Raw genomic sequence first — 72,089 nt, 5'->3', positions numbered from 1 at the left:
GCCAGCATCGAGGCATATGGTGCATGCATTTATGTCGTGTCCAAGGGTCAGCATTTCAGCAGTCACTCACTTTGTGCCAAATCTCGTGTGGCTCCTTTGAAGTCACTTACAGTACCAAAGTTGGAGAATTGTGGAGCGGAGTTGCTGGCTAGGCTCATATCTGAGATAGCTGGAATGAATGTATTCAAGGGAAGGTGTTACTGTTGGTGTGATTCTGCCGTTGTGCTCTCTTGGATTCGGGACGAGCCGTCAAGATTTAATATTTTTGTTGCAAATAGAGTGTCAACGATTCAGGAAATGACCGAAAAAGTGGAATGGCGCTATGTTCCCACAGCTTTAAATCCAGCCGACATTCTGTCTCGAGGGGCTCATCCGACTGAGCTGAATGAGTCACCTCTTTGGGCTCATGGTCCTCCATTTCTTTGCGGCTCCTCAGATGACTGGCCACCCACTGTGCTACCTGATAAGCCAGCCCTTGAACTTCGTCGGAAGGCTCTTCTGGTCAAATCGCCCTACATGGACATTATTGCTGATTCCAAGTATGCGAATTCATTTTCTTCTTTGCAACGCGTTTTCGGATACATTCACAAGTTTTGCAACCGAATTCGGCGCCCCGGACTCACTGTCTCAGACATTGAACATGGAACCCAGGTATTGCTACGACTAGTCCAGCGTACTCAGCTATGGGAGGACATGAAGTCACTGCGGGCAAGGGGAGCAGTCTCCTCATCGAGCTAAATCGCATCGTTATCGCTGGATTTTGATGGCCGTCATCCCATCATCTTGCCCAGCAGCCATCCACTCACTCTTGCAATAATCTCCCATTTTCATGAGCGGAATCTGCACGCTGGTCCTCGAGCTTTGCTTGGACTAATTCGATCCCAATATTGGCCTATTGGGGGGAGGAAGACGGTAAACAAGGCAGTAAACAAGTGCGTAAGATGCTTTCGACTGAAGCCCAGGGTATTGGAGCATATTATGGCGGATCTTCCAAAGGAGCGGCTCGATGGTTCTGATGCCTTTGAGATCACAGGCGTGGACTTCTGTGGGATGTTTTTCTACAAACCGGAGGCACGAAACAAGGCTCCAATCAAGTGCTACGTCTGATCTTCATTTGTTTCGCTGTTCATCTGGAGCTTATAAAGGACTTATCCACAGTTGCTTTTCTACATGGACTAAAGCGCTTCATATGTACCAGACGGAAGCCGTGGCAAATTTGGTCAGACAACGCAACCAATTTTGTCGGCGCTAAGAATGAGCTGATGGAATTAAAGCGCCTGGTCCTCAGCGATGACCATCAGAAGGCGCTGCTGGATTTTTGCTTGGTCGAGGCTATAGACTGGCATTTCATTCCTCCGCGCTCCCCTCATTTTGGTGGTCTATGGGAGGCTGCAGTGAAGACGGCCAAGTACCACTTCTACCGTGCGATAGCCAACTCGGTTCTTGGATTTGACGAGCTGCGGACGCTGTTGTGCCACATCACGGCAGTGATTAATTCAAGACCTTTAGTTTCAATTTCAGAGAGCCCTGCCGATCTAGATGTTCTAACTCAAGCGCATTTCTTGAATGGTGGCCCTCCTGCTTCGTTCGCTGAGCCTGACGTCACGCAGCTAAACTTCGATCGCCTGGACGGCTGGCAGCGCGTTTCGTACCTGCAGCAGCTCTTTTGGTCCCGGTGGAAGGAGGAGTACATAACGTCACTGCAGCAGCGCTCAAAGTGGCGCACTGCGAAGCCTAGTTTAGCAGTCGCAGATTTGGTTCTTGTCAAGGATGAGAATATTCCTCCCATGAAGTGGCCACTGGCGAGAGTGGTCGAGCTTTTGCCTGGACGAGATAGCCTTGCCCGAGTTGCTGTGCTGAAGACGTCATCTGGAATCACCAAGCGCGCCGTCAACAAGCTGTGCCTGCTGCCCCTTAAAGATGCTGTTGAAAGTCAGGCTTCCAACGGGGGGAGTATGTCGGGTCAAGCAGCCTAAATATTTTAAATTATTGACAGTGGTGCGGCCCAAAGGAAATGCATTTTGGTGTTGTCGTTTCCAAGGCCACCTCTGCAAAGATCATTTGCTACCGCATATGCGCATGCAGCGGAATTCTTTCGTCTCCTTATGTCGCAATCTCTCGGAATCGGCTTAACAGCGTCCCCGAGCAGCTCTAACGCTCTCGGGCTATCATACGCTCTCGCTCGCGTCTAAGCTTGCTGCATAGGGCCCGGCAATTTGGCCCGTCAGCCCTTGCATGGGCAGTCTTGAGCTAATCGTCGCAGCAATTAGACTAACATCCTCGCATCAATCGTTCGCCCCAATCATCCCCATATGTACATACGCGATAAGTTGGTTTACATATGCAAATAAATTGTGAATTATAAACAGCCTCTCGACTTTCATTAACTTCAAATTGCAACAGTTGTTAAAAACGCTTATTATATATCTCCCGTGCTGAGTAAACCCAATTCCAATATGCAGATATCGAGTGCGTGGTACAATGTTTTCTTTTGACAGCACAGGATGTACTGCTCTGGATATTATCAGAAGCTAAATTTTCTCAGGGATTCTGGCGCCATTAACGTGGTTTTCATACGCGTTGAGGCCAGGCGATGGCGCCTGTCGGAGGTTTAATGCGCTTCTTTTTTAACACTTTACACTCTCGAAATGCCAGAAGTCAAAGCCGAGAGGCAGATGAAGCTACATTTTATGGCGCACCAACCAAAAAAAACCCCTGCTCTGCCCTAGACCCGCCGGCCGCCCAAATCAAGCAGCATGCAACACTTTTTCGTACACTCGCGTTTATTGCAGCCACAGCAGCAGAAGCAAAATGAAAATTGTTGCAATGCAATTAGAAGGGTGAAATTTATTTTTTGTGTGTGCGTTTCCTATATCCGCTTTTCGGGTTTTCTGTTTTTCCGTTCGCAGAAATGTCAGCGGAAGCATTCGGCCATTATCCTTACTAGTTTTATGCTCCATTTCGCCAACTTTTGAGGCATCATGGACACTGTTCTGGCCGTGGCTATTACGATTATGATTATGACGTTGGCATGGTCGTGGTCGCAAGCCAGATCGTTAAGTCCGTCCGACGGCCAAACAACATTCGCTGACCATTTAAGACGAGCGGGCAGGTGGGGCAGGGGCAGGGAGCAGGCAGCACCAAATCTCATTTCGAATTCTATCTAATAATTAACATGGCCATAAAAAGCACACGGACACGCCCTCTCCACATTCATTATGTAAACTGTCGAGCTGGCATTCAAACTTTACACAAACACAGCAAAGCCCCCCACAGCCCTCACAGCCCCACACACAGGAAAAGCGAGCAACAAACAAGTTTCAGTTTTCGGCCAGGACCAACAGCACCCAGAACGGAAGGGTTCCTTCGGAGCAGAATCTTTAGTTACCAATGAAGATCAGTCGTTTCCGCACTTGGCAATTTACTCTGATCCACAATAAACAAAATGGCAAATTACTCGTAAAAAGAAACGCCAGTATTTAAACTAAATATTCGGTTTTTAAATACAGACATTGCGAAACTGAAAAGAGTTCAGATCTATTTAAAAATAAATGTTTTATGGCCCATATTTAACCTAAATATACAGCACTTTAAATTTAAATCATTTTAAATCTTGATATGCACATATTTAATTTAAATAAGGATTTATTTTCATACCAATATCGGAATTAAAGTGAAACCCCTATCTTTCTACAATTTCCACTATCGGCTAAAAATCTTTTGGTACTCATATTTATACCCGATACTCAAAATGAGTATTGGGGTATATTAGATTTGTGGTAAAAGTGGATGTGTGTAACGTCCAGAAGGAATCGTTTCCGACCCCATAAAGTATATATATTCTTGATCAGCATCAATAGCCGAGTCGATTGAGCCCTGTCTGTCTGTCCGTCCGTCCGTCTGTCCGTCTGTCCGTCCCCTTCAGCGCCTAGTGCTCAAAGACTATAAGAGCTAGAGCAACGTTGTTTTCGATCCAGACTTCTGTGATATGTCACTGCTACAAAAATATTTCAAAACTTCGCCCCGCCCACTTCCGCCCCCACAAAGAACGAAAATCTGTGGCATCAACATTTTTAAAGATACGATAAAACCAAAAACGCAGAATCGTAGAGGATGACTATATGTTCTAGAGTGTAAAATCTCAACCAGATCGTATAATTATTATAGCCAGAATCAAGAAAACAATTTCATTCTTTCTCGCTCTGTCTTTCTCTAACACACAGGTTTCATGGTCGGTTTTGCCAATTGCAAAATATGAGTTCAAGGATCTCAGAACCTATAAGAGCCAGAGCAACCAAATTTGGTATCCACACTCCTGTGATATCGGACCTTGACCGTTTCGTGTCCAAATTTCAGCACAACCCTTCCGCCCCCGCAATGGACGAAAATCTGGGGCATCCACAAATCTCAGAGACTATTAGGCTAGAGTAACCAAATTTGGAATCCGCACTTCTGTTAGATCTCACTATAAAACGTTTGTCTCAGAATTTCGCCCCACCCTCTTCCGCCCACACAAAGGACGAAAATCTGTTGCATCCACAATATTGCACATTCGAGAAAACTAAAAACGCAGAATCATAGATAATGACCATATCTATCAGATTGCTGAATCTGGATCATCTCGGATCATTTTTATACCCAAAAGGAACAAATCAATTTGCACTGGCTACGCAGCGCCCGACGTCACGCTCAGACTTATTTTCTGTCTCTCTCGCACGCACTTTTTGTCGTGTCGTTCAATATTAGCGGCGTCTGCCGGAGGGGAGCCATACTGACTTAGTATCGGGTATAACTGTAGAGTTGCGGTGTCCGCAGCAACTCACAACGTTCCCCCTCGTTGTATTTATATATTTGTAATCGGATAAATGTATTTTGTACTTTTCTTTAGTATATTCTTTTCATCATTTTTCTTCCCCTTTTTGCCACTCTTTTCCTCTAACGATTCTCTTTCTTCATATCTTTCTTTAACAATTCTTTCTCTTCATAATTTTCTTTAACAATTTTCTCTCTTCATAATTTCACTTAACACAACACATCCGGCTGAAAAGAATTATTAGTTAATCAATAGCAAAAGCAACATTAATAATAGTATGTACATATATATGGATGAGGCGGTATCGATAAGGTTTCTTAAGGACGATGCTGATTGCTGGGTCATTTTGGGAAGACTAAATAGGGCATTGTAGCAAGGTAATAATTAGTGAGGCATTCAACTAGTATTTAAAATAGCATACAGCGCGCATTGGTATTTACCGCACCATCGTTACACTCGGTGGGAAATACCAATAGTGAGATATCGGATAAGAAACATCGAGAAGAGAGTGAGTGCACTTTGTAAATGGCGATTGTGAGAGACGGACGCGCAGCTAATAAAAAAGAGTTACATTAAATCACCGGGTTTGTGTTTTTATACCTATACAGTTCACTCACGCACCGATATTGGTCACTACAATTCCCGGGTTAGACGGCCTACAATTTCAGAAGTGGGATACGATCAATCGCCGCCAGTGAAAAATAGCGAAAATTTTTATTATCTCGTCCGTCGAAGACGCCATCGCTGAAAAAAAACATGTCGGACTTGGTCGGCACGGAGGAGTTCTCGGCCGCCCAGCTGCGCGAATGGCTGGAGTCCCTCAATCTACCAAAAGGTGGAAGCAAAGCTGCCATGGCAGCGAGACTTAACGAAATACCAGTAGAGCTGCGGGGACAGGGACCACCGGCAGCCGAAACATGCGAGAACGAGAGGGAAGATGAGGCGGCCGCAGATCAAGACTCGACGAAGAGCGAACGCAAAGAGAAGAACGAAAAAGCACCGCAAGCGCCTGGGCACAACAACAACCATGGCGAATATCGAGCAGAGGTTGAAATGTTAAAACTGCAAATCGAGCTGCTGAAGCTGCAGAGCAAGAGGGAGAAGGAAGGGAGAGGAGAGAACACAACACCAGCCGCCAGCAATGACGCTGGCGTCATGTTGCTAAATGCCGCCAAAGACATGTTGCCAACATATCATGGCAACATTTCTGGAAACAACGATGACGTCACAACTTGGATCGCGCAGTTTAAGGCCGTCGCAAAAGTGAACAAACTGAAGGATGAGAAGCTACTAATGCTGCTAATGTCGAAGCTTAAGGACAAAGCATTGGTGTGGCTGCATTCGAGTCCGGAGCACATGTCGCTGCCAATCGATCAATTGTTGAACGTCATGGAAGACACTTTCCATCCCAAGGAAAGCAAACTGGTGCTCCGTCGCAAGTTCGAGTCCCGTTCATGGGCACGTGGCGAGGAGTTCTCGATGTACTTCAACGCCAAAGTGTCGCTGGCATCCCGCATAGTCATTGACGACGAGGAGTTTATTGACGGAGTCATCGAAGGTATCCCAGATGTAGGCCTGCGTAGGCAAGCCCACATGCAGTGCTTTGGCGCTCCATATCAACTACTCAAGGCGTTCGAGAAGATCATGCTGCCAAAGAAGTACGGTTCAACTGAAGGGGCAAACACTGGAGCCTCGCCAACACCCATTCGCTGCTACAACTGCAACTCTTTGGGCCACGTGGCAGGGGAGTGCCGCAAGCCCAAGCGCGAAAGAGGAGCGTGCTACGGATGCGGCAGCATGAGTCACCAGGTGTCACACTGTGACGAAAAGAAGTACAAGGTACATAACGATTATATATACAAATTTAATATATACATTAGCAATTACAATAACAAATGCTTGTCCTTAGATTGCCTCATCGACTCAGGGAGCCCAATAAGTTTTATGAAGTTATCGTGTCTAGAGCACCAGTCGGAAAATAACCTAAATAAAGTGGAAGAGCGCTCACGATTAAGTTCGAACGAAATCAAAGAAGATGATTTAAGTTTATATAAGTTTAACAAAGACAAGAAAAACAGAGAAATTGAATTTATTTTGAATAAAAATGCGGATTACGCTTACGTTGGACTAAATAATAGCAAACTTAACATCTTTGGTAAAATACCCAGTTTTGTAATTATTAACAAAAATCGAATCAACTTTGAATTACTAGTAGTGGCAGACGAGTCGATGGGCTATGAGGCTGTGTTAGGTAGGGATTTTATGAATTTATGCAAATTTAAAATTGTAAGTGACATTTGCAAGGAGAAGGAGAGTGAGACAAAAAACGAGTGTGAAATAAAAAATGAGTGTTTAGGAAAAAATGAGTGTTTAGAAGAAAATGAGTGTTTAGGAGAAAATGAGTGTTTAGAAGAAAATGAGTGTTTAGGAGAAAATGAGTGTTTAGAAGAAAATGAGTGTTTAGGAGAAAATGAGTGTTTAGAAAAAAATGAGTGGAAAATAGAGAATGAGTGTTTAGGAGAATATGAATGTGAAGTTAAAGATGAGGGTGATAAAGAGAATAAGCATGAAGTAGAAAGTGGAGGCAAGGTAGAAAATGAGTGTTCTGCAATGGTTGAGTGTCTGGAAGACAGCGATACCTGCGAGAGCGTAAAAACCAATTTCAACGAACTACCAAGCCAGTATCCAGACAAAGAAAACGACTGGGAGTTGAAAGTAGGGACAGATTGTAGCCAAGAACTCGCAGGACGACTTAAATACATGTTTAGGACAGCGTATGTAAACGCAGAAAGACCAAACTTACCACAAACCAAGTGGGAAATGAAGTTGAATTTCGAACACGAAAAACCGTTTCATTGCCCACCTAGAAGACTGTCGTATAGCGAAAAAGCCCAAGTACAGAAAATGATAGACGAATACACAGAAAAAGGTTACATCAGAACCAGTGAGTCAGAATACGTTTCGCCTATAGTACTGGTAAAAAAGAATTCGGGAGAGTTGAGACTGTGCGTCGATTATCGCACACTTAATAAAGGTATGATAAAGGACAATTACCCAACACCTCTGATAGACGACCTACTAGATAAACTGTCAGGGAAAAGACTTTTCACCAAGTTAGACCTGAAGAATGGATACTTCCACGTATTTATGCATAAAGATTCAGTTAAATACACATCGTTCACGACCCCCATGGGACAATACGAATGGTTGAGGATGCCGTTCGGGTTACGAAATGCATCGGCGGTGTTTCAAAGATTCACAAACAACATTTTTGCAGATATGGTAAAGGAAGACAAAGTTATAATATACATGGACGATATTATGGTAGCAACAAAAGATAGTGATAGTCACATGGAAATTTTACAAGAAGTGATGAGACGATTGGTAGAGAATAAACTTGAATTAAGGATTGATAAATGCGAATTCTTACAGTCAGAAGTTAAGTACCTGGGCTATTCCATATCGGGTAACGGAATTAAACCAGATACGAAGGGATTACAGGCAGTAAAAGGGTTCCCAGTCCCCACGAAAACGAACGAAGTGCAGAGTTTCTTAGGGTTATGTTCTTACTTTAGACGGTTCGTAAAAGATTTTTCTACGAAAGCTAAGCCCCTTTATGATTTGGTCAAAAAAGACAGGAAGTTTGAATTCGGTATCGTAGAACTAGAATGTTTCGAACAACTCAAAAGTAATTTGTTGGAAGCACCGATCTTGGCACTTTACAATCCCAGAGATCCGACAGAATTACATTGCGATGCAAGTTCGTTAGGTTTCGGGTCAATTCTAATGCAGAAGAAGGGTGATGGCAGAATGCACCCGGTGTTTTATTTCTCCAAGCGGACAACAATTACCGAAGCAAAATACCACAGCTTTGAACTGGAGACACTAGCGATAATTTATGCACTACAACGGTTTAGAGTATACGTGCAAGGCATACCCTTCAAAATAGTGACAGACTGCAACGCGCTAACTATGACTCTAACCAAAAAAGAACTCAATCCACGCATTGCCCGCTGGGCGTTAGAGTTACAAAATTATGACTACAAGTTAGAACACAGGTCAGGAAGTAGAATGCAACACGTAGATGCGCTAAGCAGAGCCGTTCAGATACTCACGGTAGACACAAACACCTTTGAAGAAAATTTAATTATATGCCAAAACAGAGATAACAAACTGATGGAGCTGAGAGAAACGTTACAGAAATCAGAACACAAACATTATGAGATGAGAAACGGAATAATATACAGGAAAAAAGATAACAATACTATCCTATTCTGCGTACCCGAGGAAATGGAAGGCCACGTACTCTATAAGTACCACGATGAACTAGGGCACGTCGGTATAGACAAGATGACCGACGCTATATCGAAAAGCTACTGGATCTCAAACGTAAGGTAGCCAAGCGACACATTGAAAACTGTCTTTTTTTTTTTTTTTTTTTTTTTTTTTTTTTTTTTTTTATTAAGCGTTGAATCCGTACATTGCATATAACGTATCTTAACATCACTGGTAAATAATATTGGGGTAGCCAAACCTAATGCTAAATGCGAGAGGACTTACAAAAAATATAATATTATAATATTGGGAGGGAAACTTAGAGTTGGCCAATAGTTTTGGCAAAACCCAATCTCTTCAACCGCCTCAAAGGCCTGGCAGGTAGTAATCGTCTGGCGAGCATACTATGGTGTCTAATTAGCCTGTCACTGTATCTGCTGGTGTGCCTTCCAATCTGCTCCTCTACTGTATGCAGATTCAAATCCCGATGTAGGGTGGAGCCGCGCACGTACCAAGGGCAGTTCGTTATTTGCCTCATGGCGCGATTCTGCAAGACCTGTATCCGTTTATAGTTCGATTTGGCAGCTATACCCCAAATCTGCACACCGTAGAGCCAGATCGGGGCTACACAGTGTACATAAACTGCTCTTTTGGCTCTCAGTGACATGGTGCTTCCTCTGTTAATCAGCCACCGCAATTGCTGCATTCTTTGCCCACATTTACGAGCCGTAGCTTTCAAGTGTGGACCAAAAGTAAGACGCTTATCAAGGGTGATACCGAGATACTTTGCTTGCTCTGGTTGGTCCAAAGTTACGCCTTCAAACTTTATGGGTGGGGTGTGGTCTATGAGCGCTTTCAGGGTGAAGCATGGATTGGTGGTCTTCAGTGGGTTGACTTTTAAATTCCATCTTTTGCACCAAGCTGCCAAAGAGTAGAGGTACTCTTGGAGACCATCTGCTGCCTCAAGGCGGCACTTGGAGCTGTAGAGCAGTGCTATATCGTCCGCGTAGGTAGCAAGCAGAGCCTTACGGGGGGCCTCCATATGTTGCTCGCTTGGGGAGGGTAGATCTGCAGTATAGATAGAGTAAAGCAGCGGGCCAAGGACGCTGCCCTGTGGAACTCCAGCTCTCATTTGGCAAGGTGTTGAATGTGTGTTCCTGAACCTGACCATAAACTGACGTCCTTCCAAGTATGATCGTAGGACACCGTAGTATGGTGCTGGGAACAGTTTTTTAATTTTGCTCAATAGGCCGATATGCCAAACTCTATCGAAGGCTTGCTGCATATCAATGAAGACTGCATTGCAGTATTCTAGATCATCATAGGCCTGTAGGATGTGTCCTGCCAATCTGTGGACTTGCTCCACTGTGCCGTGTCCCTCCCGAAAGCCAAACTGGTGATCCGGCAAGATACGGCATTCCTTGATTATACTACCAAGACGATTGGCAAGAAGCCTCTCCCATACCTTAGATAAGGAAGACAAAAGACTTATTGGCCGATACGACTCAGGGTCATCCTCCGGTTTTCCAGGCTTATGGATCATCAGGATTGTTGCTATCTTCCACTGCTTAGGGAAAAACTGCATCCTTAACATGGCGTTAAAAATGAGCACTATGTAGAGTATCGCCCGATTAGGCAATGCTTTCAGTGTGGAATTGCACACTCTGTCAATGCCAGGAGCCTTCTTCCTCGGTAGGGACTTGATGACTTCAACAATCTCGTCAGCCCTGGCTGGTTTAATGGGTAAGGCCATTTGTAGAGGTGTTTGCAGACTATCTTTTGTCTCTTTGTACTGCGCCTCCGTGGCGAATTGGTAATGGGTGAACCTGTCCCCTAAATGATGTGCAAACGAATTGGCCTGCTCTTCTTCGTTTCTAGCAAGTTCACCGTTGGGACACCGGATGGGAATCTGTCTGAACGGTTGTCTCTTAAGAGACTTAGTGGTCTTCCAAAGCGAATATCCAGCATCCACGGTGTAATCCATGGAAGCAAGCTTTTGTTCAAAGAAGTTGCTTCGAAGTTCTCTCAGGGTGTTTCGAAGTTGCTTGGCAGCCCGGTTCCATAGAATTCGGTCCCATGGGTCTTGAGATCGGATTGCGCGTCTGCGAAGTCTCCTTTTTTGTGACAAAAGCTCTCTGGCCTCTCTTGTAAGAACTATTCCATAGGCGGCGCTTGTCGGAGGATGCGAGGGCGTTGAGGCAGCAGCAGCCATGTGTATACTCTCTGTGATATTATCTACAGCCATCTCGATATCTTCCTCAGAGTTTAGCGTGACGTTCAGTTGAATCGACCTCTCCAAATGTTGCCTAAATGCGAGCAGATCAGTGTGCTTGGTGACTAGATGAGGGCTTGGATTTTCTATAATGCCATCTGTTTTAATGCTGATGACTAAGGCCAGATGGTCGGAGTCCAGATCCCAGCTCTGACTTATTGTTGCTCGAGAATCCGGAATACCATGATGTACTGCGAAGTCTATGCAGGACGGCGTGTGATTGAGTACATATGGGTACCTGGTTGGTGATCCAGTTGCAAGGATCTTAGCGCCAGTAGCAGAGATGGCTTCCGCTAGCTCTCGCCCCCTAGGGGAATTGTAAGTGTCTCCCCACAGCCAGTGTCGGGCATTCCAGTCACCACCAACCAAATACCTTTGCCCGCAAGCACGGAGTGCATCGATGTAATGTCTTTCCTCAATCCTGACTCTGGGAGGGCAGTAAATGGCGCTGAACTCCACATCGCCCAGTCCTGTGGCTACTTTTACTGCTGACATTTGCATGCTGCGTGTCTCAATGACCCTTTGTGGAAAATGACGAAGCGAAGTCTTAACTAAAACCGCAACTCCACCAACGCTATTATTATTCCGCGATGGCTTGAAGGCTGGATAGAAGGCATATCCATGTATTTTTACAGCTGCCCCTCTTTTAATTCTGATCTCCGTCAAAAGAAGAATGTCAACGCTATTCTTGTGCGCGAAGAGCTCAACTTCTTTTGCTTTCCCTGAAATGCCGTTAGCATTCCAGATGAGAACCTTTAGTGGGTTCATTGAGATGCTGAAACGTTGTTCTGGAGCTGAAGATTAGATCCAGCCCATTGCTTAATCGTGTTGGCCAATTCAAAAACCATTTTTTCAAGTTTTTCAAGGCGTTGATTGGCTTGACTATTATGCTGCTGCTGTTCTTGCTGCTGTTGCTGTAGCCACATAAGAAACTGCTGCTGCTGCTGCTGTTGGAGCTGTTGTTGCCATTGTTGAAATTTTGTCTGCTGTTGTTGTAGCAGTGCATGAACTTCATATGAATTCTGTTGCTGGTTATTCAATCCTTGTGGCTGATGCGCTTGTAGACTATGAAAACGACGCTGAGCAGGTGTAGCAGGTATTGCATTTGAATTACCATTTGCTACGGCAGCATAGGAGGCTCCTGTATTACTTCTAGTGCCTACCAAAGGTTGGTGCTGATCAATATTTCGCTGGTGCTGCTGTATTGTTGGTCTATTAGCCCCCTTTTTGTGACTAGACTGCAAGGTAGGAAACTGTTGCTGGTCTCCAGGAAGTGTGGTAGAGTAAGCATATGCCACTTGATTATTTAAGGGGACATGACCCGTCCTGTTCGTATTAATTGCCTTCTTTGCGGAGCCCATTGATCGCCGTAGAAACTCCTGATACCATTGGCATCCTTTGTAACTGGCCATATGGCTTCCAGAGCAGTGAATGCAGGTTGGCTGTGCATCTAGGGGGCGTGTGCATTGTGAGGTTTGATGATTTTCACCGCATCTGGCACAGTTGTGATGTCGGCGGCAGTATTTGGCTGTGTGGCCGAAATCCTGGCATCGACGACATTGAGCAATCTCTGTGGATTTTCGCATCCTTTCAATCCGTATTTTTTGGCGGCAAAGGGTCTTGACTTGGTAAATTTCGTTAATTTTTGCACAAGGCTTAATATTAATGAAAAAAATATTAAGTTTTTCGTCCTTGTTAGTCCTTGAGCTTGGATTATGGATGTGAAGGACCTCGAAACCCAACATTTTAAAATCGGCGGTAATATCATTGTTTAGGGTGCTATGATGTAGGTCTCTTACAACAATTCTATGAGGCTTTTCAGTCTGCAATTGGTATGTGTGGAATTCTATTCCAATGGCATCGAAACAATCCACAATTGCTCTATAGGTATCACTGTCTTTGGGGAGGATTCTGACCGTTTCCCCCTGGTTAGCTTTGACGACAACGTTATTCAAATTTGCAACGTCCTTTATGACATCAAATAAGTCATTTAAGTTGCTAATATTGACAACTATTTGCGGTGGTTTTGGAGGGCCTTTAAGCTGATTACCAGAGCTCGTTGATTCTCCTTGAAGACACTGGTCTGTATTAACTGCTTCATAAAGGTGTTCATCCAGTTGGTCATTTCCAGCGTCTGCATCTACATTCATCCGAACTTCCTCATTATTACTATCACTTGGGATGTTCGTGTCAAGAATGGAAAATCTGTTGTTGGTGTTTGCCTGTTGGCTTGTAGTGGGGGGCAAGCCCAGGTCCCGGCCGCCGCTCCCTCGTTTAGATTTAGATGACAAAGTCTGATCGTTTTTTCTTTTGCCCGTTCTCCGTTTTTGAGCATCCAGAAGTCGTTCGGCAGCAGTGCGAAGTGTTTTTGCCTCAGTGTCGTCGGGGCATGTGGATATGGAGTTTTCTTGGCTATCAAAGCTTAGTGCAGGGCAGATACTGCTTATTGTAGCAGTTGCCATGGTGTAGGTGGTGTTGTTGGTGGCACTAGTGAATGTTACTGTTGTTGTGGTTTCTGTGCATGTATAGCGTTCAGCCTCTGAACGATACTCAGAACGAATCTCAGAAGGTAATTTGCCTGATATTAGAAGCATTCTCTCATGATCAGTCCGCTTATTTCTAAGACGAGAGTCAGATGAACTATTCGCATTCATTATACCGTAGCTGATAAGCGAAGTTTTTATTGCCCCTCTTGTGCGGCTGTGCGCAGACTGAGGGGAATGTCTTGCCCGAAGGGCAGTGAATACAGTTGTAAAAACGTTCACAAATGTGTTTTTTGTTTTTGTCCAATTGCCGACACCGCACAAAGCAGCACCCGAATTTACGATGTATGCTATTTTTAGCATACAAGAGAATGCTCCGCTAAAGCAGAATAAAGAAAACAACTTTGCACAAGCGCGACACAACCGATCTCTATGAAAGTTGATTCGAGACTTGAAAACTGTCTAAAATGCATAGCGTACTCAGCAAAACACGGAAAAGAGGAAGGGTTTTTACACAACATACCAAAAGGGTCAGGACCATTCGAGGTAGTACATATCGACCATTTCGGGCCAGTCGACAAAGGCAGGGCCAACAAACATGTTTTAGTAGTAATAGACGCGTTCACCAAATTCGTAAGACTTTATACGACCAAAACCACGAGCACAAAGGAAGCAGTAATTGCAATGAAAGATTATTTCCGAGCTTACAGTAGACCCAGATGCATTGTGTCAGACAGAGGAAGCTGTTTCACGTCAAAAGAGTTTGAAGAATTCTTAGAACAGAGCAATGTTAAACACGTAAAGATAGCAACAGGGTCGCCACAGGCCAACGGGCAGGTAGAAAGGGTGAACAGAAGTTTGGGACCCATGATTGCAAAGCTTGTTGACCCGGAAAAAGGATTACATTGGGATATGGTAGTGGAAACAGTAGAACACGCGATGAACAACACAATTCAAAGAACAATTAATGAACACCCGAGCAGAATGTTGTTTGGGGTCGTACAAAAAGGAAAGGTTTCAGATTTACTAAAAGATCATCTAGACGAACTAACCGAACAGCGGGCAACAAGGGATATAGAAAAGATTAGAGCAGTAGCAGGCACTCATCAGGAAAAAATACAGTCTTATAACAAACAAGCAACAAATTCAAAGCGAAGGGAGCCACACGTGTACGTAGATAATGATCTAGTTATGGTGAGAAATTTCGACACTCATACAGGGGTGTCTAAAAAGCTTATCCCGAAGTTCAAAGGACCTTATAAGATATCAAAGGTGTTAAAAAATGATAGGTATTTGCTAGAAGATGTAGAGGGGTTTCAACAATCAAGGATCCCGTATAAAGGAGTTTGGGCGGTGGCAAATATGAAGCCGTGGATTGAAAATGGTAATAATGCAAATGTCACAGGGAATCAAAATGAAGAAAATGATTGTAACACGTAAACTTAGAATATTAAGAGTAAACCACACCCAACTGTAATAAATCAACCTATCTAGAAACTAAATTAAATGTAAGGAGTTCAGGAGCACTCCGGTCAGGATGGCCGAATTGTAGCAAGGTAATAATTAGTGAGGCATTCAACTAGTATTTAAAATAGCATACAGCGCGCATTGGTATTTACCGCACCATCGTTACACTCGGTGGGAAATACCAATAGTGAGATATCGGATAAGAAACATCGAGAAGAGAGTGAGTGCACTTTGTAAATGGCGATTGTGAGAGACGGACGCGCAGCTAATAAAAAAGAGTTACATTAAATCACCGGGTTTGTGTTTTTATACCTATACAGTTCACTCACGCACCGATATTGGTCACTACAATTCCCGGGTTAGACGGCCTACAGCATCAATGTGATTTTTAAAGATCAGACAATCATTATCGTAGACCCGTTTTAAACTAGCCATTGCTTTCTCGTAGTTGGGCTCGGTTACTTGGAAAGCCCTAACTGTTCCCAACGCTTCACCGGAGAGACACGAAAGCAAATGGTTGAACTTTTCGATAATTGGAATGCTTTGGTCATTGTGAACTAGAGTCTCAAATAACCTTAAGAAGTTTTTAAAGTCCGAAAAGTTGCCGCTGAACTGCGGCAGAGCTATCTTCGGAAGGCGAGCACGAGTTGGGCCACCATAAGCTGGTACTGCCGGTATTGTCTCATCAGCTGTCTATAATGCGCAAATGAGAGACATTAATTTTGCCTTTGTGACAATTGAGAGTTCTTCCAACTCGACTCCAAATTCATCGTCAATGTCTATATCTTCAATCTTCTTTTGAAGTTCGCGTGCCGTGTCAATGCTACGCATCAGCGTTTCGAGTCTGCACTCGAGCTCCGTCAATACCAGCGGAATATCCCTCGCTTCTAAACGGTCCGCTTATAAACGAATGCCTTTGACACGGCAACTGCGCTTTTTCTTCAGCTCTTCAAAGGCAATATTGTTGGCTTTTGAGGTCATATTGATTCTCAATACAAGCAACTGAAGGCGAAAGATCGTTTCTAATAATCGTATTTAATGCGAGGCACTCAATGAAATAATGGGTAATTGTACCCAAACGAGGTGAAAACCCAATATACCCGAAAAATTTAGGGTAGAGCGTCGCTTGGCTGGCGCGTACACGAAAACCACACAAGAATAGCAACGAACTGCACTGGTGACAAGCGAAAACGAAAAATTTCACCGCTGCACTTCTGAAGAATGGATGTTGTGCATACGTATGCACCGACAACGACAACGTCTGTCCGTCCGTCCGTCTGTCCGTCCCCTTCAGCGCCTAGTGCTCAAAGAATATAAGAGCTAGAGCAACGATGTTTTGGATCCAGACTTCTGTGATATGTCACTGCTACAAAAATATTTCAAAACTTCGCCCCGCCCACTTCCGCCCCCACAAAGGACGAAAATCTGTGGCATCCACATTTTTAAAGATACGATAAAACCAAAAACGCAGAATCGTAGAGGATGACTATATGTTTAAGAATTTAAAATCTCAACCAGATCGTATAATTATTATAGCCAGAATCAAGAAAACAATTTCATTCTTTCTCGCTCTGTCTCTCTCTAACACACAGGTTTCATGGTCGGCCAATTGCAAAATATGAGTTCAAGGATCTCAGAACCTATAAGAGCCAGAGCAACCAAATTTGGTATCCACACTCCTGTGATATCGGACCTTGACCGTTTCGTCTCCAAATTTCGCCACACCCCCTTCCGCCCCCGCAAAGGACGAAAATCTGGGGCATCCACAAATCTCAGAGACTATTAGGGCTAGAGTAACCAAATTTGGTATCCGCACTTCTGTTAGATCTCACTATAAAACGTATATCTCAGAATTTCGCCCCACCCCCTTCCGCCTCCACAAAGGACGAAAATCTGCTGCATCCACAATATTGCACATTTAAGAAAACTAAAAACGCAGAATCATAGATAACGACCATATCTATCAGATTGCTGAATCTGGACCAGATCAGATAATTTTTATAGCCCAAAGGAACAAATCAATTTGCACTGGCTACGCAGCGCCCGACGTCACGCTCAGACTGATTTTCTGTCTCTCTCGCACGCACTCTTTGTCGTGTCGTTTAATATTAGCAGCGTCTGCCGGAGGAGAGCCATACTGACTTAGTATCGGGTATAACTGTAGAGTTGCGGTGTCCGCAGCAACTCACAACGTTCCCCCTCGTTTTTCGTTGTATTAAAATACAAAATTGCAGTCACCCAAGTTGTTTCGGTATCGTTATTTAGAAAAACTATTCTAAAATTTCAGTGTCCAACTATTCGAAAATCAAAAGAAAAAGGAAAAGGTCGAACAAGTTAGGTACACTTTCTAGAAAGATACTTTTCATACCGCCCTCGCTAGCATAGCTCGAAGAAATTGGTAGAATGCAACAATGCCAACAAGAAGGAATTAGTCGTCAAATCGGAGACAATTTCTAAATGAACCGCCTTGGACGCAAAACAGACAAATAACGCTATGTAGGACTTATAAGGGGGCCTTCCACGAATTTTCAGAGTCGTATAGACTGGGCCACAAAAATCAACGCCACATACTGAAAATGGGCAGAGAGCACGGAGCCGGTCTGCGGGTAAGTTGCCCATAATTTGGGTCTGGAGTAGCGGCTTGCATTTAAAGCAACGAATACACGACCTAACTGTCGGCCTGCAGACCGCCTGAGCATTCACTATCCAAATGCGCTGTCTAAGGATACTCACGAGTGCTCGTGGGCCGGCATGAAAATTCGTTTGATGCAGATAGCGAACGTATGTCTGCACAAACTGCGAGCGTTTTGTCAATAACAAGGGAAACTTGGCATTATATGACATAGGAGCGTTATCTAGTCGCCCCCCAACTCGCAACAACGAAAAAGAGCACCATGTCCCATCCTCTTCATGGATGAAGGGATTCAAGCGCTGAAGACTGGGGCCTAACTTGGTGCCTTTACGAACCCTTTCAATATCTTCTTGAGACTCATTTTTTTTCTGTGTTATTTCGACTATTTTTAGAAATGCCTCGTCGTATTCTACGGATGACGGAATTTTTCCAAAGTTGAGACTTCTGTCTTTGCATTTTCGGATGAAGCGGAACACGAAAACGAACACTCTTAGCAGTTCGAGGTGTGAAGAGTATCCCTCGATTACATCCACTAAGTAATTTGGCTTGGCCGCGACGGTCAGTCCGACCGATTTCTTCCGACTTTCCATCTGTATCTCTTCTTCGGAAAACTCGAAGTGTGGATTTCTGGGCCAGCTCTCTTCTTCAAACTTTAAGAACTCTGGTCCACCAAACCAGATCGACTGCACGATTTCCTCTACGTCACAACCTCTCGAAACTATGTCTGCTGGGTTCTGTTTTGTTGGCACATGCCGCCACGTAGCTTCACTTGACCACTCTTGAATCTCCGCTACTCGGTTCGCAACGAATGTTGACAACGACGAAGGGTGGGATCTGATCCAATGAAGAGTAACTTCTGAATCTGACCAGAATATCATTTTATCAATTGGAACCTTGAGCAGTGATTTGATTCGGTGACAAAGGTCTGCTAGAAGGTGAGCGGCACATAACTCAAGCCTTGGGAGCGTTTTCGTCTTGAGTGGCGCTACTTTCGACTTTGCAGTCAACAAGGAGACCTTGAAACCTGCTGCAGTCTTTCTACGGATATCGACGCAGGCTCCATAAGCTCTCATGGATGCGTCGGCAAAGGCATGTACTTGAATCGGTGACATGGGATCAGTATGCACAAATCGAGGTATGGTAATCTTCTCCAACTGACCCAAGGATTCTTTTAATAAGTTCCATGCTGTTTCCAAGTTCATTGGAATTGACTCATCCCAATCTAGCTTGTTGAGCCAAAGCTCCTGCAGTAGGATCTTTCCCTTAATTACTAAAGGACTTAACAAGCCAAGGGGGTCAAACAGCTTTGATGTCACCGATAATATGTTCCGTTTTGTCGCTCGGAGACCCATAACTGACGTGTCAATTTGGAACTTAAAGACGTCTTCGTGTGGCAGCCACGATATTCCTAACGCATTAGTTGACTCTGAGTCCGAGATCGTTATCGGTTTAACTGTGCTCTCGGATGCGGGGACCTCAGGTGTGTTCGAAAACCATTTAGTCAATTCAAACCCAGCGGTTTGAAGAACCTGAGCCACATCAGATTTAATTGTCTTTAACTCCTCTACGCAACCAGCACCAGTCAACATGCCATCGACATAGAAGTCGGAGTCAATAACTTCAGCAGCTTTAGGGAATGAGAGTTTTGCAGACTCACTCAACCTCTTCAAACACCGAATAGCCAAAAATGGGGCTGGTCCAGTCCCATATGTTACGGTGTTGAGCTGGTATATTCTCAAGGACTCAGACGGGTCTCTTCTCCACACTATGAGCTGGAATTGTCTATCCGCATCAGCGACCCAGACTTGGCGATACATCTTCTTGACATCGGCTGTCAAGGCGTACCTGTGTAGTCTGAATCGGAGCAATGTCGAATACAGCTCATCCTGTATCGTAGGACCGACCATCAATATGTCGTTCAAGGCCACCTGAGAGGACGTTTTACAAGACGCATCGAAAACGACGCGGAGCTTGGTCGACGTGCTTTGAGGCCTCAACACACACTGATGTGGAATGAAATAATGTGGAGTTTTGGGGATTGTGTTGTCTGTGGTAGACATGTGACCCAAGGAGAGGTACTCTTCCATGAACTCCAAGTACATTTTCTGCAACTCGGGTCACGAGACAATCTTTTTTCAAGCGATAAAAACCGCCGTTTAGCCACTTCAAAGGAGTTGCCTAAGATACTGGGATCTGATTTGAACGGCAGTCTTACTTCAAACCGACCTGAAGGCACGACCTGAGTAGTCCTTCTATAATGCTTTTCACATAACTTGTGTTCAGGAGATAAAGACTTTTTAGAAGACGGCAATTCTTCCAGTGACCAAAACTTTTGCAATGTATTGTCGATGTGGATCACTGACTCTTCTCGACAACTCAAACAATTCCTAGCTTCTTGGGTGGCAGTCACCTTTGGAGTGTATCTGCCCGACACAATCCAGCCGAGAAGCGTTTTCTGCAGAGTTGGATAGTCAGGACCTTGTCGAATCTGACCAACAGATGAAAGTTCGAAAAATGTTTCTGCACCTTTCAACATATCTATCTTCTGTGGCTTGAAGAAATATGGGTCTGCACGTGGTAAGTTCTTCGGGATTTTCCTGTCACTCACGTTAAGTGTCTGATCAGGGTGATACCCCGAAATGGACTTTAGAATCCAGAAATCAACCGAAAACTCACTACCAGTAATTCGCGACTTCACCACCGTGTGTATCTTTTTCTTGACTTGTGAATTGGATTCACCAATACCAAGCAAGTTGATACACGACTCCTCCCTACGGATCTGTAAGCGCTGTGCTAAGTCCTCAGTTATAAATTTGGTTTGAGACCCCGAGTCAAGCAGAGCTCGGTCCAAAACATGTTCACCATTATTTGTTCGGACGCTTACGATCGACGTAGCCAGAATAACTCTATCCATAGCTGTCGCATGGAGAGCATGCGAAGTGGAAGGTTGATTCTGATTGGGAGGAGGAGAAGAATTCTCTGGGGGTGATTTTCTAGGGTTTTCCTGCCCTTGACGAAAACTGATCTGATTGTTTTAAGGAAAGGTTATGTCAGAATTTGTTTTTTTTTTCTTTGCAGAGAGAGAAATTCCTGGTTTCTCACCTTTTCTATAGACCCGTAAATTTCCCGTCTCCTTGTGTTGCTCGTTGTGAACAAAAACACTGGTTGGAAACGCCCTGGCCATCCGAAAACTATTGGAGAATACATTTTGAAAATCCATGTGTTTTCTTTTAAATTCTTTTTCACTCTATATTTACCTGGCCGAAATCTATGTAACTTTTGCCACAATTAATACCGGGAATTATTTAAAATTGTCCACGGATTCCTTCAATACTTTGCGATTCAAATTACTGGTCAGGTCTTCTGCTTTGCATATATTTCTTTGGTTTTATTCGCGCGAGTTCTTTATTTTAAGACAAAAAGGTCTGTTCAGTTGCGCTTGTCAAATCCAAAAGGAAGAGACAAATCTCTGAGCCCTTCAAGAACCCCTGCTCGCTCCATTTAGAACAATCGAGTCGATCTACTTTCGCAACAGCTGATAGTGCTGCAAAACTCGCGAATTGTAAGTAAAAACGTAATGTGTTTGAATTTTCCGTCTAGTCGACAATAAAAATCTTAATTGGAAGAAAACTGCATACAAGTTTATGTTTCTTATATTTCAGCCACCCATGAGCACTACACCACTGGATAATCAGCCATGTTTTACATAGGGCAGATTAGCCTGAAATCTGTTACTGCCTTATGTCTTTTGCATGTATTTTTCCTATTAAATTACCTTTCAAGTCTTCTAAAACATAGGTCGAATTTCCAACTTTTTCTCGCACTCTAGCCTTAACAAAGGCTGGACACAATTGCTATATGTTTCTCAAAATTACTCTGTACAAAGTTCCTTCGAAAAACTTCTTGCCCTACGCGATAACTCACTTCCTTAGCGCGCAGGTTATACTGCTTGGCCTGGTTTTCATAAGCTGTTTTAATATTTTTCTTAATGTCTGCTCTTAATAAAGCCAATTTATCTTCTCTTCTGAGAGGACACACGGACTCCTCCAAAAGATTCAATTTTCGAAGTAGTTCATACTCTGATCCATGCGTTATCATTTCCATACCGTAGATAGCTCGATAAGGTGAAACTTTAATACTCTGATGTAAAGAGTTTCTTAACCCGCAACTAATCGCAGCTACATTCTTATCCCAATCTCTCTGATCTTCTTTTAAATAGGCTCGAATTGCTGAAATAATAGACAGATTTACTCGCTCAGAAGCGTTTGCTTGGGGAGAATAAATAGCTGTCAGCATATGTTTGATCTGTAATGATTTCAAGAACCTTTCGAACTCTTTTGCTCTGAATTGAACTCCATTGTCACTTATGATGATTTCCGGAACGCCATATGCAAAGAAAATATCTTTTTGCAGGTACGAAATAACACTTGCCGTGGTAAATTTTCGTAATGGACATAGCCAGTGGAACTTTGAAAAGTGATCCAATACTATAAGTAAGCCGATAAATCCACTTTTGCTTCTGGGATATGGTCCTAAAAAATCTATATAGAGTCTCTGAAATGGTCTGGAAGATTCTGCCTGCTTCCCCATCGGTGGTCGTAAAATGATGTTGGGTGCTTTTGTTGTTTTGCACACCTCACAGTTCCGAACATATTCTCGAATTTGTTGAATCATTCCTGGCCAATAAAATTGTCTCCTAACCAATTCCACAGTTTTTCCCATCCCTCCATGAGCTGCTACTACACAATCATGAGCCCTTGAGATTACCTCCTTGGTCAGACTCTGCGGTATCCAAAGTTTCCATATAGGATCTTCTATACCTTCTGTTCCTTCGTCCTGGTTCATACGTAGATAAAGAAATCCACCTTCCACTCTCATGTCTGGGTATTTACCTTGATCTCCGGATACACGAGCTTGTAGCGATAGATACTCTGTCTCCTTAAAATTCTCTGCGTTCAAATCGATTAGCGGTCCTATGCCTTCCACTACCGAAACTTCATTTTCATACACTCGTGACAATGCATCTGGTACGACGTGATCCTTTCCTTTCCGATGGCTTATAGAAAATCTATACCCTTGCAATTGCATCGCCCATCTAGCAAGTCTTCCTTTCAAGTTCGCTTGTCTCATTAGCCGTATCAGACTAGCATGATCTGTAATCACTTCAAAGCTCTGAAGCTCCAGATAACATCTAAACTTTTCAATTGCCAGCAATGCAGCGAGACATTCCCGTTCCGTTACACTGTAGTTTCTTTGTGCGGTATTCAATTTCTTACTCATATACGCTATAGGCCTTTCTTCCCCATCATCACCTCGTTGCGTTAACACAGCTCCTACTCCAAAATCACTGGCATCACAATGTAAATAAAATTTTTTTGAAAAGTCTGGGTTCTGCAAGACCGGTGCTGAAGTCAGTACAAACTTCACTTTTTCAAAAGCCTTTTGAGCTTCCTCTGTCCATTGAAATTTCCGTTTGCTGGAAATTAATTGCGTGATTGGGAAAGTCAAATCTGAGAAATTCGGTATAAATCGGCGATACCACCCCGCAAGTCCTAGAAATGCTCTAACTTGTCGTAATGTTTTTGGCACTGGCCATGACATGATCGATTCGATTTTCCCTAAATCTGTAGCTATGCCTCCACCTCCAATCACGTATCCCAAGTATCTTGTTTGCGTAACACAAAATTTACTTTTTGCAACGTTTAACGTCAAATTCGCTCGACAAAATTGCTCTGAGATCCGCTTCAGTACTTCTAAATGCGACTCAAATGTATCTGATACTACGACTAAATCATCCAGATAACCAAAAACGCAATGTTTTAGATCAGGTGGGATTAGTTTGTCCATTAATCTGCACATCGTCTGTGGTGCGTTGCACAATCCAAAAGGCATGACCTTAAACTGATAAAGCGGCCGTCCCGGAATAGTAAAAGCCGTAATCGGATGTGCTGCTTTAGCCAACTCAATCTGCCAAAAGGCATCTTTTAGGTCCAATTTGGTTATTATATTTGCTTTCGGCATTCTCGAAAATATTCCCTCAATGTTAGGCAATGGGTATGCGTCCTTTTCAGTAACGGCATTGATTTTTCTCGCATCCAAACACAGTCTGACTTTGCCTGGTTTAATGACCATGCGCATTGGAGAGCTCCACGGACTTGAAGAAACTTCAATTACGTCCATATCTAACATGCGATCAACTTCTTGGTATAACAGTTTTTCCACAGCCGGTGATACTGGATAAAATCTCTGTTTGACTGGTTTACCTATCCCGATATCAATCTCGTGTTCTAATAAAGATGTTCGTCCTAGACCTTGGATTTCAAAATTTGGAAACATTTTTACTACCGCCCTTAGCTGATGCTGTTGCTGCACGGTCAATGGATTCTTATGTTCTTGACTAGCGTCTTCTGTTATAAGCGTGTCTGCTTCGACGCTCGCGATTAAGTTTGGAGCCAATTTAAATGTTTTCCAAAAATCGATTCCCAATATTACCCTTTTATGCAGTGATGGAATGACGAATAATTTCAAATCTCTGCTAAGTTTGTTATACGTCATGGTAACTATAATATGTCGTATGATTGTATGTCCTTTTCTGTCTGCTGTCTTCACATTCCCCAAAATCCGTTTAAAACCTGTATATTTGGACCAATCTTGGGTTGCAAGATCAGCTCCGACACAACTAATGTTTGCTCCGGTGTCTAATAAACCGAGTTCTTGATAATCTAGAAATGAGACGTTAGCGTAAAGTCGCCCATCCTTAAAAATTTCCCTCATACGACACAGTTTTCTTAATTGTCCCACGGATGAAATTTCTTCGAATAAAATCTGATGTCGTATTTCCATACGAAGATTTCAAATGAGAATCTTTATGAGTCGAGCTTCTTCCAGAGGTACTGTCAACCGTGTTGCAATACTCATAACGTCATCATAGTAGTCATCAAAGCTTTCTCCTAATTCCTGCTTTCTAGCCCTCATTTCCTCTTCTGTCTCATCGTCAGTACGAAAATCCACATATTGCCGTTTAAGGGACGTACAGAACTCCTGCCACTCGATCACGACGACTTCTTTTCGATATTGCCAATACCAATCTCTCGCTTTTCCGGCAAGCAGAATGTGTAGATTTTTGCAGATGGCTTTAAAATCGCTTCTAAGACAGTCATGCGTAAACGCTCGAAGACGATACAGAAATTCTTCAACCGGTAACCCTTTTGATGCTCCATCAAATCGTAAACCCCAATTCTGAATTAAGTGCGTTATCTTTTCTGGACTCAACGTACAGATTGATCGATTGTTTTCACGGTTATTTACGTTAAATTCTCGAACAGATGGGTTTCTAGGGAGATTATCTCGTGCTACAGTGGTATTATTAGCTGCCGAGGGAGAATTTGGTATGAACCTGCCTGCTAACTTTGCCTCGATTATAGCTTCCAGACTCTCTAGTAGTGAAGTCCAATTTGTCTCCCTTATGCTACTAGAATTCGTCAGTGACTGATTCACACTATCCGTTCCTTGTATACTTGGTATTTCTAAACCTCGAGTATTAACTGAGGGATGCTTTTGCCTAAGTGCGGCCTGTGCCTTTGCATTTTTTGCCGTTCGTCGTTCCTTTTTCGCTGAATATTTTGTACTCGGTTCCTTTCCTACTTCTTTTTCGACGGTCCTATGTCCTGTACTTCTTGTGTTATATCCTTTTGGAATGGTTCCTGTTTGCGGTTGTGGGTTTCTTAACGTACTCATAGCACCTTCTTCACCCGAACCCACATGGACTGATTTAATGTTTTTAACACTAACCAACTTCTTACAAAACTTGGCATTCCTTATGCATTTCAATATGCGGGACTATGCAATGCTGATGAAAGAAGTGATCACAGGGTGTGACACTGCACTCTTCCTTTGACAATATTGCTTCCTTACAAATATTGCAGCGATGTTCCGCTTCGAAAATCATAATGCTGTCGTTAGACTTCTCCCGAGCCATTCTGGGACTATGTTGAACAATTGTTCTATTCATGGTGTCTTTGAAAAATAACTTTCCCTCAAAGCAAATCCAAGATGAATATTAATGTACCAAAAATGTTTCCTAAATTCTTAAAATATTTCCTATCCGTAACGATCCGAAAAAGAGATAAAATTCATTCCGAGTTAAGTAAAAGTCTTGCTCAATTAACAAAAAAAAAAGAAGAAGAAATTTCTTGGGTGCACCAAGTCAATAAGCAGATTTTAGTTACGACAACTATTGATCGTACAATCTTGATCATAAATATCAAGAGATATTGTATTCGAATCGGAGTTATCCCAACCCAACGCCCACTAAAACTTTGGTTTCCCCTCAACTTTCCTAGAGACTATCCTGACTGCTTCAAGTTAACACCTGTAAACCTAGTTATAATCCGAATCCGTCCAAATATATAATTCTAAGACAATTTGGGTGTCAAGCTCGCCAATCAGGAAATAAATCTTTTTCCAGATAACTGAAATGAAAAATGGTATTTTGTTCCGTGAAAGACAGTAATTTGCCGATAAGTTTCCTAAAACTTATTTCAGCAGTTCACCCTCCGGAACTCAATATTCCTTCGGATATCCTGTCTATCATTCGGTATCAAATTCTGATCCAAAAAGAATTGCATACAGTAGTTTAACGAGCGGTAGATTCTCGGTCCCGCCAACAATCTGCTTCGCCAGTCAATCCTACTCGCACTCTGGATCAATGAATTTATAAAAATAAAGCTGGAACTAAAAAAATGAAGGAACTAATTCACTCCCTAGTCAATTACTCTGTCGTGCAAAATATTTGCTATCTTGTTCACAACTGCTGTTCCTGTTTTTTTGGAATCTGCGATCTTGGTTTAGTTGGCACCAAGTTGAGCGTAAAAATATGTAATGTAATTACATATGCCACGCAGCACTGGGTATTCTCACTTGTCTCTCCCGACCTATGGAAACTGAATCAGCTCGCCCAAGTTGGGCGCCATTAAATATGTAATGTACCAACCGCCTCTGTATAAATGTAAACAACAACAACAGTGCAGACCGTAGCGTAAGGCCGGTCTTAACGTTGGCCTTTCCCTGAGTATCCGGTTGGCAGTGAAGAAGGTCGATGGGACGCAGCTAGCAAAAACAGCCTGTGGGGGGGTTCTTGACCCATTCCATCTCCAACCTCAGGGCACACATTTAAAAAATGTCCCTTGCCTTAATATGTACAGAAATATGCTTGTAGTTGTGTATATGTGTGTATGTCCTCGGTCGGCACGGCCATAAACCGGTTTCGCCCGCAGCATATACGGCTTTTAGCTTCACACACAAGCGCACTGAACGCATGTCAGTGGCTGCGTGCCGAAACCGTAGGGCAGCGTGGTCGCTGATGTCTTTGGCGCGGCACAGTGGGGACTCAGCCGAAATAGTCAAAAAATTGTATGAGTGCTTTAGATAAATTTAATGTACGCATCTAATAGAGAATTTTCCAATCGAATTTTCAAGATAGTTTTAGTTTAGGAGATATAAGCACTCAAAGTTTAACATTTTTTCAGTGTGCAAATATTTATTGGCTGACTAACTAATTTAGCAAGCTGAGACGGCCAAAGGTACCACTGTGCCGCTCCAAAGACATCGGCGATCCGCGACCACCTCTTCGACGGTGCTGTTGCCGAACAGACGAAACAGATGGGCAGCGGGGTCGCGGTAGAGACGAAGTACAGGCGAAAAGGGAATTGAAGCCCCGCGCGCTCCCTCGTGCCATTTGGGTCCTAATGTTAGGACCCGCCATAGAACAGCTTTTTGGTCGCTCATGCGACATCTTGGCATTGTATAGTCTTTGGTTTAAGCCCAGCGGTGGTCAAGAATATAAAAACAAACATATAAGAAAAATTTAAGGTGGATCAACTAACTTTAGAGTTTGGAAAACTAAAAATGATTAACTCACAAACAAGGACCGATCTCACTGCAGATCTGGTCAAACAATTGATAGCACTTCAAATTTCACAAGTACAGGAGCCAATAGTAAATTTGAAACAACAAATAGAAACTAAATCCGATCAGGTATTAGATTATCAGGCAGAAACAATAGACGAGACAATAAAAGATGACACCACATTAAAGGTAATAGAATCCCTACCAATTTTCAATCCAACCAATACGTAGGATGGAGGGAAGCTGCAGAAACTGCAGTGAAATTATATAAGAAAGGAAGTAAGCAATATTATATTGCCTTAACAATTTTAAGAAACAAAATAACAGGACCAGCACATAACGCACTGACCAACCACGGGACAGTTTTAAATTTTGAGGCCATACTTTCACGACTTGACTTTTTTTACAGTGACAAGAGACCAATTTACATAATAGAACAGGAGTTAAGCCTTCTCCGACAAGGGAACCTTTCAATAATAGATTTCTATAACGAGGTTAACAAGAAAATTACCTTGTTAATAAATAAGACAATAATGACTCACGGAAAGGTCAGTGAATCACAAAAGAATCAAATAAAAAAATTAGAGACAATGCCTTACGCATTTTTGTCACTGGCCTAAACGGCGGCATTGCAGAAATCTTATTTTCATTGAATCCCCCAGATTTACCGAATGCCTTGGAAAAGGTACAGGAAATTCAGGGAATAATAATTACAATACATTAAGATTCAACCAACGACAACCAAGGACTAATAGTTCACCATTCGACCAAAAAAGGGATTTTCAGAGGAATAACATGTCATGGGGACAACCCTATTTCTTGGGTAATAGACAACAAAATCAGGCCCCAGAACCAATGGATGTAGACGAATCATTACAAATCCAGAACCGACAGAACAGCAATCAATTCAGGGGAAATAATAATAATAATAATAATAATAGATATTATCGGGAGAATACTAATGGTTATTATAGGAGAAATAATAACAATTATAACCAAGCTCAGCATTTTAGGTCAAACGTAGTACCGAATAATCAATCTAACGCAAATCAAGCGCAGAAACGTAAACCAAATGAAACGTCGGAACAACCGGCTAATAAAGCAATGCGGATAAATAACATTGAGGAGGACCATTTTTTAGATCAGCCCCCGAAGTAGGTCTGCCCTACTTAAAAAGAGTAGATAAAAAAATAAACAGAGAATTAAAAGTTTTGATAGATACGGGAGCAACTTCCTGTTATATAAAAAAGGGAATTTACGAAAATAAAAAAGAATTATCAATTTATAAGAAAGTTGCTACAGTAAATGGGTTTTCGATAATTAAATATTTCCATAATATAACTATTTTCAACACAAAACAAGTCTTTTACGAAATAGATGGAATGGAGGCAGATTTACTAATAGGATTTAACCTATTAAATAAAATCGGAGCTGTTATTGATACAGGAAAGGGGACTTTAAGTTATAAAGACAATGAAGAGAAACTAATATATGACGAGGTCCTTTCTTTAAACAAATTAACCTTTATAGAAGGAAAAACCATCCTTCCATTGAAGGAATATATAATAAAAAAATGAAAAGTGATTCAGTAAAGGTAGAAGGAAGTTTATATAGCTTTGGATCAAAAAATCCTGAGCACGCCGACGAAGAATTATCCGTCAATAGTTTGGGATTCAAATATCCTGAGCCCGCCGTCGTTGAATTATCCGACACTAAAAGTTTGAATAGTTTGGGATTAAAGAATCCTGAACACGCCGTTGTTCAATTATCCGACAATGAACAATTTAAAAGTTTGGGATGCAAAAATCCTGAACGCGCCGTCGTAGAAATATCCGACATACAAAGTTATGCAAATTCTGAATTGAAAAAAATAAAATTGTATAACACAATAACCTACAAAGAGGACAATTTAGAAAATCTCAGAGAGAAAATGGTATCTACCATCGAAGAAGACCATGCCAATATAGATTTACAGTTACCGTTCAGAACGGATATAAAAGGAGAGATTAACACTGAACATGATAGACCGGTATATGGCAAACAGTATCCATACGCTTATTCGGTTAACGATTTCGTTAATAACGACCTAGTAAAAGCCCATATAATTCACCGGTAATAGTAGTACCAAAGAAGGGAGTAAATGAGGACGAAACTCCTAAGCATAGATTAGTAATAGACTTTAAAAAACTTAATGAAAACACCATACCGGATAGATACCCTATGCAAGATCCTTCAGTAATCCTTGCCAATTTAGGTAAGGCAAAGTATTTCTCGGCCATTGATTTAGAGTCAGGTTTCTATCAGATTTTAATGAGGGAATCAGATATTGAAACTGCATCTTTTTCCATAAATAACGGCAAATATGAATTTCTAAGAATGCCTATGGGATTGACAAACGCTCCCAGGATTTTCCAAAGGGCAATGGACGATATACTTAGAGAACAAGTTGGGAAAACTTGTCACGTCTATATGGACGATATAATAATATTTTCAAAAACTATAGAACAACATTATAAAGATCTTATTCATATAATGCAGATATTGCAAAACGCTAATATGAAAATTTCCCTAGAGAAGTCTAAATTCTTTCAATTGGAAACCAAATTTCTGGGATACATTGTTTCCCAAAATATCATTAAAACAGATCCAGACAAAATCTCCACAATACAACACTATCCAATTCCTAAAAATATCAGAGAGCTACGTAGCTTCTTAGGACTAACAGGGTAGTACAGAAAATTTGTCCGAAATTATGCCACAATTGCCAAACCATTAACAAAATATCTGAGTGGTGTAAATGGGAAAGTTTCACGAAGGGCATCCAAGAAAACATTAATACAGCTGGATGAACCAGCAATTGGAGCATTTAATAATTTAAAGGACAGTTTAATGGCACATATTGAATTAGTACAACCAGCTTACAATAAAAAATTCACATTAACCACAGATACATCGGACATAGCAATAGGTGCAGTTTTGTCGCAAGATGGGAATCCCATAACATTTATTTCTAAAACTTTAAGTAAAACCGAGCAATTATATGCTACTAATAAAAAGGAATTATTAGCTATTGTATGGGCATTAAAAAATTTGCGAAATTATTTATACGGAGTGAGTGGAATTGAAATACATACAGATCACCAACCTTTGTCCTTTGCAATGTCGCAAAAAAATCCAAATGTTGAAATGAAACGTTGGTATTACTTCATAAAAAGTTTCACACCAAAAATCATTTATAAGCCAGGCTCAACTAACGTAGTAGCGGACGCTTTATCTCGGATTAAAATAAATCATATGACAGATAGTGATGTCGACCAGACAGAATCAGAACCAGACATAAATACTCAGCATTCAGCAGAGAGTAGTTTTGAAAACGTCATTCAAGAGACTAGCAAGCCTCTAAACCAATTTAAACAGCAGCTACTATTAGATTCACAGTTCATGAATTAGTAAAAGTTTATGAATTTGATACGGTTGACAATCTGCTAATCATTTTAAAAGAATTTATTCAGCCTCACTTAACCACAGAAATACACTGCACTTTAGAAGATTTATACCTTATCCAAAATAAGCTAAAGGAAAACTTCATAAATAAATTTCTCTTCACGAGAAAAATCCTCCAAGATGTAGTAAATTCAGAAGATAAAGCTATGATTATAGAAGAAACACATTGCAGAGCCCATAGAGGACTAGACGAAAACTACAAACAAATAACTAAGTTGTATTATTGGCCAAACCTGAACAAAAAATTAAAAGAAAATTCCAATTGGGGAAGCTTTCATTCCAGCAAAAGAAGGAGATCAGTTACATTTAGACATACACTATGCCCAAAACCTAACATTCATAACTTGTATAGATTCTTATTCCAAATACTTGGTGGTCAAGGAAATTCAAAGTAAATTAAACATTGAAAATAAGGTAATGGAAATTTTGCAACACTTTCCGTTAGAAACATCATTAATGACTGACAACGAACCAAGCTTTACTTCAGCACAATTTAGATCATTCATACAAAGAAGTAACTTAACTATTTATTATGCTGATCCCAGACACAGCACCTCAAATGGTCAGGTAGAAAGGGTACATTCCACACTAACAGAAATAGCGCGGTGCATCAAGGATGAACTAAATCTAACAGATTATTCAGAAATAATAATAAGGGCGGCACTGAAATATAACCTGACGATACATTCAACGACCAATCAAATGCCATATGACATATTGTATAACAATATAGAGCACAAAAATAATCCAATATTACTTAAGTAAGCTCAGACCAAAATGCTTAAGCTACGTAACAAAGATAGAAGAGAAAAAGATTATAAATTAGGAGAAGTAGTTTATGAAAAGAAATTCGGGGAAAGAAATAAACTTCAATGCCGATACAAAAAGCAGGTAGTTAAGGAAAATCGACCGAATAAAATTGAAATCAACAATAGAAACAGAATTATACATAAAGATAACCTTAAATATGAAATATTTTTTCCAGAAAATGTATGCGAATATACTTATACTGACTTTTGTTATATTGACGACTTCGGAAGTAATTGACTATACGCATAGTGACTATCTATTGCTCAAAGACGACAGAGACGTTTACACTTATGAAACATACGCCGAACTTTTCCATATTACTAATTTGAGTTTTTATAGAGAGATAATTGATATAGAATCCAAATATGTCAACAAATCAATTAATTCAGACGATGAGTGGGAAATATCAATGTCTATTAAAATTAATGATTTCAGAATTAGTTCCAAAACGGAATAAAAGGGGAATTAATGAATTAGGTACCATTTGGAAATGGATAGCAGGCAGCCCTGATCATGACGACTTTTTGAAAATACAAAATAAAGTAAATGAATTAACTGAAAATAATAATAAACAATTTGTTATAAATTCCAAATTTTTCAAAGAAATTGAATTGCTATTAAATTCATTAAAAAATGTCATCTTCAATGAAGAAACGATACTGAGAAAGCATCGTTTAAAATTAATAACTTTTGACCTTCCCAATTTTTAGTTGATACCATAACCCTCTTAAAAGTAAACATTTTCAATACAAAAATTTTAAATAAAAACGAAATAGAGGACATTTATAAGCATGAAAAACATCCTGTTGAACTGTCTGATCTGCTGGACATTGCAACGGTTAAAATAATTCGAAATGCAGATTTAATAATCATTAATATAAAATATCCTCAAATTAAAGATATTTGCAAGTTTTACCATGATGGAATGTTAGTTATAAGTGAAAAAGTTTATGAATGTAAGGAGAAATACTATTTAATGAATAATTTTAAAAGTGAAACTTTTAACAATTACGCACAAATAAATTTAAAGAAGACCTGTTTCACCAATTTACTTAATGGCTTTAAAGCCAACTGCACTAAAAAAAGGGAAAAAAACAAAGAAATAGACATCATTCAGGATGGTGCCATATTAGTTTCAGACAAATATCGTAGACAATACATCTTTGTTAGGTTCGTATCTCCTTATATTCAACAACACAATTTTAATAAATAATATAACCCACCTAAATTATAAGGGTCAAATTCTAAGACATATATCGCATCATAGATATAGCGATTTTGAATTAGTTGATTATATACAATCGAATGATAAGCAATTTTCTTTTGATAATGTTAATATTTTAAATCCCCTTATAACATTAGGTAATACGGCCTTACCATTAACAACATTATTTTTAATCATTTTGATATTGATAATGTTATTTTACTTCGGCTATAAACTAACCAAAATTGTACTTATTAAATCAATAAGAATACCGTCAGAAGAAATAGTGGAAAGCAGCATTCAAATACTGTCAGAAGAAATTAGAGCTCTATCAGAACTTCAAAATGTATCGGGACGAAACATTTAAGAATGGGGGGAGTTAACGTACCCAATTCTATTGAGCTCTTATACGAGTTGTAAACAATCTTTGGCTTTCCAAAACGAAAACAATTTCAATCTTGGGCCTCCGCCTAATTGATTTCTAAGATGTACAATCTCAATGGCTCCCGCCGCAATCCCAATCTTTGACACTCGCCTAAATGGAAAACCAATGTTTGCCCACACCCGGCTTCTCATAAACAATCTCACAGCCGGCTTTCTGCAGATCCTGCACTTTAGGCATTTTACAGTTCTCTCTTTGGATGACGAAATCCAATACTAGGGATGGCGAAATCAATTGAAATGTTTATAGAAAAACTATTCCCGAAAGGGATCGACGATGCAAAGATCAAAAAGTTCAAGTCAGTCTTGATCCAGAAGCGACACCGAAAAGTCGAGCTAAAAACTAAGATCGCGCAAACCCTTTGTCCGGAATCCTTTGTGACCCTCAACTTAAATCTATATCTGTAAACTTAGAAGTTAAATAAAAACTTTTTAAAAACGCAATCTGCTTCCGCAGTTATTTAATTTGTATATATATAGGTAAATGTATATATATAGGTACATATGGGCAGATAGAAAGCTACAACTTTCCCCAGCTTTATGCGAGTTTATGCGATTCGCTAAGAAGAACGAGGGGGAACGTTGTGAGTTGCTGCGGACACCGCAACTCTACGGTTATACCCGATACTAAGTCAGTATGGCTCACCTCCGGCAGACGCCGCTAATCTTAAACGACACGACAAAGAGTGCGTGCGAGAGAGACAGAAAATCAGTCTGAGCGTGACGTCGGGCGCTGCGTAGCCACTGCAAATTGATTTGTTCCTATTGGCTATACAAATGATCTGATCTGATCCAGATTCAGCAATCTGATAGATATGGTCATTATCTATGATTCTGCGTTTTTAGTTTTCTCGAATCTGCAATATTATGGATGCAACAGATTTTCGTTCTTTGTGTGGGCGGAAGGGGGTGGGGCGAAATTTTGAGATACACGTTTTATAGTAAGATCTAACAGGAGTGCGGATACCAAATTTGGTTACTCTAGCCTTAATAGTCTCTGAGATTTTTGAATATCCCCAGATTTTCGTCCTTTGCGGGGGCGGAAGGGGGTGTGGCGAAATTTTGAAACAAACTCGTCTCGGTCCGATATATTAGGAGTGTGGATACCAAATTTGGTTGCTCTAGCTTTTGTAGTCTCTGAGATCTAGGCGCTAATGTTTTACTCTAAGCAAAGCCGCCTATGCTACGTGTGTGTTAGAGAGAGACAGGGCGAGAAAAAATGAAATTGTTTTCTTGATTCTGGCTATAATAATTATACGATCTGGTTGAGATTTTACACTGTAGAACAAATAGTCATCTTCTACGATTCTGCGTTTTTGGTTTTATCGTATCTTTAAAAATGTGAATGCCACAGATTTTCGTCCTTTGTGGGGGCGGAAGTGGGCGGGGCGAAGTTTTGAAATATTTTTGTAGCAGTGACATATCACAGAAGTCTGGATCCAAAACAACGTTGCTCTAGCTCTTATAGTCTTTGAGCACTAGGCGCTGAAGGGGACGGACAGACGGATAGACGGACAGACGGACAGACGGACGGACGGACAGACGGACAGACAGACATGGCGCAATCGACTCGGCTATTGATGCTGATCAAGAATATATATACTTTATGGGGTCGGAAACGATTCCTTCTGGACGTTACACACATCCACTTTTACCACAAATCTAATATACCCCAATACTCATTTTGAGTATCGGGTATAAAAATTGCCGTTATCACGCCACAATATCCTCAAAATTTATTCACTTTATTGATAATGCAATAAATCGCAGCCGAACGGCCAGTGCAACTCTGTATCCGTGCATGTGTGTGTTTTTTTTTTTTTTTAATTCCATTTAATTGCTTGTATTTACAACTTATTTTATACTTAAAGCAAACTATATTAAAGGTTAGGCTATGCAAGCCCAACATGTGTGGTACGGCCGTGAAGCAATGCTTTACACATGTGCAGGCTTCGTTTAGACTAACTGGACTCTTGTCTGGTGCTCAACAGCGCGCAGTTCCCTCATAATAGTCGCCGCGAAGCAGCTCGTCGCCTCCCAGTTTTCCGGGGACTGGAGCATGCACGGCACCAAGCTCTGCTTGACTACGGCTCCACCCAGCGCTTCTTCTAGCCGCTGGCGCTGCGCTGCGAACCTGCCACACCAAAATATCGCATGCTCGGCATCCTCCTCCACGTAGTGCCCGCACCAAGAGCATTCTGCGGAGTCCGCGTGCCCGAAGCGATGAAGGTAGCTTCGGAAGCAGCCGTGACCACTGAGGAGCTGAGTCAGGTAAAAGTTGACCTGCCCGCGCTTCCTGCTTACCCACGCGTCGATGGACGGGATAAGCTGGTGGTTCCAACGCCCTTTAGTGGTCGTGTCCCAGCGCTGTTGCCACCTCCTGAGACCCTCCTGTTTGCACGCCATGCGTACCTGCCTTTTCGCCGCCGCGTCCATTCCTCTGCCATGTGTTTCCTGGTAGTATGTGGACCGTTCCTCCGCCAGGAATTCCAGGGGTGCTATGCCCGCGATCACGTGTGCTGCCTCGTCCGAGACCGTTCGGAAGGCACTGGTGATCCGAATCAAAGAGAGGCGGTGCGTGGCTGCCAGACCCCGTGCGTAGCTCGCTGTTCGAAGGGCCTTTGTCCAGATTGGCGCCGCATGTAGGCCAAGTGCTCCCGAAAGCAGAGACGTGTGTCCACCAGGACACCAAGGTATTTGATAGCGCGCTTAGACGAAACCAGGGTACCTGCCACTGAGATGTTCGCCGTCTCGACTTTCTTCCGGCTGGATACCAGCACTGCCTCTGTTTTGTGGGGTGCGAGTTCGAGCCCGACCAGGTCCAGCCACTGTTGAATGCGCGGTATCGTTTGGTTGCAGGTCGTTTCCACGACGGACAGGTCTTTTGCCACCACTAGGACAGCCACATCGTCTGCAAAACCCACCATGTGTACTCCGTGGGGGAGGCTGAGTCGCAAGATGCCGTCATACATTGCGTTCCACAGAGTGGGGCCAAGCACTGAACCATGCGGGACGCCTGCCGATACCTCGTATTCCTCCGTGCCAGCCTGCGTGTCGTACAAAAGCAGCCTTCTCTCAAAGTAGCTTTGTACCATCCGCTGCAGGTACCTGGGTGTGTCGAAACTCTCCAGCGCCCTCAGGATGCAGCTCCACCTCGCCGTGTTGAACGCGTTCTTAATGTCTAGAGTGACTACTAGGCAATACTCTTTCCCGCCGCCTTTCCACCGAGTGCCGGCAATTGCACCGGAGGCAATGTCCACCACCTTACGAACGGCGTCTATCGTGGATCGGGCCTTGCGAAAGCCGTATTGGTGCGGTGAGAGGTCGCCAGCCTCCGCGATGGAGCGTTCCAGTCGCGCGCAAACCACCTTCTCAAGCAGTTTACCCGCGGTGTCGATCAGGCAGATAGGCCTATACGACGACGCTGTCCCCGGCGGCTTGCCTGGCTTGGGAATAAGCACTAGCTTCTGTATTTTCCACCTCACAGGGAACACTCATTCCCGAAGGCACTGATTTAGCAGCTTCGCAAAGATGTCCGGACGCGTGGAGAGGGCGAGCAAGAGGGCTCTGTTCGGGATAGAGTCCGGCCCAGGAGCCTTGTTCGGGCTGATGCTCGTGGCTGCGCGTTCGACTTCTTCGAGTGACACCTCCTCGATGTGTGCCTGACTGTGCGGTTGCAGTGTGAGGCAACGGACATCTCCGATGTGGTCAGCCCTGTGCGGAAAGAGTTCCTCCACGATAGATCTTGTCGTGTCGGGGGCCGATGGGGGTGCCTGCCTCTTGGCGCAAAGTTTGTTCGTCACCAACTTGTACGCCCTTCCCCATGGGTCCTGCTCCGCAGAGTCGCATAGCTTGAGAAAGCACTGGCGCTTGCTATCCCTAATGGCCGCCTTGAGGGCCCTTCTGCAGTCCCTAAACGTGGATTACCATTGCGGAAAGGCAGTGCTTCCGCGAGAGCGCTGGTAGCGGCGTCGAGCTTGGTTGCATTCCTGGCAGTGCATGCTGCCTCCAGATGCTCCATGACATGGTTGGCCATGCATTCAGCATTTCCATTCGCCGTGAGGTTGGACATAAGCTCCATGAACAGGGCCGTATTGAGCGTTTCGGCGTGATAGCATCTCCATCTGGGCGCAAATGTCTCTACGCTAGACGTCTGTTGGCCTGTGTCCCATATAATTGCCCTGTGGTCGCTCCCTGTGTAGATGTTGCTGATGCTCCAGCCCGATGAATTAAAAAGTGAGCTGCTGACAAATGTAAGGTCGATGACCGATCCTATTCATGCTCTGGAGAAGGTATGCTTGTTTCCCTCGTTGAGGAGCGCGATGTCCAGGGGCGCAATGATCTCCAGCAGAGCTCTACCTCTCGCATTCGTCGCCACGCTTCCCCACTCCTCAGCCCACGCGTTGAAGTCCCCTCCAATGGCTACTGGGTGACGTCCTCTAGCATCAGCCGCTAGGTTGTCTAGAGTACCTGCGAACACGGAGAGCGTCAGGCTTGGGGCAAGGTAGACGCTGTATATCCACACACCTCCGACCTTGGCGCGCACAAACCCAGCAGCAGCGCTTGAGAGGGAAAGCTGCAATGGCGTGGCCCCGCATAGCCATATCGCGGCCGTTTTGGTGGCATCCAAGATGAACCCAGGGGACTCCCTAGTTTGATATGGCTCGCTGAGGATGGGGGGGGCAATTGCCAATTCTCTTATGGATTGGCTCAGCAGGTCTTGAGCCGCAGCGCAGTGGTTGAGGTTGAGCTGCATAACCTTCATTATTGGGCCGGCAAGCTGGGCACGCTCCTGGCTGCTGGACATCTCCTGCTACCCGCATAATGGTTCGTCTCATTGCTGTTGTTAGCGGTGCAGATGAAACACCGCGGATCGCTTTGACAGGTTGCCGCCTTGTGCCCGTTCACGCCGCATCTGAGGCAGCATCCGGTGCGATCCACCGCGCTCTTGCACCTGATTGCTAGATGCCCAAACTCCAGACACCTGTAGCATCGTCGTTGAGCTGTCCGCTCCCGGATCCTACAGCTTGTCCATCCGACTTAAAGTTTCCCCACCATGAGCAGGGCTCTTGCCTGCACGGGCGGCAGGCACACAACTGCCAGTTGCGTACCAGCGAACGATGGCCTCAGACTTTTAATGGCGCTGGTGTCCACGCTGGGGGCGTCTATCGATGCAGCTATCGCTGCTGCAATGTCCTCCTTCTCGACCAGGCTGTCGAGATCCCTGACCTCCACGCAGAGTTCTTCTGACACCGCCCTGATGCCCGTCTGCAGTCCCAGTGCCGCGCTGATATCCTCCTTGAGCTTAGCTGTGTTGCTTTTGCTCGCGCCGTTGAGCTCGAGCAGCAGCTCGCAGCTGCCGTCCTCCGGATTCTGTTAACATTATCCCCTACCTCCTGAAGCTTGCCATCCTGGCGCCTGGTGACCATACGGAGGATGTCGCTATAGCTAAGCTCGCACTGGGGTTGAATGATTATTGCGTCTGGCCTTGGCTCGCGCTCACTGGGCTCCCTTTTTATACCCGATACTCATAATGAGTATTGCGGTATATTAGATTTGTGGTAAAAGTGGATGTGTGTAACGTCCAGAAGGAATCGTTTCCGACCCCATAAAGTATATATATTCTGGATCAGCATCAATAGCCGAGTCGATTGAGCCCTGTCTGTCTGTCCGTCTGTCCGTCTGTCCGTCCGTCCGTCCGTCCGTCTGTCCGTCCCCTTCAGCGCCTAGTGCTCAAAGACTATAAGATCTAGAGCAACGATGTTTTGGATCCAGACTTCTGTGATATGTCACTGCTACAAATATATTTCAAAACTTCGCCCCGCCCACTTCCGCCCCCACAAAGGACGAAAATCTGTGGCATCTACATTTTTAAAGATACGATAAAACCAAAAACGCAGAATCGTAGAGGATGACTATATGTTCTAGAGTGTAAAATCTCAGATCGTATAATTATTATAGCCAGAATCAAGAAAAAAATTTCATTCTTTCTCGCTCTGCCTCTCTCTAACACACAGGTTTCATGGTCGGCTTCATTGCAAGAGCCAGAGCAACCAAATTTGGTATCCACACTCCTGTGATATCGGACCTTGACCGTTTCGTGTCCAAATTTCGCCACACCCACTTCCGCCCCCGCAAAGGACGAAAATCTGGGGCATCCACAAATCTCAGAGACTATTAAGGCTAGAGTAACCAAATTTGGTATCCGCACTTCTGTTAGATCTCACTATAAAACTTTTATCTCAGAATTTCGCCCCACCCCCTTCCGCCCCCACAAAGAACGAAAATCTCTTGCATCCACAATATTGCACATTCGAGAAAACTAAAAACGCAGAATCATAGATAATGACCATATCTATCATATTGCTGAATCTGGGTCAGATTGGATCATTTTTGTAGCCAAAAGGAAGAAATCAATTTTCTGTGGCTACGCAGCGCCCGACGTCACGCTCAGACTGATTTTCTGTCTCTCTCGCACGCACTCTTTGTCGTGTCGTTTAAGATAAGCGGAGCCTGCCGGAGGAGAGCCATACTGACTTAGTATCGGGTATAGATGTAGAGTTGCGGTGTCCGCAGCAACTCACAACGTTCCACCTCGTTTTCCTTACCCTAGGGCCCACCTGCTGCCACTTGAGCTGTTTCTTAGCGGCTGGGGTGGCACCATGGTCCACTGTACCCGAGGGGGTTAGTTCATCCTGGGACTGCGCCGGCGGTTTGAGCTGGGTCTACGCTTGTTGAAGCTTTGTGCCTCTCTGCCTCTTTGTGGGCTCCGCAGCCATTTGAGGCGACTCGCGCAGCCTCTTTGAGCCGGTGTGCGGCGGCTTCGCAGCTGTTTGGGTACCAGTAGTGGCGGTCTCAATTGTCCTGGTGTGCAGCTTCTCGAAATTGTTGACCACCAGGGCCTGAAGGGCTACCACTCTCAGGGCTAAATCTTTCATCACGTTGTCCACATGCCGCTGGTCGTTCATCCTCTTGACCAGCTCATTGGCCCGAGTACCCAGGCTTTTTAGCAGCTCTAATGGGTCAGAATGCGGTCGCTCCTTCTCTTTGCCATCCGGGCCGGGCTTGAACATGCTCGAGCCCTGAGCTTTCGCAGGTGCTGACGGTGGTGGGGATCTGGTAAGGGCATTGCGCCTACCAAAGACTGCGTCCTCAGTCATCTTCTCTATCTGTGTGTTTGGTGTGTGAGGGGTGTTGTCCATGTAAAAAGAATCTCCACTCGAGATCGTTATTCCTGGCCGCAGTACGTAGTCACCGTGGTTATCCTATGGGTGTCTTTCCGTGGAGTGAGGTCCATGCGAGGGTTGACCCTGGGCCTTATGAGCACCAGGGTTCAGAGCCAGATCGGTGCTAGTTGGGATATGAATCAACCAAGCCTACGCACCCACCATAGTGGGACGCCCAGGAAGCGTTAAACGAGGCCTGCCAAGGTTATAACGAGACGGGGGCGGTGGAGACATTAACCTATGAGCCATTTCAACAGAGGTTCAGCCTGCCTTCTCAGGTCATAGAATGCCGACGCCGTCAGCCCACAGTCTAATGTACGTAAGGGGGGTTCCAGTGGGTCGTACGTAACACCTTACTGGTCTCGGTGTTACGGGCGGTATAGTACCTACCAAGGCGCCTATGGCACCGATGGGTCCACTATAAAGGCTTATCCTGGGCATCCCGCGATGGCCGGGAATTTCATCCAGACGATAGTCGCTGGGGTTATACCGCCCCTTCTCGGTATCCAGCGCCCCGTTAAAAGGTACGCCGCCGTAGCGCTGGGGTTGGCAGGAGGACAGCTCCGGGACCCGTTATGTACCCGTAGGTGTGTGTAAAATATGCCATGAAAATCAACGAAAATACGTAACCCAGGACACACGTGAACGGAGTCTGCACTCTATGTCTATATCTCTGTCGCAGTCTCTTTTGCTGTGTATCTCTCTTTCTATCTCTCTCTCTCTCTCTCTCTCTCTCTCTCTCTCTCTCTCTCTCTCTCTCTCTCTCTCTCTCTCGATGAATGGCAATTGTACTTCGATTTTACAGTTTTTGTCTTTAGAAATGTTATGTGTTATGAGGATGAAGGCCCCGTCAGTGGGGCATCGGAGCATGGGGTGTTCGATAAAAGGCGACCGCCACAAAGGACAGCTTCAATATTTTCGTTTCATTCCATCTGCCTGCCTGCCGCCTCTCTGCCTGCTCGCATGTTGTCGACAATGTGTTGATAAGGCAACAGTCGAAACGCACAGGGGAACGTGGCAAACAGAGCGAGAAAGAAGCACTGGAAGAGGTGCAGAAAGAAACGTGGGATACATGGTCCGTTACAAATTCCATTTCCACTTCCGCGAGCCAAAAATTGCAGGCAGGCCTCGTTGTCAGCCCTGATCCACTTTTTGATATATTTTGCACACTTAATGGCAAGTCCGAATCAGTATCTCCATCCATTTGTCCGACTGTGTATCTGTATTTGTACGAGTATCTGTGTGAGACCGTGACAAATTGGCGTGAACTTTTGTGTAGCACAGTTTTCCCTTTCCGCTGATTAGCCATCAAAATTGTCGCTTAAGTCCATTAAACACTTTAAGACCGACTTTAGCCAAAGACCCGCCCCCGACTCCGCGCCCCTCCTCGCCAGGCGACGAACATCTTATCTTGGTCAACTGCTTGTTCCAGCTGCACGCTATTCGCACTTCCGGTTACAGTCCATTTAGGGCACCATATTGCCGGGCGTTGGTGTTGGCACTTTTGCGCATATTTTGCAAAATCATTACTTAAATACATAGAACCGGAGACGGGGAAAACGAAAGGGTGGCCGTGGTCCCATGACCAGTCCGGCGAGTGGCCAGTCCTGGTCCTGGTCCTGTGGAACACTGCCAAGCAGGACAACGTTATGCTGCTCCTGGTCCTCTCTTGTACTGCCTCTCGCCTTTCCCCTTTTCGTTAGCTCGTTTGCTTTTTGGGTTTTAAAATGCATTTTCGTTATTTTCACTGCAGCTGCGACGCGTCGCCCTTTCTGTTGCCGTTGTCTGCTGCCTTCTGCTGCCTGTCGTCGATCTTTTGCCACTCACGGCATTTAGCCTTAGCCACGACTTCTTCTCCTTTACACTCCCCACACCGGCACACCTCCCTCGCTAGCAGTTTAGTTTTCCGTTAATTTATGAGCAACATTTAGCTGTTTTGTACCTGCGGAAACCCTTGCAGGCCATTCCAATGGAACTTTGCTTTATTGCTTGTTGTTTGCCCCCAGAAAAAAATAAAGAAAAAACGGGAAACGAAAACGAGCGAGACAAAAGAATCGACAGTCTGCTACCCTTCGGCTGCTTGTATGTGAGGAGAAGATTGCTTCCGTACATTTTAATACCTAACTCGTATGAGATTATGCTCATAGAAACATGAAAAAACTAAAATTAAAAAAATAATACAAATTGCCTCGTAGTCAACCATGGCATGGCTCCAGGGTACCAGGGTTCTGTCTTATAAATGCAAATAATAGTTATCAAGATTCAGTGGCCATGGAACAAGTCGCTTGCTCACAAATACACGTATCGCTCGACTATTTCCATTTATTCAGTTACCTTTATTCCATTTTGGCAACCATTAATGATTGCCATCGAAAGGGGGCTTCGAGGGGGAGCCTCTGAGTTGCCATTCGCTCTGTTCAGGGAGTGTTTGCCTAGGCCCCCCGCTTTTTAGGGCTGTCCACAGCAGGTGCGAACACGCTAATCCAGCCATAAAGAGACCCCCTAGCCAATCATCAATATTGACCGTTGGGATTGGGCCTGTGCCCGATTGGCTTATTTTACAATTTACACCACTCCCGAGACTGGAGTGAGTGCCACGCCACATATGAGGGCATGAGACTCAGTGCGGGGGTGAGATATTCTCAGAGCTGATCTAGCAATGGGGCAAGCGGCCAGATCGCGGACGGAATGCGCGGCTAACAATTAGCGTATTAAAAAATATAGTACCTTGTCAAAGTGAAAGGTAGCTGGGGGAGAGAGGTTCGATGCTAACAGCTCAATGCTGCCAATGGTGCGTTTTATACATTTGTATTTGTTTGTCGCTTATCTCCATTATGGGGGGTGCTGTTGCGTGTGGCAACGACTGAGGCGCGGAGGAGCATTCACGCTCTTTCCCCCCAACGGAGCGCGCTTCACTTCGCTTCTCTGCTCGGCTTTAATCACACTAATTACGCAACTAAAAGGATAATCGTGTCGCAGACCGCACACGAGCTCCTTAATGCGTTTTTCGAACTTTTTCCGTATCTTTGATACACATGTACATATGTTACCCCCCAGCCTCCCCTCATAATCCCCTCGTTTGAACTCTGACAAGCTCGTTAACCGATTGCGAAACACCAATGGAAAGAGCTTTAGCTCTCACTTCACCTAAAGACATTCGAATCTAGTTTATTAAATTCTAGGATAGCCTGCTACAAAAACCTATCAAAAACCTATTTAAATGGCCACTTACAAAAAACTGCCAGTCAACAGACTACCGGACTGCAGGACTACAGGATTGAGGTCCTGAGGCGATACGTCAGGCTGAAGCCCGTCTCCACGGCCTCGTCCAGAGTCATCTCGTCGCTGGAGAAGTGCATGAGGTAGGGCGGCGAGGCTGTGAAGAGGTAACTCAATATCAGAGCGGTTCAAGGATTACTCTCTCCCTCTCCACCGTTCACTTACCATAGACCAAGAGGTTGTCATTGGTGCCGCAGTAGTAGGTGGGCTGATAGGCGGTGTTCTTGGCTAGAATGCCCTGCGGTATCATGAGGTAGTCCTCCTGTCTGCCCGTCGTGTGGACGGTGGCCCGGCAGAACTCGTCGTAGCCCTCCGTATCTCCAATCTGCATCGCCGTCGAGAATTTGCTGAAGGCGTATCTACGAATATTAGAAAATTCATCAATGCTTCACCCTCAAGATTTCCCCCTTCTTCTCCACTGCACTAACTCAATCATGCTGGCACTGGCCACCGACTTGATGCAGATATTATAGTTCAGATCGGGCATATAGTTGCTGCCAATCATCGCTTGGTAGTTGAAGCTGCGAATAGTGCCCGTCAGATCCGTGTAGTACTGCTGACAGCCTGCCGGAGCCAGCAGCTCGTAGTCCGCGTGGTGCGAGGCAAAGATGCTGCGCAGGTCCTGTAGCGTGTTGGTGCTTCCGGCGAATGAGCTCGCTGCACTAGAGCGGCGCTTGGTGCTGGCTGCAGGACCCTCCAGCTGGGTCACAATCAGACGCCAATTGGTGCCCGTCCAGCGTGTGGGCACCGCAAAGGTAAGGGTCACCTGCTCGATCCCGGCGGCAACATTAAAAGGCAGATAGATGTGCTGGCCCGTGTTGAGGCCGCACATCTTAAAGCCGCCCGCTTCGAAGTAGTCCTGACACTCCAGCATCGAGTCCGTCAGGATGGGCTGCTGCAGCTCGAACTGCTCAAAATCGATGCGCAGCTGCTGGACGTTAACGCTGAACGCCTCGATGGTGTAGGTGCTGAGATCGCCGGTCAGTGCTGCGGGGTTCTTGATGATGGTTCGCTTCTGACGCGTGCTCGATCCACTCTGCATGTTGGCTGGTTTGAAGAGCAGAAGAGGGGAAAGGGAGAGCTAGTCTTCATTGGAGTACACGGGTTTCCGGCGAATAATCTCACATTCACAGCAGACTCCGTAGGTGCCGCAGTAGCCATTGACGGTGCCCGACTGCCGCATACACTTGAAACGGGAGAGGCAGGTGCCCGTAATGCCGCTGGTGGTGATGCAAGTATCCTCCAGAGTGCTGCGTCTTCTGGCCTGTCGCCACATCCCAGCGGGCTCAACCACTCCCGTGACCGTAGCATTCGTTGCATATAAGTCGGTCAAGGTCTCCGCATGCGCGTATGCCATGCACTACACGAGTAGCAGCGAAGTTACAATCATAATATAATTTTTGGTTTTGTTCTTTTCCCGGCTATACTTTCACATCAACTGTGAGAGTCTCCCGGTCCGTGGGCTGCTTTTATACGTCGGATGGCGGGGGCAGCAGCAATAGCAGCAGCAGCAGAAGCAGCCATGGAAGAGGCAACGCCTCTGGCAACACCGATGCGGTGATGAGATTTTCGTGTTAGAAGCCAGTCGTGTCAATATTTGGTAAGAAGTAAGAAGTTCCCAGTACCAGCACTCTCTCAGCGCCCCATGAATATTCAAAAGCACGCTAGTTGCTCCTATTAACTTGTTTGCCCAGCCCAGTCATTGAACCTAAAGGAAATGTTCATTATTGTGATCTTCGATCAGCTGAAACTGGGTTATGTTTGCCCACTCTGCCCTCTGTCTGTACTATCCGTGCACAAGTAGGAGAATGTATACACATACACACTATTCAGTTCTCACCATGGGTCTCTCATTATCGGGTGTCATCACACCGAATCAAGATGGTGATGATAGTGCGAACAACGATGATGAGCAATCATTGCTGATGATGTCAAAAAATGAAAACGTGCTACGCAGACACATCATTCTCGAAGATAAATGCTTTGTGAATGAAATTACAAAATACCTGTCTGTTACAGGCAGAATTGCACAATAAAAGCTGGAAATGGCAGCTAAATCTTCAATTCCGAAACAAAAAGGTTTTTTACTACCAGAAATAGTCTAATTTCAAATTTCGGTCGGTGTTGTTGATTATTTTTGAAAGGCACGTAGTGGGATATCTTTTGAGGATCATCGGTAAAACAAAATGGAATTTTGAGCAGGGAATATAAATAGATGAGAGTGTACCAATCGACTTTGATTGCATATACTTCAAGCTATAGACGTATCGACAGCGGAGTTTTCCATTAATATAAATAAATAAAGTACAATTTTCGATGCTTTCGCTCTTGTATCTCTTTTTGAACCAACTAAGGACACAAATTAATGATTGAAACTCCAAGAGGGAGATGCTTCGAATCAGTAATAAAAACATACCCGGTACAATTTTTGGGCAAGCTATTTACTGCTCCGGCATGCAGCTTTATCGAACACCTCTATATCGTTATTTTGATCGTTTATTTATAGTAGAAAGAAATGAGGGACTCAATGAGTTGTCTGAGTCAAATGTTTGGGAAAATTGCTTCTCTCTTGACAAAAAGCAGGTGCCCCTTGGGCCGCGGTAAACCTTATCGATCGTGTATGGCGACACTGAAACATTGCTAATTAGCTGTGCGACTGTCAGCGATAGTTGGCGAATCGCAGCTTAGGGGGCTCCATAAAAGGAGGAGTTCCAGAACAATGAACGACTACATTGCAGGCACCTTCCTCCTGCTCGTGACTGTGGCTCTGTGGCGACGCCAGTCTGTGGCGGAACCACCTCCTCGAAGAACATCAACCTGGTGAATCCGACCTACCCGCCGCGAGAGTGCGAGTACCAGATCAAGGCCTACAGCAAGTACGTTTGCCAGCTGCGTATCGATTTCGCCATGACTCTGGCCCAGCCCACGCTGGAGACGCAGCAGAGCACGGGCCTGACCTATGCCGAGTGCACCAACGACTACTTCGAGGTAAACGGTTTGAAGCTGTGCGGAACCGAAGTCTGGCAGCACATCTATGTACCCTTCAACGCCACCGATGGAGAATCCGTCGTGGAGCCTCGGTCCGCGATCTGGAGGTCGAGACTAGGGCAAGCACCATCAAGGATGGCTTCTTTGTGGCCCCACCCGGCTGCCTGCAGTACTTCCCCCAGGCCAAGGGAGTCGTCAAGTCCTTCAATTACAACAAGCGCGCCGGTATCTATCCCTCCCGCATGAGCTACGCCATCTGCTTCCGTCGCACCGAAACTACCACCGAACTCAAGTAAGCAATCTAGGAACACTAATCTGAAAGCGATTCCTACTTTACCCTCAACTCCTTGCCACATCAGCATCCGCGCCTACCACTTTAACGTTGGGGCTCAGGAGTCAGCCAGCACCTTGCTGACCGACAACTCCTGCTACAGCAGCGACAGCACCAGCGATCTCGATGCCGACTTCCTCATGGTGCCCCAGGCCACCCTCGAAGATAGCCACAAGCACGCCACCTACTTCTGCGGCTCCATCCAGAAGGATGTGGTTATATCAAGTGAGTACTCAAGCAGCTTTTTTTATACAGCAAAGCTGCCATAAACACTTCATGCTTAAAGCTTGAGATCTTTGCGAGACATTCAGTGGCATTCAGATGAATTGCCTACCCGTCTATTTCTTATATTCAACGTCTCGGTATCTCTTTCAGCCAATAATCCTGGGCCCCTGCTGGTGCTCTTCAACAGCGACGACGTTTACAGCCAATCGGAGGCGGGCTTTGCCTTTACCTATACTGTCACCTAAGCAGGCAGCGATGGAATTTAGTGAGACTTGTCAATAAAATGCTTCTGCTGAAGACTTTGAGCTATTCAACTGTTTGCCTATGGATTAGCGGTCGGGCAATCAACTGATTACTGTCTAGGGCGCTGATTTGGCAACAACAAGACGTTCGAGTTCTCAGTCCAGTGTTGGTTTCCAGTCTGTTCAGGCCAGCAGCAGATGATTGCCGCGCACTGTGCCAACTTCGTGCGCTCCGGTCTCAACTCGATCTCGCGCGCTCGGAGGGGCGCTCGGGAGACTTTACGACCCACGATCCACCCGGCGCTCAAGCCATCATGGAGCATAGATCGTAAGGCCTAGTTTAGTTACGTTTCCCACCCCGCTACAAGCTGTCGTCGTGCAAATACGCGCACCTCCAATCTACATATATACAGAAATACAAGGAACATATTTATTGGAACCACTCTGACTTCTTCTTTTGGATATATTATGGAGTGCGCTTGTTGTAAGGAAAAAAATTGTTTGCATCAACGTCTTAGCTTTCCCTAAAATGATGCTACCCGAATTGGCTAAGCCTTCTTTTGGGTTAAAGAAAGCTAAGCTTTTAACACGCCATCTATTGGGTGCGCTTCGTCACCGTGGGCTGCCCATATTATTTCTTTTGGCTGACGTTTTAATCGGCCTCTTCTTCCCACTGTCATTTTGACAAATCCAAAAGAAAAAGGGAAGAAAGATGGGATGAGGCCTTGATTTCCGGAAGAAGCATCTCTCTCTCTCCTCGTGGTATCCGAACAATAAGGAGTAATAAGCTTAATAAAAGCTAAAAATCAAATAAAAGTTCTGGGAGATCAGCCCGATTCGGCCTGCCCCATTTAAAGAAATACCTTGGTCAAAAGTAACACCTGATTTTTATCCGTGCTAGACCGTTTTTATACCCGATACTCAAAACGAGTATTGGGGTATATTAGATTTGTGGTAAAAGTGGATGTGTGTAACGTCCAGAAGGAATCGTTTCCGACCCCATAAAGTATATATATTCTTGATCAGCATCAATAGCCGAGTCGATTGGGCCCTGTCTGTCTGTCTGTCTGTCTGTCTGTCCGTCCGTCTGTCCGTCTGTCCGTCTCTCTCTAACACACGTAGCATAGGCGGCTTTGCTTAGAGTAAAACATTAGCGCCTAGATCTCAGAGACTACAAAAGCTAGAGCAACCAAATTTGGTATCCACACTCCTAATATATCGGACCGAGACGAGTTTGTTTCAAAATTTCGCCACACCCCCTTCCGCCCCCGCAAAGTACGAAAATCTGGGGATATTCAAAAATCTCAGAGACTATTAAGGCTAGAGTAACCAAATTTGGTATCCGCACTCCTGTTAGATCTCACTATAAAACGTATATCTCAGAATTTCGCCCCACCCCCTTCCGCCTCCACAAAAGACGAAAATCTGTTGCATCCACAATATTGCACATTCGAGAAAACTAAAAACGCAGAATCATAGATAATGACCATATCTATCAGATTGCTGAATCTGGATCAGATCGGATCCAATATATTATAGCCAATAGGAACAAATCAATTTGCAGAAGCTACGCAGCGCCCGACGTCACGCTCAGACTGATTTTCTGTCTCTCTCGCACGCACTCTTTGTCGTGTCGTTTAATATTAGCGGCGTCTGCCGGAGGAGAGCCATACTGACTTAGTATCGGGTATAACCGTAGAGTTGCGGTGTCCGCAGCAACTCACAACGTTCCCCCTCGTTTTTTGTTGTTTTTGTGCTCGTCTTTCTTCTGCAACTTATCCAGTGGATACTGTGGATCCGTGTAAGCTCATCATGGCCTACAGGGCCTAGTATCGTGCAGGGTATATTGGCGTGCAGTAGGTCCGATACACTAGAAGTGTTATAACTTATATTGGGTATAACTCCGTGGGTCGAGCTTAGCCTATCAACTAGTTGAAGATTGTTATAGGAGCTAAGCAGGAACACTACTGCAGGAAAGGAGAGCGCATTCCAAATCGTTTAGGATGAAATTCTACCGAGATTGCCCCTAATTAATTTGGTTTTGGCTGTCCCGAGGAACCCCTGAGAAGATTACTGAGGTTGCAAGCCTCGGTAAGCCTAGGTGACTTCGGACTCCCATACTACCTGATGATTAGTGGAACTAATCCACCACCTTCCTCAGCCCAAATACTTCTGATCTGACCTTTTAGATTTCGCTGGATGAGGGATTATTTATCCTGCCACGGACCTAACTTGTGAGGCAGATTTCAGTTATAGGTAGGTTACCCCATTCCTGTCCCTTCCCTACCCGAAAACAATGCAATCCGCTTTACTCTATTCTTACCCAAAAACGATTGCATGGCTCCTAAACTGTTTTGATATCTATATCTATATCTATTGACTTTGACTTGTTTTGTATTATTTTTTTTGTTGCATTTGCTATATATATATATCTAATATATCTAATATGGACGCGATTAGAGTAGCTATGGTAGAGCAAACCCGCATTTTGGCGACCAGCATGGCTGATCAAACTAACCGGCTAGTTCGAGACATTTCCGATGGACTTCAAAGTACGGCTTCTGTACCCTCCCCGAAAATAAATGCAGCTCGGATGCCACCGGTAGCAGAACTAGAACAGCAAACGATCGAGCAACTTTTTCGGCTGTCCACTAGTGAACAGGTACCAGTGCCGGGGATCAATCAATCGGGAAATAGTTCGTATCCCTCGAATTTGGGGCAAACCCGTAATGTTGGCTCAGGAGTTTCCACAGGTTCCTCCGCTTCATCCCTTCGGGCAGATCGTGTTAGCCAGATAATGTCTAATTGGAAACTGCGGCTTACGGGAAAGGCTGGTATGTCGATTGAGGACTTCATTTACCGTATTGAAGCACTTACAAAGCAAACTTTGGACGGTAACTTTGAAATAACATCTCGATACGCCAGTAACCTCTTTGATGAAGGCGCCAGCGAGTGGTTTGGCGGTATCATAAAAGTGTCCCTGAAGTCTGTTAGGAAGATCTATGCCTAGCCTTGCGTGGCCAATTTAAAGACGATAGAACGGATAGGAATATCAGAACAGAGATCGAATTAAGGAAACAGCGACCAAACGAATCCTTTGATGATTTTTATGGCGTAATTGCCGCATTGGCAGATAAACTGTCTGAGCCCATGTCTGAGGCAGCCTTGGTTGAGACACTGCGAGCAAACCTTTTGGCAGATATACAGCATGAAATATTGTATGAGTCGGCTGCGACTGTGAAATCCTTACGTCACCTTGTCCGAACGCGAGAAATATTCACGCAGTCCGTAGCTAAAACCAAGCCTCCCCTGGCGGCCCACCGAACTTTACCACGCCGCCAAGTCAATGCTATATTAGACGAATCTATTACCCCAGATAGTGAAGAGGTAGGTGAAGAAGAAGATCTGGAAGTATCAGCAGTAGAGTTCGTCTGTTGGAATTGCGGTGGCAAAGGCCACCGATACCAAGAGTGCATGGCCGAACGTAGGGTATTTTGCTATGGTTGTGGCAGGGGCGGTACTTTTAAACCTAGTTGCAGAAAGTGCAACCCCCACACGGCAAAAAACTCGTTGTCGCGTGCACCGCCGAAAAGTGCACGCAAACAACTGGTCAACCAAGCGACCAATACCGAGTGAACAATTCTTCTCCTTCCACTGACCTTATTATACCAGATGTGTCAAACAGCGTATACGCTGACCACCTTGCTAGCCCTCCAAATCGATCCCAGCGCCGAAGAAGCGATTTTAAGAAACAATGCAAACTTGAGAAAAGACTGCTCTTAGCTTCTGTAGTTGGAAAACCAAATGATTTACGACCCCATGCTCAGATTATGCTTTTTGGTAAACCAGTCATAGGACTAATGGATACTGGAGCTTCAGTTAGCTGCATAGGGGGAAGTTGCGCGTCCGACGTTATTCGGAATAAAGTCAAATATAAGCCGCTGTCCCTAAAAGTTAGAACTGCCGACGGAAAGAGCCAAAGTATAGTCGGCAAAATTTCAGCAAAAGTCACGTATAGAGGGGAATCCAAGGAACTTTGTTTTTATATTGTACCTTCCTTGACGGGTAATCTCTATTTAGGAATCGATTTTTGGACGGCTTTTGAACTTTTACCGTTGACTTGATGACACAAAATTTACGTATTGAAACCTTAGAAGACCCCACAATGAGGGCGCTTCGGCCTTCACAGCAAGTATTACTACAGGAGGTAATAACTCTCTTCCCATCTTACTCAAAGCAAGGTCTAGGAAAGACCTCTGTAATCACTCACACGATAGAGGTAGCCGACGCAAAGCCCATTAAACAACGCCACTATGCGGTGTCACCGGCAACGGAGAAGCTAATGTACGAGGAATTAGACCGAATGCTTAAGCTTGGGGTTATACAAGAATCGGTTAGTTCGTGGTCTTCGCCCGTAGTGCTGGTTAAAAAGCCTGGCAAGGTTAGATTGTGTATCGATTGTAGGAAAGTAAAGGATGCATATCCCATGCCCCTTATAGACAGAATCCTGAGTAGACTACCGAAAGCAGAGTTCATCACAAGCATCGATCTAAAGGACGCGTTTTGGCAAATTCCTCTCGATCAAAAATCTCGTGATAAGACAGCGTTTACCGTGCCTGGCCGCCCCTTATATGAGTTTGTCGTCATGCCATTCGGCTTAACCAACGCACCTTGTACCTTGTCGCGACTTATGGATAAAATCATACCAGCCCATCTACGGAATGAAATATTCATATATCTTGACGACCTCTTAGTTATATCCGATAATTTTGAGCACCATCTGGAGGTGTTGTACCTGGTCGCATCCCAACTTTCCAAGGCCAATATTACTATAAATGTGGAGAAAAGCAAATTTTGCCGGAAAGAGGTTAAATATTTAGGCCACGTGATTGGTTGTGGAAATATTCGCACTGATCCTGACAAAATAGCCGCTGCTAAGGACTTTCCAGCTCCCCAGTCGATCAAACAAGTTCGTCGATTTCTTGGAATGACAGGCTGGTACCACAAGTTCATCCACAATTATGCAGCTATTAGTTCACCCATATCAGATACTCTGAAATCTAAGCGCAAGTTTATTTGGACTGACGAGGCTCAGCTTGCTTTCGAGTCATTAAAGTCTCAAATGTGTTCCGCGCCAGTTCTACATAGCCCAAATTTCTCCATACCATTCTCAATACACTGTGACGCCAGTCATACAGGCGTAGGGGCAGTTCTAATGCAGGAAAACAACGAGGGCGCAGACGTACCAATTGCTTTTATGTCGAAAAAGCTTAACAAATGCCAGAAGCAATACACTGTAACTGAAAAAGAGTGTTACGCTGCGGTTTTAGCCGTAAAAAAGTTCAGGGCATACGTTGAGGGCCAAGAATTCACAATCATTACAGATCATGCCTCCTTAAAGTGGTTAATGTCGCAGGCTGATCTTAGCTCCCGATTGGCTCGCTGGTCCTTAAAGTTGCAGGGATTTGAATCTAAAATCTTACACCGAAAAGGGAGTGATAACATAGTCCCCGATGCCTTGTCCCGTACGCACTCAGAAGACTTGTCCTTCTTGGCGATTGATAGCATGTTGGTCGACCCTGATTCTCCTGAGTTCAAATCACCAGAATATCAGTCAATTAAAGAGAAGATTAGGTTGAACAGTTCCCGATTGCCTGATCTAAAAATCAAAGATGAACGCATCTTTCGGCGTGCGGAACATGCCGATGGAACCAAGATCACAGACGATTCCTGCTGGAATACCCCCATCCCTTGTAAAACCCGTCCTCAAAGCTGCCCATGAGGATCCCTTGTGTGCCCACAGTGGGATAAATAAAACCCTTGAAAGACTCAGGCGATCTTATTATTGGCCAAACTTAGTGGTGGATGTCAAAGAACTCATAAATAATTGCCATATCTGTAAAACCACGAAGCATCCAAATCAACCCTTAAAGCCACCAATGGGCAATACGGGATTACCTTCTCGATTCTTTCAAAAATTATTTGTAGACTTTTTAGGACCTTATCCATCGTAAGCGATAATGGGGTCCAATTTTAATCTCACACTTTTAACTCCTTGCTTGACAAATATAATATCTCTCATGTCAATACTGCCTTTTATTCTCCTCAAGCCAATGCTTCGGAGAGAGTAAATAGATCCATTCTGGCGGCCATCAAAAGTTATGTTGACCCGGATCAACGTAATTGGGATGAGAAATTAAGCAGCATTTGCTGTGCACTTCGGTCTAGTCATCATTTAGCCATAAGCACTACCCCGTATCGGCTTGCTTTTGGACAGCATATGGTAACCGATGCCAGTAGCTATAAACTGATGCGTAACCTAGACATGTTAGAAGATCGCGGTGTCCAATTTTCGCGAGAAGATTCCTTCGACATAATTCGCAGCAAAGCAAAAGGCTCTATACAGGCCCAGCACTTCCGAAATGCCAGATCCTATAACTTACGAACGAGACAAATTTCCTATAGGGATGGACAAGAAGTATATAGACGTAACTTTCAGCAAAGCAATTTCGCTAAGGGCTATAGCGCAAAGTTAGCACCAACCTTTATAAAGTCCCGAGTGCGCAGGAAGCTAGGAAACTGCTATTACGAACTTGAAGATCTTCAAGGCCGCCTTGTAGGTAAATTTCATACCAAGGATATAAAACCTTGACCTGAATTGTTACAAGCGCGGATCCCACTTTGGGTGTCCCACCCCAAGCGTGATTTAAGTGGGGGGGACTATGTAGTGCGCTTGTTGTAAGGAAAAAAATTGTTTGCATCAACGTCTTAACTTTCCCTAAAATTATGCTACCCGAATTGGCTAAGCCTTCTTTTGGGTTAAAGAAAGCTAAGCTTTTAACACGCCATCTATTGGGTGCGCTTCGTCACCGTGGGCTGCCCATATTATTTCTTTTGGCTGACGTTTTAATCGGCCTCTTCCTCCCACTGTCATTTTGACAAATCCAAAAGATCCAACCACCGTAGAGTTGGGTAGCTCCCCCCAACGCCCCAACGCCCTCCACCAAAGCGGTCCACCGCCATCCACCTCAGCGAGCCCTTCAGCAGTTCCCGAGCTTCAGCGCCGACAGAGGGCGGCCCCTCAGCCGTTTCCGAGCTTTAGCGCCGGCCGCAGCGAGCTCTTCGCCGCCCCAACGCGAGCCGTCGCGACCGAGAGTGGGCCATCCAGCCACCGGGCCAAGAGCCTTAAACAAAAAATGCCAAGTGATCTTCCTTGCTAATGACAAGGAATAACCAGACTCGTCCAAGAAAAAAGAGACCCTGACCCGAATTTTTTTGTCACCGTGCTTCTCCCTAACCTAAAAGTCAGATCATGACATGTGCAGGTTAAATGTATTAAACAAACCCCAACGGAACGGGCAGAACTCGTATGAACCTCTTTGTGGCCCATTGTGCATTTACTCTCAAAGAACATATGTGCGCTTGTTAGGCCGTTGACCCCTTTGTGCCCGTGAAACGAAACCAGCTGCTTGGAGCTTTTTCCGTGCGCCCACACCTTGGTCTATGTACCTACCCCAACGAACCTGAATAAACGAATAAATATTGAATAAAGAATAATATATAGAAGTTAAATATGGAATAATTTGATTTATGAACTATATATGCCCAAAAAAAGTCCCTAAACAAAAAGAAAAGAAAAGAAGATCAAGATAATCTGGTGTTAGCCGTGGTCATGCGTGTCCATGTGTGTGTGCTCTCTCTCTAAAACTTACAGGTATTCCCCTCGCCGAAAGATCTTTTGGACGTGGCCGGAACATGAAAGTACGTAAGTGAACGAACTCCCCGTTATCGTTTATAAACTTTTAACATAAAGAGACAAAAACCATACATGAGCCCGGTCGCCCGTGTTCTTTGATTTTCCCTAAATTATGTTGGGGCTTTTTATACCCGATACTCAAAATGAGTATTGGGGTATATTAGATTTGTGGTAAAAGTGGATGTGTGTAACGTCCAGAAGGAATCGTTTCCGACCCCATAAAGTATATATATTCTTGATCAGCATCAATAGCCGAGTCGATTGAGCCATGTCTGTCTGTCCGTCTGTCCGTCCGTCCGTCTGTCCGTCTGTCCGTCTATCCGTCTGTCCGTCCCCTTCAGCGCCTAGTGCTCAAAGACTATAAGAGCTAGAGCAACGATGTTTTGTATCCAGACTTCTGTGATATGTCACTGCTACAAAAAATATTACAAAACTTCGCCCCGCCCACTTGCGCCCCCACAAATGACAAAAACCTGTGGCATCCACATTTTTAAAGATACGATAAAGCCAAAAACGCAGAATCGTAGACGAGGACTATATGTTCTAGAGTGTAAAATCTCAACTAGATCGTATAATTATTATAGCCAGAATCAAGAAAACAATTTCATTCTTTCTCGCTCTGTCTCTCTCTAACACACAGGTTTCATGGTCGGCTTTGCCAATTGCAAAATATGAGTTCAAGGATCTCAGAACCTATAAGAGCCAGAGGAACCAAATTTGGTATCCACACTCCTGTGATATCGGACCTTGACCGTTTCGTGTCCAAATTTCGCCACACCCCCTTCCGCCCCCGCAAAGGACGAAAATCTGGGGCATCCACAAATCTCAGAGACTATTAAGGCTAGAGTAACCAAATTTGGTATCCGCACTTCTGTTAGATCTCACTATAAAACGTATATCTCAGAATTTCGCCCCACCCCCTTCCGCCCACACAAAAGACGAAAATCTGTTGCATCCACAATATTGCAGATTGGAGAATACTAAAAACGCAGAATCATAGATAAAGACCATATCTATCAGACTGCTGAATCTGGATCAGATCGGATCATTTTAATACCCAACAGGAACAAATCAATTTGCACTGGCTACGCAGCGCCCGACGTCACGCTCAGACTGATTTTCTGTCTCTCTCGCACGCACTCTTTGTCGTGTCCTTCAATATTAGCGGCGTCTGCCGGAGGAGAGCCATACTGACTAAGTATCGGGTATAAATGTAGAGTTGCGGTGTCCGCAGCAACTCACAACGTTCCCCCTCGTTTTGTTGTAAAAACTTCCCTTTCCCCTTAATTCCTTTGTCCCTTCTGATTCCCCCAGCCTCCTCATCCTCCTTCCCCAACCCCCTGACACTAGTCATACGGTCATACGCAGGGTATTGCACGCGAACAAAAATAATAAGATAAGACATCGACGCGAGCACGTAAACGAAAGGACCAGTATAGGAACCCCCCCCATACTACCGACCATACAGCCGGAGCCAGCGCGTGCACCAGTCCTGCCCGATACACCCCCGACCAGCTCGAGTGGCACCGCCACACACAACAATCGTTGTATGTGATATGCTACATTTCCCACTCGTCGCTGGAAAGCCGCTCCGGTGATCCGCCCTCCTACAAACATTGGTCCTTCGAGCCGGATCTTCGTCTTCCCCATAAGGAGAAGCTTACCCCAGCCAGCATCGGCGGATCGCTCTAAGTTCAAGATAAGTAAGCCCAACACCAGTGCAGTGATTTTGTGCGAGTTTTCCATCCCAGTCCGAGTTCCCGTGGCATATGTAGATACATATGTATTCATTTCTCGCTCTAGCTCCAAATTAAACCATACTTCGTTCTGCCAACGGTTGTGGCCACCTACTTCTCCAAAGGTTTAATTTGATCCGAGCAAGCTCCTGCGGTCAACCTCCGATCCAGTGTATATATTCCTACCTCTCCCAGCTACCAGCTGAGCTTTGGTTGCTGACATATGCACATGCATACAAGCACATGTACACATCGCAACGCAATCCAAGCGGCTCACAACAATCATAAATTCATATGCTTGCAATTAGTTTGTTGTTTTTTTTTTCCATGCTCAACGTTCCATCGGTTTTCGGTTTTATAAATAAAGAAAATAAATCACTGCGTCTCCGTATTTAACTAGTTATATTGCCAACAAAAATAAGACACGATCCATACATACGGCAATACATATATGTATATTTATCTTACATATACATACATACGTACGCATTTTAAATTATACATATTGCATATAAAACGGTCATCCACCGTTTTAACCTTTTAACCGTTGTTTTACATCTCGCCAAAAAGTTGGGTCGTCAACCCAAGCCACGGTACATAGCACTTACATCCATACGCACACACATACAAGCAGCAGCAGCGGTGCATTCGGTTCGTTTTTCCTTTCGCTTTCGCTTCTCCACCGTTTGCTTGCGCTGTTGTTGGTGGGAGAATATTTTTCGGTGCCGCGCTTGACCGTAACGGTACGCCAAGTGTAGCGCTACCCAGCACTTCGAGGGTATATTGTTTTCAACATTCGTTTGCAACCGACTCTATATAGGGGTACCTTGTGCATCCATATCATTGCTCATCCTTATTAGTCGCTCTTGGTTGGCCCTTTGTTTTTTATTTGATCGTAGTATTTTATATTTATATATTCCGGCCACGGTGCCCGACTTCTACTATATAAATGCTCGCGATAAATCCCGCCAAGGCCACATAACCACGGTTCGTCGTTCACAACTTCCACTTCTCCATTTCCGCTCACCTGCTTTGCGACTCTGATACGCGCTATCGCAAATCCATCAGCCAACCATGCCCACTGGTGAGAAGAAACCTCGCAAGAAGTTTAGGCGGGGGAGTTCGCTGAGTTTGACCCATCCACCCAGCTCCAACGCCTCAACCTCTCCGCCCACAGCTTCCCGTCCGGCCCCAGCTGAGCGAGGTCCGACCACGTCCAGGGCTCACACACCACATGCCTTTGAGGCCTTGTTGCTCCCCTCGGTCGTCCCTCGCACGGTTCCGAGCACTATGGCCCAATCGGTCGCCAGTTCCGCACGGTGTAAGTTTGCCTTGGCTGCAAGCAGACTGACACGCTTCGACCAGAAGCTCAGCGCTCCAGATGCTAGCACACCAACCCGCTCGTTCTCCCAAGTCCATCGAGATCAACTCCGAAGCCTGTGGGCGAAGGTGGACGCGGAGTTCGAGGCCTGTGTGGAGGCGATAACGGAAGTAGATCCAGAGGGGGCAGCTGACGTCCAGGGGATGTACGATGACTGCTACGCGGTCTACGCGCAATGCCTTGCCGAACTGAACGATCAGCTCGAACCCCCGACTGTCCCTCACACGCCTCAACTGGCCATTCAAGTGCCGACTTCCGGCGGTTGCCGTCTTCCTCCATGTGACACTGATGTTTTCAGTGGGGACTACCAGCAGTGGCCCACGTTCCGAGACCTGTTCACCGCCATATATATAGAGAACCCGAGGTTGGCTCCAGTAGAAAAACTGTTCCACCTCAACAAAAAAACAAGCGGTGAGGCCCACGACATAGTGGCACAGGCTCCAGTCACGAACGAAGGGTTCGCGTCCGCATGGAGCGCCCTCCGTGAGCGTTTCCAAAACAAGAAGCTGATACTCAAAGCCCAGCTGAAGATCCTTTTCAGTCTGCCCCAAATCCGCACCGAGTCAGCTGCAGCGCTAAAAGAGCTTCAGAGGGCCGTCCACAAGTGCCTTACGACACTCAACCCCTCCGAGGTCTCCACAGACAGCATTTTCGCTGACGGAGTGTTAGTGTACCTCATATCCGCGAAGTTGCCGAAAGCGACTTTGGAGCTTTGGGAGCAGTCCGTGACACACAAGTCCGAAATTCCCACCTGGCACGCTATGGACAAGTTCCTGGCGGAGCGGTACCTGTCTCTCGAGGTGACCGAGGATGGCCAACCAGGCATGGAGACTCAGGCTCACTCCAGGGCGAGTCTACCCATGTCAGAGAGTTCAAAGGGCAATCCCAACCCATTCCGTTCCCAAGGGAGCCCTGTTGCAAGGCGGGTTCATTCGTTCGGAACAACTGTGGATCCGAAGCGGAGAACGTGTGATCTTTGCTCCAAAGAGAACCATCCGATCCGGGTATGCCCTCAATTCCTTCAGATGAGACCTGATGCTCGCTCCAGCTATATTAAGCAAAAAATGCTTTGCTTAAACTGTTTCGTAAGAGGTCACCAGATTCGTGAATGCCAACTCGCCCACAACTGCAACACGTGTGGAGACCGGCATCATACGCTGCTGCACCGTGGCACTCCAGTTTCCAGCCAATCCGTGCCCAACCCCGTACCACTTCCGACTCGTGCCGAAGCTCAGCCTAGCGTTCAGAACTATTTCGCCTCCGGCAAGAGGGCGGTACTCCTGGGCACGGCTATTATTAATATTTGCCACTTGGGGACAAAGCGCTCTAATCGACCCGGGCTCCGAGGCGACGTTCATTACGGAACGTCTCTTCCAGATCATTAAGTTGCCATTCCGACTTGCCCAGGCACAGGTCTCGGGCCTCAATCAGACCATATCCGCTCAGTCCAAGAATCTCTGCCATTTTTCCATCCGCTCCCCGACTAAGCCGGGCTTACACTTGGACGCCACAGCCTATGTCCTGCCGGAACTATCAGGCCGCCTTCCCCCCCATCCGATCCCGCAACACTCGTTGCGAGACTTGCGGAACCTGCCATGGGCAGACCCGACATTTTACGCAAGCTCACAAATAGATGTCCTGATTGTTGCCGACATCCTTCCACCCATCCTCTTGAGCGGCTCACAGACGAACATCTGTGGATCTCTCCTCGGACAGGAAACCATTTTCGGATGGGTTCTTACAGGCCCAGTGCCAAACACGGTACAAGGCAGGGTCGCATCCTTCTCCACGCAAATTTCCACCGAGCTAGAGACTCCGTTAGACAAACTCCTCACAAAGTTTTGGGAGGTGGAGGACATTCCTACTAAAATAGAAAGCGAGTCGGATTCGTACTGCAAAGAAATTTCCTCCGAACTACGTCAAGAACGCCAAGCGCGAAATACGTCGTCACGTTACCGTTTCGCGACCCAGATCATCTCGGATCAGATCTGGGGTATTCAAGGGCAACCGCGCTGGCCCAGTTCCTAAGAAACGAAAATCGCTTGAAAAGAAACAGTCCCTTACAAGAGCAGTACGACACCGTGATCCAAGAATACCTAGAGCTTGGACACATGACAGAAGTTCTTCCGACTCATGGGTCCTCAACCTACTACCTGCCGCACCACGCTGTCTTCAAGCCTGATAGCACCACCACGAAAGTCCGCGTTGTATTTAACGCATCCAGCCCGTCGACTAACGGTATCAGCTTGAATGACCTTCTGCACTCCGGCCCTGTTCTCCAGTCCGACTTAACCCTTCAGATCCTGAAGTGGCGCTACTACCGGTACGTCTACAATGCTGACATCACCAAGATGTATCGGCAGATTTGGGTAGATCCGAAGCACACCCCCTTCCAGCGAATATTGTTTCGCAACAAGGAGGGCGAGATACGCCACTATGAGCTGCAAACTGTCACCTTTGGAGTCAATTGTGCTCCCTTTCTCGCCATCCGGGTGTTGCAACGGCTTGCAGGCGATGTCCAGTCCCGATTCTCGAGAGCCAGTCACATCATTCGGTCCTGTGTGTATGTCGACGACGTCCTAGCGGGAGCAGACTCTCCCACTGAGGCTCAACTAGCTATCCGCGAATTAAAGCCCGCCCTGAGTTCTGCCGGGTTTCCACTGAGAAAATGGACGTCCAACCACAAGGATATCCTGACTACCATTCCGAACGACCATCTACTTCACACCGACTTCCTTGAACTCGAGGCAGAAAGCACAGCCAAGACTCTCGGAATTCGCTGGAAGGCGACAACAGACGATTTCTTCTTCGTTCCGCCAGAACTGGCATCTACGGCATCCAATACCAAGCGAGCGGTGCTTTCCCAGATAGCAAGGTTGTTCGACCCTGCGGGCTGGTTGGCGCCTTTCATTGTCCGGGCAAAGATCTTCATGCAAGAGATCTGGTTGCAAGAAGTGGGATGGGACGAAGATCTTCCGACCGAGATGCGTCAGCGCTGGCAGAGTTTTCTGCAGAGCTACTCCGCTCTCGACCAGATCCGCATTCCAAGGTGGATTCGGATGCGTCCGAAAAGGCGTACGGTGCGGCGATCTACGTACGCATCGAGACTGACCACCTGGTCAAGGTGCAGTTGCTCACCGCGAAAACACGAGTCGCACCCGTTAAGACTGTATCGCTCCCCCGGTTAGAGCTATGCGGCGCCGTGCTACTGTCCGAAATGGCGACGGCTATCCTGCCAAATATTCCAAGCGCACCTGCAACCTGTTACTTCTGGACAGATTCCGCTATGGTCCTGTCCTGGCTGAAAAAGCCTGCTTGCCACTGGACTACCTTCGTGGCCAACCGAGTGACCAGAATTTCCCAAGCCACCGAGGTCGAGAATTGGGGTCACGTTCCGTCCGCACAAAATCCCGCCGACCTCGCCAGCAGGGGCGTATCCTTACAGGAGCTCGTCGAGAACCAACTCTGGTGGCACGGACCAGCGTGGTTGCAAGGGCCGCGGCATCAATGGCCAGCCCAAGGCGGGGACGATCCCGTGATAACCCTCGAGCAACGTGCTATGAAGGTTCATTTTGCACCGAGCCCATCCGAAGACTTCCTCGATCGGTTCTCCAATCTGGAGAGAGCCCTGCAAGTCCGTGCTTGTGTCCTTCGCTTCACAAAACGCTGCCGGAAGCTGGTCACCGGACAAGAGGACCACCTTGCAAGCGAAGACATTACCGAAGCTGAGCGCACTCTTATCCAAGAGACTCAGCGCAGGGAATACTCCCAAGAGTATCACTGCCTAAGCGAGAAGCGGCCAGAGCCAAGGTCAAGTTCTATCCCGAATTTGAACCCGTTCCTAGAGCAACATATCGCAACTTCTACCTTTCTGAAGTACGACGAACGGCATCCCATTATTCTGCCGCACCGCTGCCGGCTATCCCGCCTTCTCGCGCAATTCACCCACCGGATAACTCTTCATGGCGGGAACCAACTAATGGTGCGACTTATCCGATCCAAGTTCTGGATTCCCAAGGTTCATAAACTCATGAAGGGGGTGGTAAACTCCTGCAAGGTATGCGTCATCCACAGTCAGAAGTTGCAAGCCCAAATGATGGGTGATCTTCCTACGGAACGAACGTCCTTTTCCAGACCGTGGCGTTTTATCCCACCAGGAGCTCCACACATGGGAGGTCTGTGGGAATCCGGGGTGAAGAGTTTCAAAACTCTCTTTTACAAAGCCACGTCCACTCGGAAGTACACTTTCGAAGAGCTTTCCACGCTTCTCGCAAAGATCGAAGCATGCCTTAATTCCAGGCCGCTCTCGCCGATGTCCGAAGATCCAACTGAGTTGCTGGCCCTTACTCCCGGGCACTTCCTTACCGGGGGACCCTTGATGTCCACGGCCGAACCCGAAATAAAGGGTGACCTTAAATCAATAATCAATCGATGGCAGCATTTAAAGGCGCTCACCCAACAGTTTTGCCAGCGGTGGAAAGAGGAATACCTCAAAGAGCTCCACAAGCGCACTAAGTGGCAGACGCCGACGCCAAACCTCCAGGTTGGGGATATGGTTGTCGTCAAAGAAGACAACCTGCCCTCCAATGAATGGCGGCTCGGGAGAGTCCAGTCCGTGTATCCCGGCGCTGACGATAGAGTCCGTGTGGTAGATATCCTTACTGCCCGCGGGGTCCTTAAAAGGCCTGTTGTAAAGGTCGTTCTCCTCCCAGTAGAACGCCCTAGTTCCGTCCAACAATAACGCGAATGTACCTTCCAAAGCTCCAAGTTTCATTACTAATACTTCTTAGACCACTTTCGTTCCTCCTAGTTCATCGTATCCAGACATGGCCCCACGCTCACGCGCCAACCGCACCGTGGAGAGCCGGCGTCCACGGGGTAGAGGCACCTACCGTTGCCGAGTCTGCTCAGAAATACACCCGCTACGGACCTGCCATGTGTTTCTGCGCCTGAGCCCTGAGAAGAGGCTCCGCGCCGCAGCAGATGATTGCCGCGCACTGTGCCAACTTCGTGCGCTCCGGTCTCAACTCGCTCTCGCGCGCTCGGAGGTGCGCTCGGGAGACTTTACGACCCACGATCCACCCGGCGCTGAAGCCATCATGGAGCATAGATCGTAAGGCCTAGTTTAGTTACGTTTCCCACCCCGCTACAAGCTGTCGTCGTGCACATACGCGCACCTACAATCTACATATATACAGAAATACAATGAACATATTTATTGGAACCACTCTGACTTCTTCTTTTGGATATTTTCCCACTCGTCGCTGGATCCGCCCTCCTAAACACAGTCCTTTCGTTTTCTTTTCGCATCGGATCGCTTGCTCTATCAATTTTTGGCAATTGCAGCACTATTATCAGAACTGGGCAGGGCAGGTGTGTGTGACAACACTTATCACTGATTATTACCAGACAAGCGATTTATTATCTGAAGAAGCAACAGATACAGGTTGCTGCTACCTCCCTACTCGTTCAAACACCATGCGAAACAATCCATCAAGTAGTGTACATAACCAACTGATTCCAATCTTTGCTAAACTCTATCTAAACGCCTCGAAGACATATGTATAGTTCGGTCCGGGAAGAGTCGTCTACCATTTTTCGGGGTACACTAATTCAATACAATCATTAATGTTTATATTTGATACTGAATACAAATTTAAAACATAACTATTTCCATTCATAAATAGCAATAATGTATTTTAATGCACATTCGGACCACAGGACTGAGAGAAAAGTACTTCTCCATTAAGCTTATAAAGCTTGCAGTCGCTAATAGAGTGGCTAACAGCCACTATTAATTCTGATACAGTTACCACAACTGTAATTTGACATTATCCATGACAGCATAACGTTGGCTCACAAAATCTGGCTTTTATCGGGCAGGCCAGAATGAGCTTTCTAAGCTGAATGCTTTTACTCTTCATGAAACCCAATTCAAAAGTATTTACTTAAGTCATTTCCCCCTTTTATTTGCTCTGAAGAAGTATTTGGATCGCTGTTAGTCTGAATTAAAATTAGATTTGGCAGCAATTAGGGGAGCTATTATGAAACTCAGGTTTTATGAGTGGCGCCAACCTACAAGTTCAACCATAAACACGAGCAACGGAGACCAATAATCCACAAGAACAGTCCCAGTCCCGGGCCGCTTATCAGCGTCGACCGTTCTGTAATCAACAACTGCGACCCACCCAGTGGCGAATGCGCCAGAGCGGAAAGCTCTGCAAAAGCTCCTGCTCCTCCTTTCAGTTGAGTCTAGTGCTAGTGCCTTCTGGCTAGGTAGCAGTGGTTGCCCCTGGGTGGCAGTGGCAACATGCTCGCTGGCAACATTGTTGGTGCCGGCTTCTGCTATGTGGCATGTGGATTTCAGTTGAAATTCAACTGCCGCGTACTCAGAACGCTCCACGGGCATCTGGCCGGGCCGGGGCACAACTTCCGACCACCGAGAAGTACGAGTGCGAGAACGTGAACAAGACCTCGAACAAAAGCGCGAAATCAAATTGCACATTAAAATTAAATGGGAACACAATAAAAAGTTTCCCTCTCGCCCTTGCACCTTGGCTTTCGGTTATCTCATCGGCCGCGTTCCTAGTTGCTTAAATGCCAATTTGGGTGGCGGGAAAGGCATTTAATCAACTCAAGTCTCCTGGTTTCCGCGCCGCATTGTGACACAAAAGAGAGCAAGGGCCAGAGCCTCAGCTCGAAAGTCTCGGTGGGACTTTCCCTCCACTCCATACCTCCACTCCACAGAGAGCTGCTCTGCAGAACTCCGGCCCGCACACACATTCACAAACGAAATTCCCAGTGAAAACATCGCCATAAATTAACAACTAATTCAATTAACTGCTGACAACGACAACGTCAACGAGCGACGCTTGGCTGCAGTCAGACAAGGACTAGTGCCGGGAAAAGGACCAAGACCTAGGAGCAGCACCAGGACCGGCACCAGAGCCACTGCATCGCCTCAGGATATGCGGCAAGTTGCTTAGAAGAATTTCCACCCAGCAGTAAAGACGAGCCCCACTTTTCGGTAAGTTGCCGCACAATGGGACAAATATTTCCCCACACATGAAGCCCAGGGGAGCAAGGGAAGTGGCGGTGGGTGAAGTGTAGGGAACCGGAAATTATGATTCTTTTGTTTGACTTCGGGGTCGGCCAGGACCTCTCCTTGGGTGAGAAAAGAATGAATGGAACGCCATCATCCTTCATCGTTCCAAACTGAAGACTTTTCTCGATGCCGACGCCTCGGCCATTATGCAAATCTGTATTTGGGGCTAGAAATGCTCAAAGGATTTAGTGAGGGCCAGCCAATCTATTCAATGTGTAGATCTCATGGAGCAGCAGCTGCATAAATCAATGGCCAAATTCCTTTTATTTCATTTCATTCCATTTCATTTGTGATTTCCAACTCGGCCACGCCCACTCCCCGAAGTAGATGCTGACGCACGTTGCAAGGTCATAAATCTTGGGGATCGGTGGAAGTGTCTTTAATTGTTACGCGCGTACAATCGATGATTTCATGGCACAGCACGAAGCGACACTATCATCATTATGCGATGATCATGATATATCTGCCGCCATTTGTCACTCCCTGTAACAAGTTGAGCCAGCGCCTGGCCAAAGCAAACAATTTGCCATCAGCCGACAGACGACAGCGGTCAGCCGAATTCGCCATTTGGTGTAGCCATTATACGCTTTTGTGGCGCCAAACTGCACCATAGGTATATGGATGTCATAGATACCCGCACGTAGCCTGCAGACAGAATCGTATATAGGGTGCCGAAGTGAATTTTCTTTTAGTTTAAACAATAATATCTGGCCCACCGCTATCTCTTTCAGCCAGAAAGATGCACGCGAATCTTTTGATCCATCTTGTTGTATCTGGATCTGTACCTGTATCCCCTCGTATGGGTGAGGCAAATGCATTTAAATGTAAATATATCTCATTGTTTGGCTTCCAACGGAGAATAAGTAAATATTATCAGAGTTAATATACTGGTACAAAGAGTATAATGCATCTGTGCAGCCTTTAACTGAATGAAGGGCGCTGGAAGAAAATAAATCATACCTCTTTAGTTGACCATTCAGGAAGTATCTGATTCTAAGGCCGCATACACTTATATACGATTATCTCTCACAGTATCTCTCAGCCATTAATTTGTACAGCAGTGTGACAACACTCATTTTCACTTATAAAAAGTAAAGTATGGAAGATAAAAACTATAGTATTACGATCCCCGACTATGGTGTGGCATTTGCTACCCGAACTTGAAGCAGATTAACTACAACAGATAAAATATAATTATGTAATGGCACAGCAGAAAGAAACACATCCATACTTAAGTTAAATCTTCGATTTATTAGTGAAATTAAATAGCATACACTTTGATTTAGCCGTGAGTTTATTAAAAAGTCTTTATAAGCCTCATAACTAATAAAAACGTAAAACTTTTTAAAATAAATATAATATATTAAATTTGTAGGAAATATATTTATTGTATATAAGAAAATATATCAAATATTTGTATATTAATATCAAAATGTATAATTTCCACTCTCGGAGTAAATTTTTGTTGCCTTGTATATATTTTAAAATCAAAGAGTAAATATTACAATTTCAGCATTTCTTCAATTGCCAAACAAATCCAAAAACTATTTCTCTTCAGTTCTTTTTAGCCGACACTTATGGTCTCATACGAGCATCTTATGGAATAATGGTTAAAGACATTTCGTTAGGAGAAAATTCTCTATAAATAGCAAAAATGCCTTACAAATTGATGACACAACCTACAGAAAATAATTTTCTACGTAAAATATATAAAATAATTGTACTCATCAATCTGCGTAGTTCACTCTTCATTTTATATCCATTAAAACTTGTAATACAAATGCACAGGCAATCGTTCACAATGCCCGACATACCCTCATGAAATGTGGCAATTCCACATTGATTGGCGTTTCCTACGGAGATGCTTGGCGCCCCCCCTGCCAATTCATTTTCTGTCAAAATCGCCCAACAACTTCATTTCATAACAGACAATCGTACATATATGGATTTGGGTATCATTACCGGCGCTCTTCGTTCTTCGCTCATCGCAAATTAATTGCAATTTTTATACCCGATACTCAAAATGAGTATTGGGGTATATTAGATTTGTGGTAAAAGTGGATGTGTGTAACGTCCAGAAGGAATCGTTTCCGACCCCATAAAGTATATATATTCTTGATCAGCATCAATAGCCGAGTCGATTGAGCCCTGTCTGTCCGTCCGTCCGTCCGTGCGTCCGTCCCCTTCAGCGCCTAGTGCTCAAAGACTATAAGATCTAGAGCAACGATGTTTTGGATCCAGACTTCTGTGATATGTCACTGCTACAAAAATATTTCAAAACTTCGCTCCGCCCACTTCCGCCCCCACAAAGTACGAAAATCTGTGGCATCCACATTTTTAAAGATACGATAAAACCAAAAACCGCAGAATCGTAGAGGATGACTATATGTTCGTATAATTATTATAGCCAGAATCAAGAAAACAATTTCATTCTTTCTCGCTCTGTCTCTCTCTAACACACAGGTTTCATGGTCGGCTTCATTGCAAGAGCCAGAGCAACCAAAGTTGGTATCCACACTCCTGTGATATCGGACGTTGACCGTTTCGTGTCCAAATTTCGCCACACCCCCTTCCGCCCCCGCAAAGGACGAAAATCTGGGGCATCCACAAATCTCAGAGACTATTAAGGCTGGAGTAACCAAATTTGGTATCCGCACTTCTGTTAGATCTCACTATAAAACGTATATCACAAAATTTCGCCCCACCCTTTTCCGCCCCCACAAAGGACGAAAATCTGTTGCATCCACAATATTGCACATTCGAGAAAACTAAAAACGCAGAATCATAGATAATGACCATATCTATCAGATTGCTGAATCTGGATCAGATCAGATCATTTTTATAGCCAAAAGGAACAAATCAATTTTCACTGGCTACGCAGCCCCCGACGTCACGCTCAGACTGATTTTCTGTCTCTCTCGCACGCACTCCTTGTCGTGTCGTTTAATATTAGCGGCGTCTGCCGGAGGAGAGCCATACTGACTTAGTATCGGGTATAACTGTAGAGTTGCGGTCTCCGCAGCAACTCACAACGTTCCCCCTCGTTGCAATTTTGAGCTATTTTTGTCGGCATATATAAAAATGAAAAAATGAAAATTGCCTTTTCCCTCAAAAGCCTAAGCCGCCAGACGAATTTTCCCCACATCACATGAATCTAAACAATAGCAAGAGGCTCTCGCTGATTGAACTGCTCAGTGCACAATTTCAATCAGTTTTCCAATTAATTTTCATTATGCTCGTGATGTGGCCACGATGATCGGATGATGATGATGGGGATAGAGATCATCATTGACAGTGGCAGTTGAGCCGGGGCTGAGGCCAAGGACATAAGCAAAGCAGGAGAATTAAAACTAATTGTTATTGGACATCATAAAGAATTACAATGCAGAAAAATCGCCTGGCAAGACAGCCTGGCCTGGTGTCTCGCGTGTGCTACAAGGCAACGTGACTCACACAGCAAGTGGTAAAATGGTTATGGGGCATTGGCGTGCAACAGTTGCGTCCGGCAGTGCGGGGGGCAGTGACAAAGCCAAAACAAACAAGCTACACAGCTTATGTGGCTCTCGGATGGGCTATGCGTATGTTGGACCAGTCCAGAGTGTGTGCGGGTTCAATTAACGTTTGAAGACATGGCCAACATCAGCGGTAACAGTGGATTTGCCTTTAAAGGCAACTTCCATTCCATCCCATCCATCTCCATCCATCCATCCATCCATCCATCCATCCATCGATGCCATCCCGGCGGCAATCGGCATCGGCATCCGACCTGGCAGAAAAAGTTGTTAATTGGAACTTAACAATCACTAAAAGCGTCTAATGGAATAGATGCGTGCTAGATGCCTGCTGTGGCCCACTGTGCGGGGCGGCTACCCGTTTACCCACACAGCGCTGCCGTCTCTTCGAGCCACGTCTTTATCTGCCAGCAAATGTAGAAATTAAGTTTCGCCTGGCCAGATGGACAGGGACAGGCTATCCACTGGGCCCGTCAGTATCGTTTACGTGCCGCTGTTGCTGCTGCTGCTGCTGCTACTTCTGTTGCTGCTACTGTTGTCTGCAGCAGCAAAAACAATCAACATCAGCTTATTTGTCTATGCTCTTTAGATAAACCCAAAGGGAGCGTTCCGTTGCCTCCTCTGGGTACTTGAGCAGCCAGTCCCATAAATCTCGCACAAATTGCCATGCTCATGCTCAAGACCCTACTCCTCTACGTTTCTCAAACACTTGTCAGACACTTGTTACCATTAACATTAGTCTGCAACAAGAAGCCTCCGCCCTCAGTTACAAATAAAGCCAGGCGAGACATGTGCCCCCAAATAAATTTGTCAACGCCGCTCAAAGCCGCTTGGCTTTGCCCCGCTCCCCGATTGACACTTCACGCAGACACACTCGCACTTTATCTGAACCGGAAGTCGCTTGTCAAACACTTTTCGACATTTTTGGCCAGGAGTGTTGACGGGCGCACATCACATGTCATTTACAATTTTAAATGGAAGCTCTTCTTCCCTCGCTTCGTCTGCAGAACCCCAGCCTGCCACAGAGCCACAAAATAGTGCGGCATACTTAATTCTTATTAAATCATGTGCGGCGCAGGGCGGGCACCGCAGACTTTGACAAACGTCGGCAGCAACAGGTCGGCGCGCGGAGGAGGCAGACGACTCCGCGTTTGGCCTTTCTCAAAATTTGGTGCGACAATTACAACTGTGTTGGAGCTTAGAGCGATTATACAGTTAGCTGACAAATTAGTTGCATTTTCTTAAGCGAGAAAATTACGATTAGAGAAGACATTTAGATAAACGCATAAATAAGAATAATCGTTTTTAGCTCTCAATATTTTATCTGGAATGGAGCCGATGTCTTAAACGACTTTTAATACGATATGAGATGGTTTTAATATTACACCCAGCGACAAAAAAAACAGGCGCACTCTGAAATTGGATGCAATTTTGACTTTTATAGTCGGGCGTTTTCGCAAATGTTATCCCATTAGTCTAATTTATATTTCAAACAAAAGTCCATACTAACTAACTAACTAACTAACAAGAAACAAATTAATTTTTAAATCATACGTTTGTTATGCTTCTTCGGCAATTTTGAACAAATTGAAGAAAAAATTCATTTTAAATGGAAAAACGGGTTCTTGCAACAAGCACAACATTTTTTTCAATAAGTTAATTTTTTTCCTGTAAACTATTGATAAACAATATAATTCTGTATTTTTTTTTTATTATCGATTCTATTATTTAATATTTTGTGGTACCCATAATGGCAAGGGGGTAAGGAAAGGAAAATTGCTTAAATTGGTGTGATTCTGAGTGATTACGCACTACAGGATAAGTCCAACTTTAATCACATTGGACCCGATGCCTGGCGATGCTCGTAGAACAGGAGAATATAAATATAAGACTGAATCGCTTTAAATTTATTTCCAAATTTCCTGAACTTTTTAGCTAACAACTTGGTCAACAGTTCTGCAACAGATGATACATTTTGCATTTAAAAGATAATTATTTCCCAAACAGTAAGGTTAAACTTAAAAGGTTTTTAAGCCCGATTCATAGCTGCACTCATTAGCTTTTCAGAACCGCAAAGGAATAAAATAAAAAAATTAAAACATTTGGATATAACTTACTTTAAAAAAACGAGGGGGAACGTTGTGAGTTGCTGCGGACACCGCAACTCTACATTTATACCCGATACTTAGTCAGTATGGCTCTCCTCCGGCAGACGCCGCTAATATTAAGCGACACAACAAAGAGTGCGTGCGAGAGAGACAGAAAATCAGTCTGAGCGTGACGTCGGGCGCTTCGTAGCCAGTGCAAATTGATTTGTTCCTTTTGGCTATAAAAATTATCTGATCTGATCCAGATTCAGCAACCGGATAGATATGGTCATTCTCTATGATTGTGCGTTTTTTCGTATCTTCAATATTGTGGATGCTGCGGATTTTCGTCCTTTGTGGGGGCGGAAGGAGATGCGGCGAAATTCGGAGATATACTTTTTATAGATCTCAATC

At 44.9% G+C, this 72,089-nt stretch overlaps 3 protein-coding genes and 1 pseudogene across 3 annotated transcripts; 2 read left to right on the top strand and 2 right to left on the bottom strand.

Annotated features, from left to right (window-relative positions):
- Positions 1-5,339: 5,339 nt before the first annotated feature.
- Positions 5,340-6,960, top strand: LOC117191378. The gene is made up of 2 exons (XM_033396265.1): positions 5,340-6,652; positions 6,723-6,960. Exons 1-2 carry the CDS (start codon positions 5,570-5,572, stop codon positions 6,750-6,752), a joined length of 1,113 nt encoding a protein of 370 aa, XP_033252156.1. The 5' UTR covers positions 5,340-5,569; the 3' UTR covers positions 6,753-6,960.
- A 30,991-nt stretch (positions 6,961-37,951) lies between these two features.
- Positions 37,952-38,995, bottom strand: LOC117192095. Its single transcript, XM_033396797.1, has 2 exons — positions 38,335-38,995; positions 37,952-38,277 (listed from the first exon to the last, which is right to left on the bottom strand). The coding sequence occupies exons 1-2, from the start codon at positions 38,612-38,614 to the stop codon at positions 38,084-38,086; spliced, it is 474 nt and encodes a 157-aa protein (XP_033252688.1). The 5' UTR covers positions 38,615-38,995; the 3' UTR covers positions 37,952-38,083.
- Positions 38,996-44,232: 5,237 nt separating this feature from the next.
- LOC117190984 lies at positions 44,233-45,915 on the bottom strand. The gene is made up of 4 exons (XM_033395964.1): positions 45,438-45,915; positions 44,741-45,359; positions 44,478-44,671; positions 44,233-44,409 (listed from the first exon to the last, which is right to left on the bottom strand). The coding sequence occupies exons 1-4, from the start codon at positions 45,667-45,669 to the stop codon at positions 44,303-44,305; spliced, it is 1,152 nt and encodes a 383-aa protein (XP_033251855.1). The 5' UTR covers positions 45,670-45,915; the 3' UTR covers positions 44,233-44,302.
- A 1,142-nt stretch (positions 45,916-47,057) lies between these two features.
- LOC117190878 lies at positions 47,058-48,116 on the top strand (annotated as a pseudogene).
- The last annotated feature ends 23,973 nt before the right edge of the window (positions 48,117-72,089 follow it).

Source organism: Drosophila miranda (genome assembly GCF_003369915.1).
Source record: "Drosophila miranda strain MSH22 chromosome Y unlocalized genomic scaffold, D.miranda_PacBio2.1 Contig_Y1_pilon, whole genome shotgun sequence".
NCBI classification, from domain to species: domain Eukaryota; kingdom Metazoa; phylum Arthropoda; class Insecta; order Diptera; family Drosophilidae; genus Drosophila; species Drosophila miranda.
This window is presented reverse-complemented; position numbering and strand designations above follow the sequence as displayed.

Bases quoted from the DNA above. Each gene is read 5' to 3' on its own strand.
- LOC117190984 (XM_033395964.1), bottom strand. From the start codon at position 45,669: ATGGCATACGCGCATGCGGAGACCTTGACCGACTTATATGCAACGAAT. The intron at 45,360-45,437 runs GTGAGATTATTC...TCTTCAAACCAG, and splicing joins CTACGGAGTCTGCTGTGAAT to CCAACATGCAGAGTGGATCG. The intron at 44,410-44,477 runs GTAAGTGAACGG...ACCTCTTCACAG, and splicing joins TGACAACCTCTTGGTCTATG to CCTCGCCGCCCTACCTCATG.
- LOC117192095 (XM_033396797.1), bottom strand. From the start codon at position 38,614: ATGTCCAGCAGCCAGGAGCGTGCCCAGCTTGCCGGCCCAATAATGAAG. The intron at 38,278-38,334 runs GTGTGTGGATAT...CCGTGTTCGCAG, and splicing joins TGTGCGCGCCAAGGTCGGAG to GTACTCTAGACAACCTAGCG.
- LOC117191378 (XM_033396265.1), top strand. From the start codon at position 5,570: ATGTCGGACTTGGTCGGCACGGAGGAGTTCTCGGCCGCCCAGCTGCGC. The intron at 6,653-6,722 runs GTACATAACGAT...GCTTGTCCTTAG, and splicing joins GTGACGAAAAGAAGTACAAG to ATTGCCTCATCGACTCAGGG.